A 60,948-nucleotide genomic window follows, 5' to 3' on the forward strand; every position below is an offset into this window, starting at 1 on the left:
GTCAGCCATGGGGAGAGGACACACACACACACACACACACACACACACACACACAGAGAGAGAGAGAGAGAGAGAGAGAGAGAGAGAGAGAGAGAGAGAGAGAGAGAGGAGAGGTCTTACAGAAAAGTAAAGGAAAAGACTGATACTGGATCGGATGTTAAAAACTCAGAAAAATTAAATGAGAGCTGAGCCTGGTGGTGCAGGATTATAGGATGCCAGCTACTCAGGAGGCTGGTGCAACAGGTTTGCAAGTTCAAGGGTCTGACTCAAAAAGCAAAAGCAAGGCTGGGGGCTATAGCACAGTGGTAGAACACCATGAAGTCCTAGGTTCAATCCCCAGTGCAGAAGAATGAGAGGAGGAGGGGGAGGAAGAAGGGAAGGAGGAGGAGGAGGAGGGAAAGTGGAGGAGGGGGAGGATAGCCAGCTAGAGGACCATGCTCAGCACTGGTAGGACTTTGTTCCTTGGCTGCAGAACATGGATTGATAGCAGTCTGTTCAAATAGTCACCAAAGGAACACCCATCTTCCTTTACTCCTGTCCCCATCTCTCCTGAAGACTTGAGATTTCATTATAAGAGTCTGTAGAGGATTTCCACAGGTAAAAAGAAAGCTGATGGGAATGGCTTTCCTGTCTGCACTCATGGTCTCTGGAGCACATGTGCAATGGATATGGTCCTGCCTCTAGAGTACTACCTCTGGGCAAGCCTCAGTTTACATTAAGTCCCGGTATTGTCTGGACCGAAGTGGCTCCATTCCATTTGCCAGCAGTGCGAAGCAGCAAGCCAAGCCATTCTGCAGGGAGAGCAGTCAAAGCAACACATCGCCTTCTTGACTGTGTCCGTGCTATTCACAGCATGGAGAAGTTCGCCTGGGGTCCTTAGGATTGCAGGCTACACTTATTTTTTGCTAATGATCCCTGAAGCTGATTGTGGCTTTGGTCATGTGAGCCTAGGAAAGCAGACACTCAGGTTTGTCATACAGACCGTGAAATCGATATGGAAAAACCTTGGGTTCTATGAGCCTGCTACTGCTCGGTGAATCACACCATACAATGTTTCCGAAAAGATAATGGGTTTCAGACCCAGCATAAATCTTCAGTGACAGGTTGGCTATTTGTCATGTTTTCTGGTGGCGGAATTACAGCAGCTTCAATAAAATCCACTTGGACACTGGGTCAGAGATTAATATCTGATAAAAGTCATGGTCTCAGAACCACATGAAGTAAAGTGCAGGGGAGGGAAGCGAGTTTGCAATCACTCCAGGGTCCTCCCATCCCTCATACCGAATGTTGGCTTTGAAGTTGCTCAAAAACTTAACAAAGAACATGATGTGGGGCTTGTGTATTAAGCACTGTGAAGTGAAACTATGTTCTTGACATAGTAAACATGACGTCCACATGCGGCCCAAGATTAAGCTAAGTGTGCATAGCCCAACCAACCCTGATGCAAAGCAAACTGAGATCGGCATCTGTTGCTTATACCGTTTTTAACTCCTAGCTTCGTGTTGGAGTCCTTGACACAAAATGATTTCCTCCATGTTTTTCTTGACTTACTAGAAAATATTTTTCCCATGACAAGTAAGATGAAATTGATTCTCTGATTAAATGACCCAGTCCTTGGGAGTTAATTCTGCTTCTCTGTGACAGATGAGTCAGCGAGGTTTATTGAGCCTCCACTGGGCAAGAGGTTATTTACAAGGTGTTACCTGAGTCTGCAAGAACAATAACTTGGTGGCCTTCCTAGCACATCCACATTTGGAATCCAGCCACTGCTTCTGTCCCCATGCCAGGCTGACACCTAATTCAATGTTATGGGGAAAGGGAAAGTTGTCTTGACAACCGTTTGGAAGAAAAGTCAACCAGAGGGATTTATTTAACTTAAAACTACAGTTTTAGCAATTAACTGTGGGTGCAACCTCTCTTAATTTTGAAAACTGTCTGGTAGAACTCCCTGTTTTCAAGCAACGAATTAAAAAATCGTAAGTAGTAAATACAGACATCATATGTTGCACTAACAAGAAGAGTGCAAGAAAAGCACAGAAAGCCATCTCCCTCACACTGTAACCTCCACATAGAACCACGGTCCCTGTTTCCTGTGTGCACTTCCAGGGATTTTAAATACATTGGAAGAAAATATAGGTGTACAATGCCCTGCTCCCTCTCTGTCAATATAAATAGTGGCATGCCACGTATACTGTCATGAAAAACTTGTGAATAATATCTCTTGAAGATTCTTGCATGCATACCAGGACGAAAGAGGAGCCTCCAGATTTTCATTGGCTCCCATCTTTAATTAGCCATGCAGATAGATCATAATTAATATAACCAACTTCTTGTTGACTGATTGATTTGCACCCTTTGGGTATTATGCACCGTGCACAAAAAATACCCTGGACTAAGTGCCACCTTTCCTATGTGGTGGTATGGTGATAGGAATAACTGCTGGAGTGCAGAATCACTGAGATGAGACGCCTTAAGTGTTGACGAGTACTGACATGGCGCCCTCCACAGCGTGTGTAAGTTCCCATCCACAGGGATGAGCAGGCCTGCAGGTCCAGTCAGTGACTTCTAGGAAATGGAAGTGTAGGTAAATTGAGAACTTGATGGAGCTGGAATCCAATTTTTCCTTTCAGTTCAAAACCTTTCCCTCAGAGGGAAGCAAGCAGCACACAGAGGCACGTTTGCAGTATAAACGGAGATATGGTGCATGAATGGGGTGATATGGTGTAGACGGGGTGGTTACTGTTTTCTTTTCCCCAGTACTGGGGAACCAACTCAGGCCTTGTGCACCTTAGACCAGCTCTCAGGCACTGAGCTACGCCCACATCAAACAGGGCCGTGTGCACGCTAGACCAGCTCTCTGGCCCTGAGCTGTGCCCACAGGAGTGTGGCTTTCATTTAAACTTTTGGGTCTTTTTTTTTTTTTAATAAAAAGTGTGTTCAAACACTGTTTTGAGTTTGGGGATTTCTTTCCTTCTGTATCCTGGATTGATGTATGTTTCTAACTCATGGAAGTTTGTATATTAAAGCTCTGGAAAGCTATACTGGGCTTGCTCCTTCTCCTGTCATTTGGGAGACTTCTTTGTTGAGTCCCTTGGATTGCTCTGTCCCAGAAACCATTCCCTCTCCCCTTCTCTCAGGTCTTGTCCAAGTGTTTGGATAATGGTGGAGGAAGCCATGCCGTCTTCACGGGCCTAGCGATACTAAGAATCATTTTTCTTTCTCCATTAGCATGTTTCTGAGTTGAGAGCACATTGTGTCATTTTGGAAAAATAATTTGTTTAATCTAATTCCTTTTAATTAAGGGTGTTTATAAAAAGTAAAAAGAGTAATAGTGATTCTTATTAAACTCAGATCAAAGACATTAATGTAAGACCCCAAACTCTGAAACTGCCAGAGGGAAACATTGGTAAAATCATTTCAAAATGTAGGAACAAACAAAGGCTTTGTGGAAGGTCCCGATAGCTCAGGATATACTTGCAAGAACTTAAAAAAGTCAGATTGCATAAAACTGAAACTGTGCTTTTCCTGTACACACAGACACACACACACACACAGACACACACACAGACACAGACACACACACACACACACACACACACACACACACACACACACAAGACATCCCACAGAACAGGAGGAAGTTTTTGCCAATTATACTTCAGGCAGAAGAGTCATATCTTAAATCTGTAAAGAACACAAAAAAGTAAACACCAACCCCCAAATCATCTAATAATAACTTGGAAAATAAACTAAATGAAAGAAGAAATACAAATAAGCAACAAATATATGAAAGATGCTCAACCTTCTTAGCCTCCAAGGAAATGCAAATTAGAAATATATTGAAAGTCTATCTTACTCCGGTGTGAATGACCAGCATTGAGAGAGCAGCTGATGAGAGACTTGGGCAAGGGTGTGTGTGAGTGTGTGTGTGTGTGTGTGTGTGTGTGAGAGAGAGAGAGAGTGTGTGTATGTGTGTGTGAGAGAGTGTGTGTATGTGTGTGTGAGAGAGAGTGTGTGTATGTGTGTGTGAGAGAGTGTGTGTATGTGTGTGTGAGAGTGTGTGTATATGTGTGTGAGTGTGTGTGTATGTGTGTGTGAGAGTGTGTGTGTGTGTGTGTGTGTGTATGTGTGTGTGCGTGTGCCCCAGAGGCAGAAAGGAGGCTACTTTGGAGGAAGGGAAGGACCAACATGATGGTGAAGAGGAGGCAGGGGAGGGTAGCTGGTGCCGATGAGCGAGGGAGAACAATGAATTTGTACAAAGGTCTCACCATGAAAGCAACTACTGAATGGCAATTAAAAAGCTAATTTAAAACAAGATGGACATGGAGTCTTGGTAAATTAAACAGAGTTATGACCTTCGTGATTCCATTGTTGAGCGGGTACTGAGAAGAATTAAAAGCATGAGCCTGAGCAGATATTTGTCGCACATTTTCCCAATAAAGGAGAAAAGTATCCCTGCTGCCCACGAGTGGATGAACAGATAAACAAAATGTGACACACATAGGAGGGGCCTTCATTCACCAGACAGGAAGGCTGCTCTGATGTAGGCTGCATGTGGATGGACCTGGAGACATCGCTCTAAGTGGAATGGATGCTAACTGTACACTTCCATTTATGTAAGGATTCTGGATGCGTCCAATTAACAGAGACAAAAGGTAACACGCTGGCTGCCGAGGAGCAGGAATTGCAGGAGATGGGGAGTCACTGGCTGTAGAGGTTCACTTGGATGAAAATTCCGAGGTACGCGGGTGCTGATGTGTACCCAACAAGATGAATGTATTTGATGCTATCCACCTGCTTTGAAAACAAAGTGGTAAATTTGATGTTCTGTGTATCTGACCACCACAAGGAAGAAAGGATAATGAGCTCTGTCAAATCTACACACTCTTTCCCCAGACACAGAGGATTAAGTTGATCGATGGTCTATACTGAGTCCTTCCAGTGGAAGGACTTCAACTTCACCCCAACTAGAGCTGACCCAGTTCTTTTTCAGCATTGTTGTTGGCCCGTGCCTGTGATGTCAGCACCCTGCAGGCGAAGGCAGGACTGCAAAGTCCACCCTGGAGTCCAGAGTGGACTCTACTCAAAAGACCCCATCCCCAGAAAAGGCTCAGAGCAACTGCACTGCTGAGTGTTACTGTCACACACAGGATTAAAAACTTCAAGCTCACAAGCGAGGTTTGGCTTTCTGCCTCCCGCCTCCTTCCCTCCCTCTCTTCTTCCCTTCATTCCCCTTATGCTAGATCTTGCATGCTCTTCTCAGCAATTCCCTTAATAGTTTTCCTTTTCTCTGGTTTAACTGTATCAGCATCTCCAGAATCTTCCAATTACATCTCTGCTCATTCACAGAGTTCTGAAGTTTTGTCCTGTTGGTAAGTCAGTCCCAGGCTTACCAGGCCTCAGTGGGAGCAGATGCTCCTAATCCTGTAGAGACTTGATGCCCCAGGCAAGGGAGATGCCCAGGGTGGGGGAGACAGCACCCTCTCAGAGGCAAAGGGGAGTGGGAGGGGTGAAGAATTCTGGGAGGGAGGACTGGGAGGGGGCAGCATTTGGAATGTAAGTAAATAAAATAATTTAAAAATACATAATAAGAACAAGCTAAGACAAACTAAAGGATCTAGTCTCAAGAAGAGGCGCTAGTGGAAAAATCAGCTGATGATCAGTGAGAGGCAATGGCACTTGCTGGGGAGCCTGACGACTTGAGTTCAAGCAAAGGGAGAAGAGGATGGGGTGCTCGACTACACAAAGATGTCCTCTGACCTCCATTAAATGCACCATGGTGTACTTGCATGCACATAGAAATCACACACACACACACACACACACACACACACACACACACACACACAGGGGGAGGGGGCAAGGGGAGAGGGAAGAGAGGGGGAGGGGAGGGGGAGAGGGAGAGCGAGAGAGAAGAGCAAGTCTTCTTATAGCAACACATTCAGAAGGCTTTTCTGTGAGCCAGGGCATGTCTTATGTATAGAGGAAAAAGCCATGGCTAAGTCTGAGTTGGTGGAGATGGAGAAGTCAGTGGCCAACCAGTAGGCAATCAGATGAGTACTATGACAGAAACCTGATCGAGGAGCTCTTAGGGACATTGAGAAGCCTTCTATGCAGAAACCTTCTCTTCACTTTTCTTTTTGTAGAAGTCAGTTGTCTCCTGGGATCTACAGAGGACTTGTTCCAGGGCACCCACCCCCTCAAGGAATGGCAAAGCCCTCACATGCTCAGGTCCATTTCATGAAATGCTGTAGTATTTGCATAATCTGCACATGTGTTGTGTACTTTTAAATCACCTCCAGACAAAGTATAATACCACACGATGCAAACTATATGTAAAGTTTTGTGCTACTATATTGTTTCAGGAATCATCATAAGAGCATCAGCACGTGCATATTTAGAACCTGTAAGATAGTCTTTCAAATCTACCGCCATGCCACCCTTAACGTGCCCGATCTCGTCTGGTCTAGGAAGATACTCTTTCAAATGCTTTTGGACTGGAATTCACCGAGCTCACAAATGTGGACTCCAGAACTGAGGGATTCATGGGTAGGTAGGTCCTCACCTAAGCTCAGAATTAGTGTATGGATCACAGTGGACCAAAGTCTCCCTCCTTACATCTTCCTAGTGTACTTTCTGTCAGATCCTCCCATTTGACCCCCACAGAGTCTAAATTATCTGCCATGACTGTAAGGCAGCAGTGGTGATGTCCACAAAGGACAGAGTCCAGTGTCTGTCCAGTTTGCTATGGGGACACCCTCTGGGCATGATGCTAGGGAGCCTGGGATAAGGGGGTCTTCTTCTCAATCGCAGGGAGTGACCAACAGCCTTGTGTTGCTTATTCAGTGTAGGTCTCAATAAAAGTGCTGCTCCCTAGTCTCCATTAAAACTTCCTGTTTCTTCAGGCTTTGTCTTTCTGCCGGAAGTGCCAGCAGAAATGTCAACTCATGCCAGTCAGGCTGCTCGAAAGTCATACATTTCCTCAGCTCTCTACATATGATCCAGGGAAGAACTGCAGCTTCTGCCACTTCAATATGTCACCCGGAGTTACTCTGTGTGAAATCTTAAACGTCCAGAAGATTCTCCGCCAAATCCAGTGTGGGCTGTGGCTCTCTCTCATGTCACAGCAGCCAGAGGCGTGCTGTCTGCTCCTTGAAATGACAGTGGATTGTGAATGGCACAGTCATACTCGGTTACTTTTGCTCTTTTCCTTGCTCCCTAGGATCTACATATAAAAGGAACCGCCTGTATTTTAGACTGAGCATTCCCTCAACCCCAACCCCGTGAGTGAAAACCCAGACACTGGAAAATGAAATCAATTCTACAATCAAGTCTATAGTAGTATATTCTAAGTAAAATGCAATACGGCTGGCCCTTCATAGCCTGGGTTCCATACCCATGGATCAATGAACGGCAGATTGAATTTTTATGGGGGAAAAGAAATGCTTCTGTCCTGAACATGTGTAGGCTCTTGTTCTTGTGCTTATTCTCCAAATAATGCTGCCTAAGAACAGTTCCCACCACACTCCCAGTGTATTCTATATTATAAATAATCCAGACATGATTTAAAGGAGACTGCAGGATTTTTCTAGGTTGTATCCAAATACTCCTCCATTTTATCTGAGGGATTTGAGCGTTGGTCAGTCACTGACGGATATTGAGGATGTATTGTGTGGAACACATTCAAATTCTTTTCCCGAGGATTAGCTACAAGAGCCAGACACTAATGTGGGTTTTGGAATACATTGGCTTAGTGTAATTATAAATGTACATACTCTGGTGATTCATGAGCTTTCAAATTATACATCTGCATTTAATTTTATGTTGAAGTGTTTTTAAATCCTCAGAAAATGATGTTACCAAATGTTTCTGGCTCACTAAAACTTCTACTTTTTTAAAAAAAAGTCTTAATCAAAGGCAAAGACTCATCCAACACCTTCACATAAAATTTGATGAGTGGAAGATACGTTCTGGTAATATAAATATATTGGGCTGAAGGCATTCAGGGAGAAAGTTCTTGAATTTTAAACACAATAACCCGCCAAATGGATTGTTGCTGTTTTAGGTTTCTACTTAAACGGGTTGTAAGAGAAAAGCAGGAAGTGATTGTGAAAGGACAGGTCAGTCCATCCTGTTATCAATCTCTACCCCCACCACACTCCTGACTGTCACACTTTGCCTCCTGCCAGGATAGGATACTTTTTGGCTTGTGCTTGGCTAAAATGATCCTGTAGCAGTCAGAAATTCAAGCAAGCATGCTGCCACTGGGTGGCACAATTGAAGTCTGTAGAGATCGGACCTTTAAAGAAGCCCCTTTCAGACCGGGATCTATAAACACTGCCACGGCTGCCCATCCTGATCTCTTTCTCTTCAGGACTGTTTATAAAACGGAGGAAGTCTGTGGCTTTTCAAAGAGTGTGGATTTCACTCTGGAAGTCTTTCTGTTGTGATTATACAAAATTAACTCGAGCCCCCTCCCTCCACTTTCCTTTTAAAGCTTATCGTCTTTTTGATCTGAGAATTGCAAGGAGTGAAGCCTGAGGTAGGTTTTTAGGTATGGCGGTGAACTTGTGGACAGAAAAATCAGTAAATGTGCTCGGCCGCTGTTCTCCGTTCCTGGAGGTGTAGACTGGTAGGTGGTGTCTGCGTTTTAAGATAACATTCAGTGCATTCAAAATTCAGACTCCTCAGTTACTGTAATCCTATTTCCAGCAGGAAAAGGCCGATATGGTAACACTCACACAGACAGAACAGGTCCACCCCACAGAAGGTTCAGTGAGAAAGAAAGGGTGGTATGTGTTTATGCTACCTAAGGACATTGGGAAGCCATGCCTTAGAAGTCCAGGTATGCAGTGCCAGCTGCTCAGGAGTCTGAGACCGGAAGAGCATACTTTCAAGGCTTTCCTGGCCTGCTAGGACCAAGAGGGTAAGGTTAGCACCAACAGGATAACAGAGCAAGCTGAGCATGCGCATCCTTTATCTGCTTCCTGACTGCTGTGAGCGGCAGTGCCTCCTGAGAGTGAGAGCAGTGTCTCAGGCCCTTGGGCATTTCCCATCATGATGGGCAGTTCCCTTGAACTGTGAGCCACAGTAAACTCTTCCTTTCTTAAGTTACTTCTGTCTCAGCAATGGGAGAGGTAAGAGGGCTACAGAAAGGGCTGGGAATGTAGCTTGGAGGAAGGACATTTACCTAGCAATGATAGGTTCTAGGTTCAATTTTCATCCAAGGGAAACAAAAAGACCCTAGTATGCATCTGCTTACCACTTTCTCTCTGTTAAGTAGACACATTTTCATTCTTGTCACATCGTATTCCGGAAGCGTCAGAGCCAAAGTGGGCTTTGATAATATGTTTGAGTGACAAAATTACCTTCAAGTCAATTGTACATATTACACAATAATCAGTCCAGAATTGGTATCGCCAGGATTTGGGAAGTTGAAATACAATTATTCAGTCATTTCTGGTCCCTCTAAGTCCATGTTTATGCCATATATTTTTGATCCCTGTTATATCCGCTATCCATTTTGTTTTGTATGCTCCCTTTTCTGTTTTGTTTTTATGTGTTTCCTTTCAGTCCAGCAGGGAGGGCAGTTCACCTTCCTCAGCCCTTAGCTCTCTGGGTTTGCTTGGAATGTGCTTCTCCATGCTCCCACTGAGAATATCATACTTATCAGAGGAATGACTAGACTTTAAGGAGATAATTTTCCTGTCTAATAGTTGTGGATATTCTCAGAAATTTCATTACATTTACGTGTTGTTAAGGGATGACAGCTTGGTGAGAAATGAAGATTTCAGTTAACTTTGTGATTTCCTAACTGAGTAATTTTCCATTTTCAGGAGGCTGGTATTGGAAGAATTATAGGCCACTGGACATGTTTGTATGTTTACCCTGGCAGTTAGTATCTAGGGATTCAAAAAATATATATAACCAAAAATGGCTACAGTGTAGAGGTCACATACTGGTCAAAAGGAATGCATATTTGAACAAAAACCCCACTCAATATTTGGTTAGCCAAGGAACGGAACTGTGAATGGTCTGTAAGAAATTAGGTGAGTATAATTTACTATGATGACACAGATTTTACAAGAGAGATAGGACCCAATCTGACTATTTTAAACACTCCTCTTCTCTTTCTTTAGAATAACAGCTATAAAATAAGACTACACATTCAGTTCTTTTTAAGGGTTTCTGGAAAATTCTACCATCTAAGATTAGCTCCTTGAAGAGTGTTTCTCAAAATGTGGTCCATGGATAACCACCAGTGAGCATCACCTGTGTGTGTGTGTGTGTGTGCGTGTGTGTGTGTGTGTGTGTGTGTGTGTGTGTGTGTGTGTGTATGTGTGGTGTGGTATGTATGTATCTGTGGTGTGATATGTGTGTGTGTGTGTGTGTGTGTGTGTGTGTGTGTGTGTGTGTGCAGGTTCTCAGGCTCTGCACTGACCCTACTGAGAGACTGGGTTCAAGGCTCAGTCTGCTGTGTGTTAGCCAACCCTTCAGGGATTCAGACACATGCAGAGTTTGAGGACCACTGCTCCACTGAAGCTTCTGCTTCCACAAGTCTCAGGGTGGCCACAGTTTTGCTCATTCAAATGCTCTCTAGATGATTCTAATGTGTAGACAGATTTGAGAACCTCTGCTCTGGGAGAAAAGTTGCTCCTAGTTCTGTTTTGATGGGGAACTGTTAAGCTTGGTATGAGAGCAGAGAAGCATTCGTTTTAACTAAGCACGCTGGCTGGAAGGAGCGCCCACATACAGGGACAACAGCCACAGGCTTTAACTGAAGGGATAGCACAAAACCCATTAGGAGGAAGTCACTGCACAGAACACACATGCTCTAGTACATCCTCTGCCGATGTTGTCAGACACCGTTTCTAAGTCCATGGGACCAGCACTGAGATTCTGCAGTTCCGTTCCACTGAGATCACTTAGTTCAAGTTCTAGGTGCTGCTGGTGCTGTTGGCCCTGGGACTTTATGTGGTGAGTTTTAAGTTAGAATTCTGCTGTTTCTCCTACTCAACAATTATTGAAAAAAGAGGTTGTGGACTTGAAAGAGAGTAAGGGAAGTTATAGGGGTGTTTGGAGGGAGGAAGTGAAAGAGGGAATTGATGCAGATAGATTATAATCTCAAAACAAACAAACAGACAACAACAAAACCTCAGGTCTAGCCTTGGACTTGTCCAGTGGTGCTTTGTGCTCCTGATAGAGTAAAGAAAGTATCTAAATTTTTAGCTTTATGTGAATTTTTGTTGTCCATGGGTTAGTTTTTTTTTTTTTTTCCTTCAACTTTTTTTTTTTTGTTTTTTTGTTTTTTTTTATTAACTTGAGTATTTCTTATATACATTTCGAGTGTTATTCCCTTTCCCGGTTTCCGGGCAAACATCCCCCTCCCCCCTCCCCTTCCTTATGGGTGTTCCCCTCCCAACCCTCCCACCATTGCCGCCCTCCCCCCATAGACTAGTTCACTGGGGGTTCAGTCTTAGCAGGACCCAGGGCTTCCCCTTCCACTGGTGCTCTTACTAGGATATTCATTGCTACCTATGGGGTCAGAGTCCAGGGTCAGTCCATGTATAGTCTTTAGGTAGTGGCTTAGTCCCTGGAAGCTCTGGTTGCTTGGCATTGTTGTACTTTTGGGGTCTCGAGCCCCTTCAAGCTCTTCCAGTTCTTTCTCTGATTCCTTCAATAGGGGACCTATTCTCAGTTCAGTGGTTTGCTGCTGGCATTCGCCTCTGTATTTGCTGTATTCTGGCTGTGTCTCTCAGGAGCGATCTACATCCGGCTCCTGTCGGTCTGCACTTCTTTGCTTCATCCATCTAGTCCAATTGGGTGGCTGTATATGTATGGGCCAAATGTGGGACAGGCTCTGAATGGGTGTTCCTTCAGTCTCTGTTTTAATCTTTGCCTCTCCCTTCCCTGCCAAGGGTATTCTTTTTCCTCATTTAAAGAAGGAGTGAAGCATTCACATTTTGATCATCCGTCTTGAGTTTCGTTTGTTCTAGGGATCTAGGGTAATTCAAGCATTTGGGCTAATAGCCACTTATCAATGAGTGCATACCATGTATGTCTTTCTCTGATTGGGTTAGTTCACTCAGGATGATATTTTCCAGTTCCAACCATTTGCCTACGAATTTCATAAACTCGTTGTTTTTGATAGCTGAGTAGTATTCCATTGTGTAGATGTACCACATTTTCTGTATCCATTCCTCTGTTGAAGGGCATCTGGGTTCTTTCCATTTTCTGGCTATTATAAATAAGGCTGCGATGAACATAGTGGAGCACGTGTCTCTTTTATATGTTGAGGCATCTTTTGGGTATATGCCCAAGAGAGGTATAGCTGGATCCTCAGGCAGTTCAATGTCCAATTTTCTGAGGAACCTCCAGACTGATTTCCAGAATGGTTTTACCAGTCTGCAATCCCACCAACAATGGAGGAGTGTTCCTCTTTCTCCACAACCTCGCCAGCATCTGCTGTCACCTGAGTTTTTGATCTTAGCCAATCGCACTGGTGTGAGGTGAAATCTCAGGGTTGTTTTGATTTGCATTTCCCTTATGACTAAAGATGTTGAACATTTCTTTAGGTGTTTCTCAGCCATTCGGCATTCCTCAGCTGTGAATTCTTTGTTCAGCTCTGAACCCCATTTTTTAATAGGGTTATTTGTTTCCCTGCGGTCTAACTTCTTGAGTTCTTTGTATATTTTGGATATAAGGCCTCTATCTGTTGTAGGATTGGTAAAGATCTTTTCCCAATCTGTTGGTTGCCGTTTTGTCCTAACCACAGTGTCCTTTGCCTTACAGAAGCTTTGCAGTTTTATGAGATCCCATTTGTCAATTCTTGATCTTAGAGCATAAGCCATTGGTGTTTTGTTCAGGAAATTTTTTCCAGTGCCCATGTGTTCCAGATGCTTCCCTAGTTTTTCTTCTATTAGTTTGAGTGTGTCTGGTTTGATGTGGAGGTCCTTGATCCACTTGGACTTAAGCTTTGTACAGGGTGATAAGCATGGATCGATCTGCATTCTTCTACATGTTGCCCTCCAGTTGAACCAGCACCATTTGCTGAAAATGCTATCTTTTTTCCATTGGATGGTTTTGGCTCCTTTGTCAAAAATCAAGTGACCATAGGTGTGTGGGTTCATTTCTGGGTCTTCAATTCTATTCCATTGGTCTATCTGTCTGTCTCTGTACCAATACCATGCAGTTTTTATCACTATTGCTCTGTAATACTGCTTGAGTTCAGGGATAGTGATTCCCCCTGAAGTCCTTTTATTGTTGAGGATAGCTTTAGCTATCCTGGGTTTTTTGTTATTCCAGATGAATTTGCAAATTGTTCTGTCTAACTCTTTGAAGAATTGGATTGGTATTTTGATGGGGATTGCATTGAATCTGTAGATTGCTTTTGGTAAAATGGCCATTTTTACTATATTAATCCTGCCAATCCATGAGCATGGGAGATCTTTCCATCTTCTGAGGTCTTCTTCAATTTCTTTCTTCAGTGACTTGAAGTTCTTATTGTACAGATCTTTTACTTGCTTGGTTAAAGTCACACCGAGGTACTTTATATTATTTGGGTCTATTATGAAGGGTGTCGTTTCCCTAATTTCTTTCTCGGCTTGTTTCTCTTTTGTATAGAGGAAGGCAACTGATTTATTTGAGTTAATTTTATACCCAGCCACTTTGCTGAAGTTGTTTATCAGCTTTAGTAGTTCTCTGGTGGAACTTTTGGGATCACTTAAATATACTATCATATCATCTGCAAATAGTGATATTTTGACCTCTTCTTTTCCGATCTGTATCCCTTTGATCTCCTTTTGTTGTCTGATTGCTCTGGCTAGAACTTCAAGAACTATATTGAATAAGTAGGGAGAGAGTGGGCAGCCTTGTCTAGTCCCTGATTTTAGTGGGATTGCTTCAAGTTTCTCTCCATTTAGTTTAATGTTAGCAACTGGTTTGCTGTATATGGCTTTTACTATGTTTAGGTATGGGCCTTGAATTCCTATTCTTTCCAGGACTTTTATCATGAAGGGGTGTTGAATTTTGTCAAATGCTTTCTCAGCATCTAATGAAATGATCATGTGGTTCTGTTCTTTCAGTTTGTTTATATAATGGATCACGTTGATGGTTTTCCGTATATTAAACCATCCCTGCATGCCTGGGATGAAGCCTACTTGATCATGGTGGATGATTGTTTTGATGTGCTCTTGAATTCGGTTTGCCAGAATTTTATTGAGTATTTTTGCGTCGATATTCATAAGGGAAATTGGTCTGAAGTTCTCTTTCTTTGTTGTGTCTTTGTGTGGTTTAGGTATAAGAGTAATTGTAGATTCGTAGAAGGAATTCGGTAGGGCTCCATCTGTTTCAATTTTGTGGAATAGTTTGGATAATATTGGTATGAGGTCTTCTATGAAGGTTTGATAGAATTCTGCACTAAACCCATCTGGACCTGGGCTCTTTTTGGTTGGGAGACCTTTAATGACTGCTTCTATTTCCTTAGGAGTTATGGGGTTGTTTAACTGGTTTATCTGTTCCTGATTTAACTTTGATACCTGGTATCTGTCTAGGAAATAGTCCATTTCCTGAAGATTTTCAAATTTTGTTGAATATAGGTTTTTATAGTAAGATCTGATGATTTTTTTGAATTTCCTCTGAATCTGTAGTTATGTCTCCCTTTTCATTTCTGATTTTGTTAATTTGGACGCACTCTCTGTGTCCTCTCGTTAGTCTGGCTAAGGGTTTATCTATCTTGTTGATTTTCTCAAAGAACCAACTTTTGGTCCTGTTGATTCTTTCTATGGTCCTTTTTGTTTCTACTTGGTTGATTTCAGCTCTGAGTTTGATTATTTCCTGCCTTCTACTCCTCCTGGGTGTATTTGCTTCTTTTTGTTCTAGAGCTTTTAGGTGTGCTGTCAAGCTGCTGACATATGCTCTTTCCTGTTTCTTTCTGCAGGCACTCAGCGCTATGAGTTTTCCTCTTAGCACAGCTTTCATTGTGTCCCATAAGTTTGAGTATGTTGTATCTTCATTTTCATTAAATTCTAAAAAGTTTTTAATTTCTTTCTTTATTTCTTCCTTGACCAGGTTATCATTGAGTAGAGCATTATTCAATTTCCACGTATATGTGGGCATTCTTCCCTTATTGTTATTGAAGACCAGTTTTAGGCCGTGGTGGTCCGATAGCACGCATGGGATTATTTCTATCTTTCTGTACCTGTTGAGGCCCGTTTTTTGACCAATTATATGGTCAATTTTGGAGAAAGTACCATGAGGAGCTGAGAAGAAGGTATATCCTTTTGCTTTAGGATAGAATGTTCTATAAATATCCGTTAAGTCCATTTGGCTCATGACTTCTCTTAGTCTGTCTACATCACTGTTTAATTTCTGTTTCCATGATCTGTCCATTGATGAGAGTGGGGTGTTGAAATCTCCCACTATTATTGTGTGAGGTGCAATGTGTGTTTTGAGCTTTAGTAAGGTTTCTTTTACGTATGTAGGTGCCCTTGTATTTGGGGCATAGATATTTAGGATTGAGAGTTCATCTTGGTTGATTTTTCCTTTGATGAATATGAAGTGTCCTTCCTTATCTTTTTTGATGACTTTTAGTTGGAAATTGATTTTATTTGATATTAGAATGGCTACTCCAGCTTGCTTCTTCTGACCATTTGCTTGGAAAGTTGTTTTCCAGCCTTTCACTCTGAGGTAGTGTCTGTCTTTGTCTCTGAGGTGTGTTTCCTGTAGGCAGCAGAATGCAGGGTCCTCGTTGCGTATCCAGTTTGTTAATCTATGTCTTTTAATTGGGGAGTTGAGGCCATTGATATTGAGAGATATTAAGGAATAGTGATTATTGCTTCCCGTTATATTCATATTTGATGTGAGGTTATGTTTGTGTGCTTTCATTCTCTTTGTTTTGTTGCCAAGACGATTAGTTTCTTGCTTCTTCTAGGGTATAGCTTGCCTCCTTATGTTGGGCTTTACCATTTATTATCCTTTGTAGTGCTGGATTTGTAGAAAGATATTGTGTAAATTTGGTTTTGTCATGGAATATCTTGGTTTCTCCATCAATGTTAATTGAGAGTTTTGCTGGATACAGTAATCTGGGCTGGCATTTGTGTTCTCTTAGGGTCTGTATAACATCAGTCCAGGATCTTCTGGCCTTCATAGTTTCTGGCGAGAAGTCTGGTGTGATTCTGATAGGTCTCCCTTTATATGTTACTTGACCTTTTTCCCTTACTGTTTTTAATATTCTTTCTTTATTTTGTGCGTTTAGTGTTTTGACAATTATGTGACGGGAGGTGTTTCTTTTCTGGTCCAATCTATTTGGAGTTCTGTAGGCTTCCTGTATGCCTATGGGTATCTCTTTTTTTAGGTTAGGGAAGTTTTCTTCTATGATTTTGTTGAAGATATTTACTGGTCCTTTGAGCTGGGAGTCTTCACTCTCTTCTATACCTATTATCCTTAGGTTTGATCTTCTCATTGAGTCCTGGATTTCCTGTATGTTTTGGACCAGTAGCTTTTTCCGCTTTACATTATCTTTGACAGTTGAGTCAATGATTTCTATGGAATCTTCTGCTCCTGAGATTCTCTCTTCCATCTCTTGTATTCTGTTGGTGAAGCTTGTATCTACAGCTCCTTGTCTCTTCTTTTGGTTTTCTATATCCAGGGTTGTTTCCATGTGTTCTTTCTTGATTGCTTCTATTTCCATTTTTAATTCCTTCATCTGTTTGATTGTGTTTTCCTGGAATTCTTTCAGGGATTTTTGCCATTCCTCTCTGTAGGCCTCTACTTGTTTATTAATGATTTCCTGTGTTTCCCTAAGTGTGTTCATGTCTTTCTTGAAGTCCTCCAGCATCATGATCAAATATGATTTTGAAACTAGATCTTGCTTTTCTGGTGTGTTTGGATATTCCATGTTTGTTTTGGCGGGAGAATTGGGCTCCGATGATGGCATGCAGTCTTGGTTTCTGTTGCTTGGGTTCCTGCGCTTGCCTCTCGCCATCAGATTATCTCTAGTGTTACTTTGTTCTGCTATTTCTGACAGTGGCTAGACTGACCTATAAGCCTGTGTGTCAGGAGTGCTGTAGACCTGTTTTCCTCTCTTTCAGTCAGTTATGGGGACAGTGTGTTCTGCTTTCCGGCGTGTAGTTTTTCCTCTCTACAGGTCTTCAGCTGTTCTTGTGGGCCTGTGTCTTGAGTTCACCAGGCAGCTTTCTTGCAGCAGAAAATTTGGTCTTACCTGTGGTCCCGAGGCTCAGGTTCGCTCGTGGGGTGCTGCCCAGGGGCTCTCTGCAGCGGCAGCAACCAGGAAGACCTGTGCCGCCCCTTCCGGGAGCTTCAGTGCACCAGGGTTCCAGATGGTCTTTGGCTTTTTCCTCTGGCGTCCGAGATGTGTGTGCAGGGAGCAGTCTCTTCTGGTTTCCCAGGCTTGTCTGCCTCTCTGAAGGTTTAGCTCTCCCTCCCACGGGATTTGGGTGCAGAGAACTGTTTATCCGGTCTGTTTCTTTCAGGTTCCGGCGGTGTCTCAGGCGCAGAAGTCCTGCCGCTCCTGGGCCCTCCCCCACGGGAGCCCAGAGGCCTTATACAGTTTCCTCTTGGGCCAGGGATGTGGGCAGGGGTGAGCAGTGTTGGTGGTCTCTTCCGCTCTGCAGCCTCAGGAGTGCCCACCTGACCAGGCGGTTGGGTCTCTCTCTCACCGGGTCTGGGAGCAGAGAGCTGCTGCGGGCCGGGATCCGCGGGTGTGGGACTTCCGGTAAACACAGACCGTGCCTCCTAGAGAAATTCTGCTTCCGTGTCCCAAGCTCACCAGGCAGCTTTCTTGCAGCAGAGAATTTGGTCTTACCTGTGGTCCCGAGGCTCAGGTTCGCTCGTGGGGTGCTGCCCAGGGGCTCTCTGCAGCGGCAGCAACCAGGGAGACCTGTGCCGCCCCTTCCGGGAGCTTCAGTGCACCAGGGTTCCAGATGGTCTTTGGCTTTTTCCTCTGGCGTCCGAGATGTGTGTGCAGGGAGCAGTCTCTTCTGGTTTCCCAGGCTTGTCTGCCTCTCTGAAGGTTTAGCTCTCCCTCCCACGGGATTTGGGTGCAGAGCCATGGGTTAGTTTTATACAGCCCAGCAGAGGAGGATACAGAAGGCATACTAGGAAATGATTTGTTTGCTGGACAAGCATGAGGGCCTGAGTTTGAACCCCCAGTACCCACGTAAAAGCCTAGTGTGTTGGCACTATTTAATCCTAGCATGGATGGTAGGCAGGAAACGGGGGGCCCCCCGGGGCTCACTGGCAACCTAGCTCACCTAGTCTATCAGTGATCTCTGGATTCAATTAGAGACGCTGCCTCAAAAACTAAGGTGGGGCATGATAGACAAAGATACCAATGTCAGACTCCGGTTTAACACACACACACACACACACACACACACACACACACACACACACACACACACACACTCTCACACAGGGAGAGACACAGAGACACACAGATACAGAGAGATAGTCAGGTAGAGGATGTGTTTGGATTTAGCACTTGTTAAAACCTATTACCTTAGGACAAAAATGTTCAGTGGTTTGTTTACCCATCCTGATTGCTTTCTCTTCAGGACTGTTTTTAAAATGGAGGAAGTCCATTTGTTTGTTTGTTTGAAATAGGCAAAGTGAGTGAAGACAGAGCTTCAGGTATTTGCTGCTTCAGAAAATGCTAAGTGATTGAGCTGGAGAACCTTTTAATTGATCCATTCAGAATACACTTACATCCTGATGCATCACTGGAAAATTGACTTGATAATAAATGCGGCGTATTGTTTAAACTAGACACAATGAAGTGTGGCGTTTCAGCATTCCAGTATACTACACTGAAATATTAATTCTCAAGTTTTAAAGCAGCAAATTAAAGAAGCTGCTTAGTCTCACCACAGGACATATTTCATTATCAGCTTGGGGATTTGGAGTGTGTGTGTGTGTGTGTGTGTGTGTGTGTGTGTGTGTGTGTGTGTAGAGTTTTACTTTCTACTCAGAAGAAATGCTAAATCCAACACTGATATAATTCTCTTTATGAATAACACAGGAAAAAACTCTCTTAGTTTGAATGACTCATACATTAGATCAAAGCATTTGATAAACTTTAATAGTCTCTTGATTGCATTTATTTTTAAAATATCAATCTATATAGAAAACAATGATCTCAACAGTGTAATTTTAATATAATGAATTCATAGAATTTATAGTTAGAAAAGATAGCAGATTTTGGATGCAGTCATTTTGCTTCATAGATGAGGAAACAGCCAGAAAAAAATGCAAGCCTCCTCCTAGGTCTCAGCGAGCAGACATTAGCTCCTGATGGGCTGAGGCCAAGAGGGGCAGACAGACTCTTGGAGTCTGTGGTGCCCCAGGGATGAAGCTTCTCACCTTCCATGAGAGGAGGCAGAGGCAGCCCCTCTCTGCAGTACAGAGAAAAGCCTTCGAAGCTCTGCCTTTAAAGGCCAATGTGGAAAATCACTTTAGGAGAACTGAAACCCACATCTGTTTGGCTTTGGACCCACAAGAATTATTGAAATCACCTCTTCTTTGCCCACCAATTATGGTGATTAAATTACTATAAAAATCAAACTTGAAAGAGTGTGGTTCTACCGGATGACGGCAGGGTACAGGACTGCTCACCAGACCCCCCCCCCCCCCAGTTCTGAATGGCTAGTTCCCATCTTAGAATGAATCCCAGCCCATCTTATCCAAATGCATACATAATATATATTTAGTAAGCAGACCTATGGGTCCTCATTGCTTTCAGTAAGTGCCATCAGACTAGTTCATAAGCACGACTTTTGAGGCCACATGAAATTTGGGTCCTCGGATTTGGGCAGAGTCAGCTAAAGCACAACAGGAAAACAGAGTAGTACCCTGCCATCGTAATTTCATTTTGCTACAAGAAAGAAGCCATTAAACATTCTTCTAGAGCAGCATAACAATAACTGAAGAGGGAAGAATCATCTGGCCTTGTTCTAGTTTAATGCTCAAGTGCCTTTACGTTCAGAACTGGTGCTCTCAGGGTTTCTAACTTGGCCTACCACATTAGGGAGTACCCTAAACGCCCCATAAATGGTCTTCCGATTGGGTCGTTTGATGCAAATATTTGTGTGCTTGTGGGAGATAAATAGGAATTGTATACTGCGTTGGGACTTCTACAAATCTGTAACTGAATAGGTTTGATGTAAATATCCAGTTTTCCCCCAGTGGCCGATTTTTCACCGTCTAAAAGCTTATGGACACAATCCAACACACACACAAATGCATACGTATTTAACTTGGGATTATTGTGGATAAGAACTCGAGAAATGTGGGCCCGGTTAATGTTAAATACATTTTATAATATTTTTGCACAAGGGTTCAAAATAAAATGTAAACCCCTGCAAAGAAGTTACCCATTTAATTTTCAGTGACAGTGAAAAGAAATAAATGTAGTTTGGAAAATTCATAAATGTCAGACAATATTGCTAAGAAAAACCACGTTTTCTTCTTATAATGTGGAGTCTTTACTAGGACAGGGAATGTGGGGCAGGTTTAGGGCAAGTAGAATGGGACACTGCAGAAGCCTTTGGGATCTTGATTCATCTGCTGGGGATGGGGAGTTAGTGTTTGCTGTGGGTAAGAGATAGCCTGTCCTCTCTCCAGATACCATTCACAGTCAATCAAAGAGTTTACTCCATTGGTGACCAGTTGTTCCAACTCCACCTCTAACTTGCCAAACCAATCCAAATCAGAGATGTTAAAGACGCTGCCTATGGCAGCCGTGTCCACACCTCCAGTTCCACAGTTTGGGGATCTTAAGTTCTCCAGGGTCTCCGGGAAGAGGCTATCTCTGCTGAGCAGTGGCAATTCAAGATGCACTCCTGCCTGAAGTCCAGTCCCCAGGTTAGATGGACGGGTAGAGATGTATCCCAAATGCTTATTCTACGTGAGCTCCCAGCCTCAATTTTGGATCAGCTTCTCCACCTTTCTCAAACACTCCCTTCACATCACCTTTCTCCAAAGAGATGGCCCATGTGCGGTCCTCCTCATTCACCCAGATCAAGAAAGTCTTCTTGCTGGAAAACAATTTTCCAAGCAAATGGTCAGAAGAAGCAAGCTGGAGTAGCCATTCTAATATCAAATAAAATCAATTTTCAACTAAAAGTCATCAAAAAAGATAAGGAAGGACACTTCATATTCATCAAAGGAAAAATCCACCAAGATGAACTCTCAATCCTAAATATCTATGCCCCAAATAAAAGGGCACCTACATATGTAAAAGAAACCTTACTAAAGCTCAAAACACACATTGCACCTCACACAATAATAGTGGGAGATTTCAACACCCCACTCTCATCAATGGACAGATCATGGAAACAGAAATTAAACAGAGATGTAGACAGACTAAGAGAAGTCATGAGCCAAATGGACTTAACGGATATTTATAGAACATTCTATCCTAAAGCAAAAGGATATACCTTCTTCTCAGCTCCTCATGGTACTTTCTCCAAAATTGACCATATAATTGGTCAAAAAACAGGCCTCAACAGGTACAGAAAGATAGAAATAATCCCATGCGTGCTATCGGACCACCACGGCCTAAAACTGGTCTTCAATAACAATAAGGGAAGAATGCCCACATATACGTGGAAATTGAACAATGCTCTACTCAATGATAACCTGGTCAAGGAAGAAATAAAGAAAGAAATTAAAAACTTTTTAGAATTTAATGAAAATGAAGGTACAACATACCCAAACTTATGGGACACAATGAAAGCTGTGCTAAGAGGAAAACTCATAGCGCTGAGTGCCTGCAGAAAGAAACAGGAAAGAGCATATGTCAGCAGCTTGACAGCACATCTAAAAGCTCTAGAACAAAAAGAAGCAAATACACCCAGGAGGAGTAGAAGGCAAGAAATAATCAAACTCAGAGCTGAAATCAACCAAGTAGAAACAAAAAGGACCATAGAAAGAATCAACAGAACCAAAAGTTGGTTCTTTGAGAAAATCAACAAGATAGATAAACCCTTAGCCAGACTAACGAGAGGACACAGAGAGTGCGTCCAAATTAACAAAATCAGAAATGAAAAGGAAGACATAACTACAGATTCAGAGGAAATTCAAAAAATCATCAGATCTTACTATAAAAACCTATATTCAACAAAACTTGAAAATCTTCAGGAAATGGACAATTTCCTAGACAGATACCAGGTATCGAAGTTAAATCAGGAACAGATAAACCAGTTAAACAACCCCATAACTCCTAAGGAAATAGAAGCAGTCATTAAAGGTCTCCCAACCAAAAAGAGCCCAGGTCCAGACGGGTTTAGTGCAGAATTCTATCAAACCTTCATAGAAGACCTTATACCAATATTATCCAAACTATTCCACAAAATTGAAACAGATGGAGCCCTACCGAATTCCTTCTATGAAGCCACAATTACTCTTATACCTAAACCACACAAAGACCCAACAAAGAAAGAGAACTTCAGACCAATTTCCCTTATGAATATCGACACAAAAATACTCAATAAAATTCTGGCAAACCGAATTCAAGAGCACATCAAAACAATCATCCACCATGATCAAGTAGGCTTCATCCCAGGCATGCAGGGATGGTTTAATATAAGGAAAACCATCAACGTGATCCATCATATAAACAAACTGAAAGAACAGAACCACATGATCATTTCATTAGATGCTGAGAAAGCATTTGACAAAATTCAACACCCCTTCATGATAAAAGTCCTGGAAAGAATAGGTATTCAAGGCCCATACCTAAACATAGTAAAAGCCATATACAGCAAACCAGTTGCTAACATTAAACTAAATGGAGAGAAACTTGAAGCAATCCCACTAAAATCAGGGACTAGACAAGGCTGCCCACTCTCTCCCTACGTATTCAATATAGTTCTTGAAGTTCTAGCCAGAGCAATCAGACAACAAAAGGAGATCAAGGGGATACAGATCGGAAAAGAAGAGGTCAAAATATCACTATTTGCAGACGACATGATAGTATATTTAAGTGATCCCAAAAGTTCCACCAGAGAACTACTAAAGCTGATAAACAACTTCAGCAAAGTGGCTGGGTATAAAATTAACTCAAATAAATCAGTTGCCTTCCTCTATACAAAAGAGAAACAAGCCGAGAAAGAAATTAGGGAAACGACACCCTTCATAATAGACCCAAATAATATAAAGTACCTCGGTGTGACTTTAACCAAGCAAGTAAAAGATCTGTACAATAAGAACTTCAAGACACTGAGGAAAGAAATTGAAGAAGACCTCAGAAGATGGAAAGATCTCCCATGCTCATGGATTGGCAGGATTAATATAGTAAAAATGGCCATTTTACCAAAAGCAATCTACAGATTCAATGCAATCCCCATCAAAATACCAATCCAATTCTTCAAAGAGTTAGACAGAACAATTTGCAAATTCATCTGGAATAACAAAAAACCCAGGATAGCTAAAGCTATCCTCAACAATAAGAGGACTTCAGGGGGAATCACTATCCCTGAACTCAAGCAGTATTACAGAGCAATAGTGATAAAAACTGCATGGTATTGGTACAGAGACAGACAGATAGACCAATGGAATAGAATTGAAGACCCAGAAATGAACCCACACACCTATGGTCACTTGATTTTTGACAAAGGAGCCAAAACCATCCAATGGAAAAAAGATAGCATTTTCAGCAAATGGTGCTGGTTCAACTGGAGGGCAACATGTAGAAGAATGCAGATCGATCCATGCTTATCACCCTGTACAAAGCTTAAGTCCAAGTGGATCAAGGACCTCCACATCAAACCAGACACACTCAAACTAATAGAAGAAAAACTAGGGAAGCATCTGGAACACATGGGCACTGGAAAAAATTTCCTGAACAAAACACCAATGGCTTATGCTCTAAGATCAAGAATCGACAAATGGGATCTCATAAAACTGCAAAGCTTCTGTAAGGCAAAGGACACTGTGGTTAGGACAAAACGACAACCAACAGATTGGGAAAAGATCTTTACCAATCCTATAACAGATAGAGGCCTTATATCCAAAATATACAAAGAACTCAAGAAGTTAGACCGCAGGGAAACAAATAACCCTATTAAAAAATGGGGTTCAGAGCTGAACAAAGAATTCACAGCTGAGGAATGCCGAATGGCTGAGAAACACCTAAAGAAATGTTCAACATCTTTAGTCATAAGGGAAATGCAAATCAAAACAACCCTGAGATTTCACCTCACACCAGTGAGAATGGCTAAGATCAAAAACTCAGGTGACAGCAGATGCTGGCGAGGATGTGGAGAAAGAGGAACACTCCTCCATTGTTGGTGGGATTGCAGACTGGTAAAACCATTCTGGAAATCAGTCTGGAGGTTCCTCAGAAAATTGGACATTGAACTGCCTGAGGATCCAGCCATACCTCTCTTGGGCATATACCCAAAAGATGCCTCAACATATAAAAGAGACACATGCTCCACTATGTTCATCGCAGCCTTATTTATAATAGCCAGAAAATGGAAAGAACCCAGATGCCCTTCAACAGAGGAATGGATACAGAAAATGTGGTACATCTACACAATGGAATATTACTCAGCTATCAAAAACAACGAGTTTATGAAATTCGTAGGCAAATGGTTGGAACTGGAAAATATCATCCTGAGTGAGCTAACCCACTCACAGAAAGACATACATGGTATGCACTCATTGATAAGTGGCTATTAGCCCAAATGCTTGAATTACCCTAGATCCCTAGAACAAAGGAAACTCAAGACGGATGATCAAAATGTGAATGCTTCACTCCTTCTTTAAATGAGGAAAAAGAATACCCTTGGCAGGGAAGGGAGAGGCAAAGATTAAAACAGAGACTGAAGGAACACCCATTCAGAGCCTGCCCCACAGGTGGCCCATACATATACAGCCACCCAATTAGACAAGATGGATGAAGCAAAGAAGTGCAGACCGACAGGAGCCGGATGTAGATCGCTCCTGAGAGACACAGCCAGAATACAGCAAATACAGAGGCGAATGCCAGCAGCAAACCACTGAACTGAGAATAGGTCCCCCGTTGAAGGAATCAGAGAAAGAACTGGAAGAGCTTGAAGGTGCTCAAGACCCCAAAAGTACAACAATGTCAAGCAACCAGAGCTTCCAGGGACTAAGCCACTACCTAAAGACTATACATGGACTGACCCTGGACTCTGTCCCCATAGGTAGCAATGAATATCCTAGTAAGAGCACCAGTGGAAGGGGAAGCCCTGGGTCCTGCTAAGACTGAACCCCCAGTGAACTAGACTATGCGGGGAGGGTGGCAATGGGGGGAGGTTTGGGAGGGGAACACCCACAAGGAAGGGGAGGGGGGAGGGTGATGTCTGTCCGGAAACCGGGAAAGGGAATAACACTTGAAATGTATATAAGAAATACTCAAGATAATAAAAAAAAAAAATAAAAAAAAATAAATAAATTAAAAAAAAAAAAAAAGAAAGTCTTCTTATTGTAGAACACCTGGCCAGTCTCGAGCTATTCCTACTACAGTCAGCAATGGTATCCAACAGAAAACAGTCATCAACAAGCTGTTGCTGTCCAGCCCCTGTCATCTCACGGAGCCTATGATATCACCCAGCTAGGTCACCCTTCCAGCTACTCGGTACGTCTACCACAACATGTTCTACCTGTTCTCATTCTGCCTCAGTGCAGGGTGGAAGGAGATTGAATTCCCTGATACTTCGGCCAGTTCTGACTCTTGAAGGCAATAACACACCTTTCACCAAGGTGGACAGATGGATTTTAACTGCATCAAGGTCAGTGGGAAGCTTCGTTGTTCAAGGGTCATATCCATTATGTCCAACTTGGATCACGGACTGAAATGGTTCATCAAATATCTAACACATAGGTTTCCTCATCTCTAGCCACCATGCCTACAGTCTTGATGAAGAGGTGGCCAGGGCTGTCCACACCAACCTGGATGCACTGATCTGGTGTCCAGCCAGTGGGTGTGGTCTTATCCTATAGCCATGCATAGACTGCTAGGTTCAGCTGACCGGCCACATAGTTGTGCTTTTCGAGCTCTGGGTATTCAGTGCCTGGGGGAGGGGCAGCTCATCAGTTCACAAGCAGCTCATGGCAGATTCCCAGAGGTGAGAGACCCAGCTCCAGACAAAGCCAGAAACCTGATTCTGGCCAGGCAGATGGGAGAAAGGACCAGCAATGGCTTGAAGATAATGGCTACTGCATTCAGAATGGGATCTGACTCAAGCAAGAACTGTTGGTTGCTCTGGGTGTGGGGCTGGGGTTGGGAAGGAAATGGTGTGTTTCTTCTTCCTTCTTTCCCTTCCCTGCAACTCAACAATCACTTTTTGACCAACCCGTATGTTAATAATCAAACAGTTCAGTTCAACGTTTAAACAGTATATGTATAGTTAAGGAAAGCTGGGCCAGACATGGGCAGCAGACTATTCTCTGTGCTTCGATTTAATCTAGAAGTCTTCTATTAAAGATGTGAGCACACTCCTTGCTCAGTCATCACCAGAGAAGCTTCCTCCTGTGGAAGGTGGGGAAACACAGAGATCCACAGCCAGATGTTGTATAGAGAATGGGAGATCTTGGAACGTTCAGCTCTAAATGGGATGTCTATATCAAATGCTTCCCTCAGGGCTCGGAACCCCATGAAAGGGGGCAGAAAGAGTGTTAAAGCTAGAGAGGGTAAAGGATATCTAGACACAAGGCTCTACAAATCAACGCGGTCAAAGCTCATATGAACTCACAGAGCCTGAGGCAGCATGTACTGGGTCTGCACCAGGCAGGTCCTCTGTGTATATACTATGGCTTCCAGTATAGTGTTTTTATGGAATTCCTGAGTGTGTGAATGAATGGGTCTCTGATTCCTGTGCCTTCTCTTGAGCTCTTTTCCTTCTGTTGGTTTGTTCTATGCAATTTCAGTGTGTTAGTTTTTGTTTTATCTTATGACAGTTTATTTTGTTTTATTATTAAAAAATATATGAGCACAGTCTTAAGTAAAAAATAAATAAATAAGAATCCTGATTATTTTTTAACTATAGCGTAGAGATTATTAATGGTTTAAATAAACATGCATAAAATAACACAGATTTACAAGAAAAGAAAAATGGCTCAAATCATGTATTTATAGCACAACACTATGTATCTAAATGACAGCAGGTGAAAATGTTCACATTCATCATGAGTAATCAAAAGAAAGTTTACGTTAAAAAGATGCTTTCCCTAGGGAAAAGTATACTGTTCTGCTGAAGAAGCGTAGCAAAAGTCCTTAACGCCACTCTGCTATACTCACAATGCAGTACCCGCCACAGATGGGAACAAGTACAGAGACCCATGTCTGACAATATGAAGACAGTGAGAGACTTGGAACACCCAGTCCTTAACAGGATGTCTCCATCAGATACCTTCCCTCGGGGATAGGGGACTCAACAGAAGAGGAGGTAGAAAGACTGTAAGAGCCAGAGTGGATGGAAGATACCAAGGAAGAAAGGTGTTCTAGACAGCACAGGAACGACCCACATATGAACTCACAGATAATAGGCAGCATGTACTGGGCCTGCATGGATCTGTACCAGATCTGTCCCAGCACTGAGAGAGGACGTAGACACAAGCCCCCATTTCTAATGCAAAAGCTATCTCCAATTGATAACTGCTTGCCAAAGAAACATTGGTTTTTATAACTTTGGAAAATCTACATCTATTTTCGGTCTGTTCTCTGCTATGAATTATAAGATATTAAATTCCAATTTTGTCCTAAACGTGGCCTAGGCATATTGACCAATCTCTCTTTCAGCTAAGCTCTTTAAACCTGGGAAATGTGAACCAATAACTACAAATCTCAGATAGGGAAGGTAAAGTGATGTGTTTATTGGGGTTACTTATAGAAATGTGGGTGAGGGGTAACAGGAGCAGAACTGACTCAAAGTCCACCCCAATGTGATGACATATTTCAACAGTAGGGTGAAAGTTCACAAAAGCTAAAATTCTGCAGATCACTCACAACTCACATGCAGTTCAGCTGGTTGGAGAGTATCTCCTCCAGGTAGCTCACTTGGACTGAACCAGTGAAACTATAAGCCAGCCACAATGAAACATTTTCCTTTACAAGAGTTGCCTTGGTCGTGCTGTCTCTTCAGAGCAATAAAACCACAACTAAGACAGAAGTTGGTACAAGGGACTAGGGTATTGCTGTGTTAGGCCCGGCCATGCTTTTATTTGGAGGAATATGGATTTTGAGACTCTGGGGTATTGCTGTGATAGGCCTGACCATGGTTTTGTTTAGAGGAATGTGAGTTTGGAGACTTTGGGTTTGAAAAGCAGTGGAATTCTTTAAGTAAGGTTTAATGGGCCATCATAGTAGGAATATGGATGGCATAGTTCTGAGGGTGGTTTGTACTCTGGAGACCTGGCTCAAGAGGAGTCAGAGAAGAATGTTAGTTGATTGTCTAGAGATCATTCTTGTGATATTTGGTGAAGAATGTGGCTGTTTTTTGCCCTTGTCTAAAGAATTTACCTGAGGCCAAGGTAAAGAGATTCAGATTAATTGCAGTGACAAGGGACATCTCAAAAAAAAAAAAAAAAAGCCAGCACTGACTTTGTTGTCTGGTTTACTATCATGATGAGCATTTTAATCAAGTGTAGCAAGTTTAGAAAGGAAAATACAAGTCTTAAAGGGGCACAATGGAGCTACATCCTGTGTTCAAGGATATTAAATGGAATTAAGTTAAGGATATTAAATGACCTCAGAGCAAGATCCCACCCAACTTAGCTTACTGTTTATGGATTTATAGTTCAATAAGGGATAGTTATATAATGTTAGGCAATAATATTACCTAGCTATTGTTTTTATTTGGATTTTTAATTTGAAATGAACTAAAATCCAGAAATGGAGGGCAGATCTGTGATCCAGATCTTGAGGCTGGAAAACACACACTTTTTATCTGGATCTTGAGGCATAGTGGCCATGAAAAACTTAGGTCCAGGCTTGGTATAAGCCATTAATCTCAGGAGACAAAGTCAGGCAGATCTCTGAGTTCAGGGCCAACATGATACAGAGCAAGTTCCAGATAAAGAAAAGAATAGGTACAGGTGTGGTGGACCACACCTTCAATCCCAGCATGCAAGAAACAGAGGCATGCAGATGTTTGAGCTAAAAGTCCGTTTACAGAGCAGCTTTGATCATGTGACTTGGGCTTTAGAGTCAAGAATAGAAGGAACTACTGGGGATAATTGATGCTGGTTAGCTGGAACTAAGAAATTATGGGTGATTCAGAAGAGACCAGCATCACTGAGGTGAAATTCTCTGGGAGTTGTTTTCTGAGAGCACAAAGAAGCCATGTTCTAGAAATAGCCAAGGTTGTACTGTACTGCAGCTTTTCTTGGTAATGTATAAGCATCCCCCAGGTAGTACGGTTTTGAAGGCATGAAGGGGTCATGGAGAGTAGCTGAAGCTTGGCACTGTGAAAGGCCAGGGATGGTGATGGTGGAGCCTTAGTTGCCCAGAACTAAAGGGGTCATGCAAAGAAGTTGAGGGTTGGTACTATGAAGAGAACCTATGAGTGGCTATTGGTGAAGCCTAGTTACGGTGGAAGACCTCAGTGTGTTGGATATGCCAGTACCAGAGAATGACCATCACAAACAGCAGTAGCAGTGGAATGGAGTCAACCAAAACTTCAAGTGCTACAGAAGCCAGAGCTGGAGAAGACACCCAAGCCCTTTGAAGAAGTCCAGATCATGTGTAGATCCCAGACATTGGAACAAGAAACTGTAAAGTTGAAGTTGCCTTGGAGACCCCGATGTGTTAGAGATGTCAGAGCTGTGGGAAAGCTGCTAACAGGGAGTAGAACCAGCCCAACAGAAAGAACTGTGTTGCAGTCAACAAAACTGAAAGGAGTTGAACATCAGACATAGAGATGCAGAGTTTGGAATTTGCCTGGCTATTTTTTGATCTTGCTTTGGTCCAGTATTTCCTCACTGTGATGTTTGGAATAATATATATCCTATAATGTGGAAGTATGTGATCTGCTTTTTGATTTTGATTTTATAGGGGACTACTGTTGAGAAGAGACTTTGAACTTTGGACTTTTAACATTGTTGAGACTACTATGGATTATGGAGAATTTTGAAGTTGGACTAATGTATTTTGCATTAAGCTATGGCTAAGTATGAACTCCGTATATGTGTTTAAACAAGCCTATGGGGATCAGAGAGTGGAATGTGATGGTTTGTATATGCTTAGCTTATGAGAAGTGGTACTATTAGGAGGCGTGGCCTTGTTGTAATAGGTGTGGCTTTGATGGAGGAACTGGGTACTCTGGAGGTCGGCATTGAAGTTCTTTGTTTAAGCTCTGCCCAGTGCAGAAGAAACCCTCCTCCTGGCTGCCTGCAGAAGACAGTCTTCTCCTGGCTACCTTTGGACTGAGATGTAGACCTCTCAGCTCCTCCAGCATCCTATCTGCCTGCAGGCCGCCGTGCTTCCTGCCTTGATGATAATGGACTGAACCTTGAAACTGTAAGCCAGTCACAATGAAATATTTTCCTTTATAAGTGTTGCATAGGTCATGGTGTCTCTTTAGAGAAATAAAACCCTAACTAAGACAGAGATGTATTTACTGGATGCTAAACTTGCTTTTTACAGTCATGTAATGTAAGGTAAATGTGTCAGGGACAGCTTCAGGCTGTTCGGGTAAAAACAAACTTTTTTTTCTTTCATTTAACTTTATTGTTTGATCTTAAACCTGATGCAGTGTTGTATGAAAGGTTAACTTTTTTAAAAAACAAAGATTTATTTATTTTATGTATATGAGAACACTGTCTTCAGACACACCAGAAGAGGGCATCAGATGCCCATTACAGATGGTTGTGAGCCACCATGTGGTTACTGGGAATTGAACTCAGGACCTCTGGAAGAGCAGTCAGTTGCCCTTAACCGCTGAGCCATCTCTCCATCCCCAGAAAGGTTAATTTTTATCATGCAAAGAGATGGATGCCAAGTGCCCTTGTTACTCCCAGACATCCTGCAGTGTAGGCAAGCATTGTTCCTTACGTGATGCTGACACTCACTCAGTGCTGGGCTTTAGTGGGTAATCAGGTTTTATCTTGTGAACCAATCACTGTGTTATTAAAGGGGATGACTGGCCCCTTCTGGGCCTCTCACTATTCGAGGACACAGTACCTCTCCTTTCTGGGGAGTGTAGCAACAGGTTGGCATTTGGGAAAGAGAAACCACCCTGTGCTAGATAGTGAACTTGGTGGTACTTTGATCTTATATTTTTTCAGTCTCTGAAACTGTGAGGAAACAACTTTCTACTCGTTCATAAAGTTATGCAAGAGGGGTCACCCTACCACTGCATGGCAGTTTCAGAATCCTAACACAACATTTCAGGCAGTGGGGACTGGCTGGGGCTGACTCTGTCATCTCTAGAGCTAAGTTGTGTCCATACACACTGCTTGAGCTCTGTGTGGCTGGGACTTTGTGGGATTGCAAAGCCAACGTTGGTTCCTGATCTTAGAGGCTCTCTGAGGAAGAAGATAGACAGTGGTGGGACATTTGATTATAGTTCTGCAGACACATATCCAGATGGGAACATGGGCTACGTATGGGGTCATGGGTTAGGAAGATTTCCTTTCTAGTGATGGAAATGGGAATCACAGTGCTACCCACGCATTTTACCACTGAATGTAACCAGCCAAGGACAGCTGCTCTAGGCACAGGCTTTAGCCCTGCAGGGTCTGAAATCAATTGGAAGAATGTAGGGAAGCTGGCAAGCTCTATGTCTGGGGAACTTCTAGAGATAAGTATGAGGTGAGTGTATGCTGAGACATGTACAAAATAAATTAGGATAGATAGTGCCAGGATTTAAATATACCACCTGGCTGTCCTCTGAGAGGCCCAATCCATCAACTACTCAGACAGAGCATTTGCCCACAGCCAAACAGTAGATGGAACTTGAGGACTCTTAAGAAAGAATAAGAAGAATAAGAGAAAATACTGAAGCCCCTAAGGGGATAGGAACTCCACAGGAAGATTAACAGAATCAACTAGCCTGGATCCTCGGGGCTCTTAGAGTCTGAACCACCAATCAAACAACATACATGGGCTGGACCTAGGCCTCCATGTACATATGTAGCAGATATGCAGCTTGGTCTTCATGTGGGTCCCAAACAACTGGAGTCGGGGAGCTATCCCAAAACTGCTGCCTGTATGTGGGAAATATTCTAACTGGGCAGCCTTGTCTGGCCTCAGTGGGAGAAGTGCCTATCCTCACAGAAACTTGATGTGCCAAGGTGAGGGGATACCCAGGGAGGTCCCACTCACTGAGAAGGGGAAAGGAGATGACAGAGAGGATTTTGGGTGACTAGGAAGGGGGCAGTGACCAAGATGTAAAGTCGATAAGTAAAATAATAAATACATTTTTAAAAAATGGGAAAAAAGATACATGCTATACCTCGCAGGACCTATTTTCAAAGAAATATGCAGAGTTTAAGCTGTAAATGTTTCCTTAAAGGCAGTAGAAATGGGGTGGTCAAAACTCAGTGCAGGGCCTTGAATGCACAACCCTTTCAACGACTGGTGACTGACTAGAGACCTTCAGAAACAGGCCTTTGGAGTCTTCCTTCTTTCATAAATTTTAAGAGTCTTTTCTTTCCTTCTTTCTTTCTTTCTTTCTTTCTTTCTTTCTTTCTTTCTTTCTTTCCTTCCTTCTTTCTTTCTTTCTTTCTTTTCTTTTTTTTCCTTTTTCTTTTTCTTTTTTTTTGTAGTAGAATAGCCAGTTGGTTCCTTCTCACCAGTTTCCTGCTGAGTTTGATTTAATTTTGATTCAATATGCATTGCTTTAGAAACAGGAATCTGGGAGCCATTGGAGCTGGCCATGGCTCTACCAACACCTGACCAACGTATATCACCTCTTTGGGCTTCTGTAGAAAGAAGCTGAAGACTTACACTAAGCCATCCAGAGCACGGAGCCGCTGATCAGAATCCTCAATGTAAGACCTTGACTCTGACAGAAGAGACCATAGGAAATAGGATTGGACTCTAGCACAGGAAAAGACTCTGAGAAGGACACCAATGGCAGAGGCACTAAGATCAACAATTTATAAACGAGCCCTCATAAATCTGAGAAGCCTCTGTGCCGCAAAGAACACTATTCAAGTGGCAACCACACAATGTTAAAAAATCATTATCAATTATATATAATCCCTGATAGAGGGTTAGTATCTAGAATATAAAAGAACTAAAAAAACCTGAACATCAAGAAAGCAAAAACCCAATTAAAAAATGGTAAATAGAATTAAGCAGAGAATTCAGAATTCTGAAATACAAATGGCTGAAAGACACTTAGTCATGAGGAAATTAATACTACATTTAGATTTCATCTTACCTCAGTCAAGAAAGGACCAAGATCAATAAATCTCATGACAGCCTATGCTGGCCAGGATGTGGGGAAACACCCATTGTGGGTGGGGGTACAAACTTGTACACCTACTATGGAAATCAGTGTGTCAATTCCTCAAAAACCTGGAGATAGATCTGCCTCAAACTCCAGCTATATCACTTTTGGACATATACTCAAAGGACTCTGTATCATACTAAAGAGACATTTACTTATCCATGCTCACCAATGCCCTATTCACAGCCAGAAATTGGAAACAGCCTAGCTGTCCATCAACTATGAATGGATAAGGAAGATGTGGTAAATTTACACAATAGAATTCAATGAATTTGCAAGTAACGGGATGGAACTAGAAACAATCATCCCTAGTGAGGTGACCTGGACCCCAAAAGACACTGCATGCTTTCACTTCTATGTGTGCCAATGATTGGCTTGGCATCCATGGGGTAGATAAACTGAGGCAGGCAACTGTTGGGGGTCAGTACTTAGAACCACTGATGGAGGTAGACTCAGATACCTATGGGGCTGCTGCCAAAGGTGATTAGAGAAGTTGCTCAGCAAACTTTTTCCTGAGGAAACAAAAGCTTAATTTACTGGTGAAGGCACTGCCTATGGCCAGTGGAAAAATTATACTCATTTAACAGCTTGGGGCCATCAAGAGAGAGAGGGAAAGAGAAAATTCACACACACACACACACTGAGTGGATAAACCAAAAGACAGAGTCCAGTAATTTCATACACATAAACACACATGCATATGTGCATACACATGTGTACATACCTACAGATAGACATATACACACTCACACATAGAATGGTTATAGCAAAACTCCAGGAAGCAGGCTCCAAACATCACACACACACACACACACACACACACACACACATGCATACATACACATAGTTGATGGCTGTAAGGGACAACGTATCAACCCCCACTCACACAAACCTTACACATATACATGCACATAGCTGATAGATATAAGAATGTTCCAGCACAAAGAACCCAGATGCCCTTCAACAGAGGAATGGATACAGAAAATGTGGTACATCTACACAATGGAATATTACTCAGCTATCAAAAACAATGCCTTTATGAAATTCATAGGCAAATGGTTGGAACTGGAAAATATCATCCTGAGTGAGGTAACCCAATCACAGAAAAACACACATGGTATGCACTCATTGATAAGTGGCTATTAGCCCAAATGCTTGAATTACCCTAGGTGCATAGAACATATGAAACTCAAGACGGATGATCAAAATGTGAATGCTTCACTCCTTCTTTAAAAGGGGAACAAGAATACCCTTGGCAGGGAATAGAGAAACAAAGATTAAAATAGAGACGAAGGAACACCCATTCAGAGCCTGCCCCACATGTAGCCCATACATATACAGCCACCCAATTAGACAAGATGGATGAAGCAAAGAAGTGCAGGCAGACAGGAGCCGGATGTAGATCGCTCCTGAGAGACACAGCCAGAATACAGCAAATACTGAGGCGAATGCCAGCAGCAAACCACTGAACTGAGAATAGGACCCCCGTTGAAGGAATCAGAGAAAGAACTGGAAGAGCTTGAAGGGGCTCGAGACCCCATATGTACAACAATGCCAAGCAACCAGAGCTTCCAGGGACTAAGCCACTACCTAAGGACTATACATGGACTGACCCTGAACTCTGACCTCATAGGTAGCAATGAATATCCTAGTAAGAGCACCAGTGGAAGGGGAAGCCCTTGGTCTTGCTAAGACTGAACCCCCAGTGAATGTGATTGTTGGGGGAAGGGCGGCAATGGGGGGAGGGTGGGGAGGGGAACACCCATAAAGAAGGGGAGGTGGAGGGATTAGGGGGATGTTTGCCTGGAAAAACGGGAAAGGGAATAACACTCGAAATGTAAATAAGAAATACTCAAGTTAATAAAAAAAAAGTTAAAAAAAAAAAGAATGTTCCAGCACACTCTCACACAAACCTTGTACATATACATAAGGTTGATGGATGGGAGAAACAATGTCCTAGCCACCATTCACACAAACCTTATACATATACATACACACACAGTTGTATGTATGTGCTCTTCATTCTTTCTTCCATAGCTTATATATCCCAGCAAGTGGTATAGAGTTACAATGTGATCGTATTTTAGTTTTCTTCTAGTAAATGACTCTGAAAAACCAATATGTTCTCTAATATCTTTATAAGAAATAACATTAGATAGTACAGGTAAAGAAAACAAATTATTCCCCCAAACCCACATACATTCATAATTAAGTAACTTGTTACAGATTAACAAAATGTAAGCAAATGAGGTAGTTTTCTCAGCCAGCTTCTCTTACTGGCAGGCAGCAATTTGCAGTTACAAAGAAATGAGTAATTATTTTATTATTTATCTTTAAAAGTAATCTTGTAGGAACCTTAAGAGAATCACAAATCTAAACTTTTATATAAAAATTAGTCATATCTATCTTAAATCCCCAGAATGCATATCTATTCATCAGCAATTCTTAACAAATCATACCAGGAAGCTGAGGACAAAATTGGGTATAAGAAATCAATCCTCACCAGTGCAGCCTCAGTGAGAATCACATCAGCCAGCCATGCCATTGTTCTTGTTCCCTGACCACAAAGGTCCCTAGCTTAACTATTGAGAGTGTGCCTTTCTGAACTTCAAACTGTCCCCTAAGATTTTTCTACATCAAAGTCAGTAGTAAAATCATCGCAACCTAGCTTCCCTAACAGTTTTATTTTTCCAAATATTTTTCTAAGGGTGGTGGTCATTGTTGAAAAATCCATGTCTCTAAGTCCTTTCCTAGGGTGGTGATTAAATCATTAATCTGCTCCAGCAGCAATGCCTGAGAGATCAAGCATTAGGACTGCAGATGCCAGAGACGCTGCCCAGTAAGGGACTAGAAATCCCTTAGAGTTTTCATATAATTAGACTAAGAGGGATGTGAGGGCAGCAAGCAGAGCAGAGCCCCACAGCAACATAAAGTCCTCTGGGGCCATGCCACACCGAGGCTCACCCATGTTGCTGTGGCAACCTGTGGGCAGCATTCCACGAGTTCTAAAGCCATTTGTCCTTCCTCCTGCATGGCCCTTGGCCTATGTGGATATTAGTTCTTAATCTCTACATATATATATATATATATATATATATATATATATATATATATATATATATATATATATGTTTTGTTTAGACTATCCAAAGGTTAGGCAGTGTGGTTATTTGAGTAAGAATGGCCTCCATAGGCTCATTTATTTGAATGCTTGGTCACTAGGAGGTGGCACCATTTGAAATGGATTAGGAAGTGTGGCCTTGTTGGAAGGGAGGGTGTCACTGGAAGTGGGATTTGAAGTTCCATGCCAAGGCCAGAGTCTCTCTTTCTCTGCCTGTGGATAAGGATAAGTTCTCAGACACTGCTCCAGCACCTGCCTGGATGCTGCCACGCTACCTGCCGTGATGATAATGGACTGAACCTCTGAAACTGTAAGCCAGCCCTGATTAAATGCTTTCTCTTATAAGAGTTGCCTTGATCATGGTGTCTCTCCACAGCAACAGAACAGTGGCCAAGACAGTTAAAGCACCATGCAAGAAGAGGAGATCTTCCAGGGAGGGAGAAATAGAATATGGTGTTATAAAGAGATAAGGGGGGAAGAAGAATGAAAGATTAAATGGAAGGGCATGGGAGGGCAGGGTAAAGGAGGTAATACAGGAAGGGAAAATGAACGCTAAACATCTTTTAAAAATCCATATGCTCTCTACCCCCAGCAATGGGCAAAGAGACACCTTGTTGGTGGTGCTCTTATATCAGTCAGAGGCAGAGCAGATGGCTGTCCTTTGTTCATCCTCGCTGGATACCTGGCTTGGTAGCCAAAGCTATCTTATACCTAGGACTCATAAAAATCAAATCAAACCCAGGCAGTGCAAGGCGGGAGAAGAAAAGCTGTAGACCACTGTGTCACCCACAGACTTGTCCTCCAGTGCACAGCACAGATGGGCCATAGATACTATCTTGTGGCCACACCATGCAGCACTGATGGAGAATGTCACCCAAAGCTCTACCAGCCTCTAGTCACATTGCCAGCCTGCAGTGGGAGCCACCACTTTGTGTGAGTATTTTGTGGTCAGATGGGAGAGAGAGAAGTGGGCAGCCTGAGCCTTGTGAAGAGAGACAGAACTAGAGAGGGTAGAGAGGAGCAGCTTGTTGTGAGTGACCAGCCCTACCATCTGGAGCCATGGTGAGGTCTAGCCTGAGCTGCTATTAACTGCCATGTCTGATATCCATGGCTCATATTACTACGAGAGAATGTGGTGATGTTCCTGGTTGGGATAGCAGCTGGGGCCCATCTGAATGTCCACAGGTGCCATTTGTGTTTGCTTCTCCCCCTCAGGGTAGCCATGCCTGTCATACACCAGGCTGGACTGGAGGGAGTGAAGTTAGCCAGGTGGGCTGGTGGGTATAGGTAGGATTTTGGTCAGTGCTAAGTGTGTAGGTAAAAAGCATACTCTTGGGAACAGCTTTGGAGAACTGGTTAATTTATTAGGGAGGGAAGGGGATATTTATGCTCCTGGGGAGATGGTTAGGCTGTCTGGAGCAACGTTTGTATGGTTGTGAACAATTAGTCAGGGCAGGGATGATGGAAGATACTTCACCCACATACTCAGGGGCTGGGAGGGGTCCAGAGGAAAAACCTTATAAGGAGTGGACTGTAGGCTTACATTTTTCAAAACCTACTTTAATAAGGGTTCTTAAACCACTGAATCACCCTTCTAGCCCACTGAGTAAAGGTAGGGAGAAAGGTTATTTATAGACACGGGGGATGTAGAAGTGGTTCTTTGGAGTTCCCTACACCCAAATCCCATGAGGGAAGAGAGCTGGACACCCAAGAGTGCATACATCCTGAGACTGCAGGACAGACTGCCACCTCTGCACACCTCTGCCCACATCCCCGGTCCAAGGGGAAACTGCACAGTGCCTCTGGACACAGGGATATAGGAACAGACAGCCACTGGTACCCGTGCTTCTGGTCTGTGCCCAGGACAGAAATGAACTGGCCAATCAGCTCCCTGCACCCAAATCATGTGAGGGAGAGAGCTGGACCCTCAGAAGTGTGAACACTTCTGAGAAGTCAGAGGAGACTACCCTCTGCCCACAGTCCAGACCCAAGAGGGAATCGCCTAGCGCCAACTGTGCTCCCTGGGTGCAAGGACCTAGGAGTAATCAGGGGCAGGACCCTTTGATTCCCGCCCACGTCTAGAGCTGAAAGACAGTCTCCAGGAGTACCGACACACCTGAAATCAGAGCACCTGTTCTCAGGAAAGGCTGAAAGAAAACAGGAAAACAGTTCTACAGGAGTGCTGACACAGAGGCCTACAGCAGGGTCAAGTCACTCTCGAAACAGCAAGACAAGCAAACACCAGAGACAACCCAATGGCTAGAGGCAAGCACAGGAACCTAAGCAACAGAAACCAAGGCTACTTGGCACCATCAGAGCCTAGTTCTCCCACCAAAGAAAATACTGGATATCCAAACACACCAGAAAAGCAAGATTTAGATTTAAAATCACATTTTTTGATAATGATGGAGGACTTTAAGAAAGACATAAAGAACTCCCTTAGAGAAATGCAGGAAAACACAAGTAAACAAGTAGAAGCCCTTAGAGAGGAAACACAAAAATCCCTGAAAGAATTACAGGAAAACACAACTAAACAGGTGAAGGAATTGAAAATGGAAATAGAAATAATAAAGAAAACAAAAAGGGAGACAACCCTGGATATAGAAAACCAAAGGAAGGGACAAGGAGTCGTAGATACAAGCATCACCAACAGAATACAAAAGATAGAAGAGAGAATCTCAGGGCCAGAATATACCATAGAAAACATCAACACAACTGTCAAAGATAATGTAAAATGGAAAAAGCTCCTAGCCGAAAACATACAGGAAATTCAGGACACAATGAGAAGATCAAACCTAAGGATAATAGGTATAGAAGAAAGTGAAGACTCCCAACTTAAAGGGTCAGTAAATATATTCAACAAAATTATAGAAGAAAACTTCCCTAACCTAAAGAAAGAGATGCCCATAAACATACAAGAAGCCTACAGAACTCCAAATAGATTGGACCAGAAGAGAAATTCCTCCAGTCACATAATAGTTAAAACACCAAAATGCACAAAACAAAGAAAGAATATTAAAAGCAGTAAGGGAAAAAGGTCAAGTGACATACAAAGGCAGACCTATAAGAATTACACCAGACTTCTCACCAGAGACTATGAAAGCCAGAAGATCCTGGACAGATATCATACAGACCCTAAGAGAACACAAATGCCAGCCCAAGTTACTGTATCCAGCAAAACTTCAATTAACATAGATGGAGAAACAAAGATATTCCATGACAAAACCAAATTTACACAATATCTTTCTACAAATCCAGCGCTACAAAGGATAAAAGATGGAAAACTCCAACCCAAGGAGAAAAACTACACCAGACAGAAAGCAAGAATATAATTTCCTTGCAATGAAACCAAAGGAGAGACAAACATAATTCCACCTCTAACAACAAAAATAACAGGAAGTGACAATCATTATTCCTTAATATCTCTCAACATCAACAGACTCAATTCCCCAATAAAAAGACATAGACTAACAGAATGGATACATAAAGAGGACCCAGCATTTTGCTGCATGCAGGAAACACACCTCAGAGACAAAGACAGACACTACCTCGGTGTAAATGGCTGGAAAATAACTTTCCAAGCAAATAGCCTGAAGAAACAAGTTGGAGTTGCATTCTAATATCAAATAAAATTAACTTTCAACCAAAAGTTATTAAAAAAGATAAGGAAGGACACTTCATATTCATCAAAGGAAAAATACACCAAGGTGAACTCTCAATCCTAAATATCTATGCTCCAAATGCAAGAGCACCTACATTCATAAAAGAAATGTTACTAAAGCTCAAAGCACACACTGCACCTCACACAATAATAGTAGGAGATTTCAACACCCCACTCTCATCAATGGACAGAACATGGAAAGAGAAATTAAACAGAGACATAGACAGACTAAGAGAAGTCATGAGCCAAATGGACTTAACAGATATTTATAGAACATTCCATCCTAAATCAAAAGGATTTACCTTCTTCTCACCACCTCATGGAACCTTCTCCAAAACTGACCATATAATCAGTCACAAAACAGGCCTCAACAGATACAGGAAGATAGAAATAATCCCATGCATCCTATCAGACCACCACGCACTGAAAATGGTCGTCAATAACAACAGTAATGACAGAATGCCCACATATACATGGAAGTTGAACAATGCTCTACTCAATGATAACCTGGTCAAGGAAGAAATAAAGAAAGAAATTAAAGACTTCTTAGACTTTAATGAAGATGAAGATACAACATTCCCAATCTTATGGGACACAATGAGAGCAGTACTAAGGGGAAAACTCATAGCTCTGAGTGCCTGCAAAAAGAAACAGGAGAGAGCATACGTCAGCAGCTTGACAGCACACTTAAAAGCTCTAGAACAAAAATAAATAAATAAACCCAAGAGGAGTAGAAGGCAGGAAATAATCACCCAAGATGCAATCCACAGACCATAGGAACCTAAAAAAAAAAAAAAAAGGATGACCAAAATGCAGATGCTCCCACTCCTTCTTAAAAGGGGAAAAATACCCATAGGAGGGATATGGAAGCAAAGTTTAGAGCAGTGCCTCAAGGAATGGCCAGAGCCTGCCCCACATGTGGCCCATATGTATACAGTCACCAAAAATACATAAGATTGATGAAGCTAAAAGATGCATGCTGAAAGGGACTGGATATAGATCTCTCCTGAGAGACACATCCAGAGCATGTCCAATAGAGAGGTCAGTGCCAGCAGCAAATCATTGAACCAAAAACTGTTTAGGGGAATTAGAGGAAGGATTGAAAGAGCTGAAGGGGCTTGCAACCCCCTAAGAACAACAGTGCCAGCCAACCAGAGCTTCCAGGGACTAAACCACTACTGAAAGACTGACTACACATGGACTGACCCAGGGCTCCAACTGCATAAGTAGCAGAGAATAGCCTTGTTGTGGCCCCAGTGGAAGCCCTTGGTCCTGCCGAGGTTGGACCCCCAGTGCAGGGGAGTATGGGGGGGCAGTAAGAGTGATGTATGGGGGATAGGGAGGGGAGAGGGGATGGGGGCTTATGGACAGGAAACCGGGAAGGGGAATAACGTTTGAAAAGAATTGTTATGGTGCAATTTGTTGCCATTGCTGTCAGGATTTCAACAGTCCAGTCCAAAACATGAAACACAAGTTAGTAGCAGCAGCTTGATAAAGAAGAAACTACAAGTCTCCGCTACACTGGCGTGAGTGTGTGGAAGTGCCAAGGGGCAGCTGGAACGCCATGAGAAGCTCTTTGATGCATTTTTCTCTAGGACGTCCCGGGAAGTGAAGATCAGTGATGACCAGCAAGGTGTGGCAAGGCAAACCAATGCAAGAGCATTGCTCCCTGTCTGTTGGGTTCTACTTAGACCCTTTCCAAACATGATGTGTCCTCTCGAATGTCTGCCTCAGCAAAATAAATCTTCTCATAATGCAGTTTCCAGAGAAACATCGCATGATGGAACTGAACCTCCAAAGAAACCAGGAATCTCCACCACAGTGAAGCCCGATATCTGCCAGGGTAGTAAATTTTAACTAGAGTTAATGTGGGGTGGGCAGCTTTCTGGTGTTAACCTGGGAAGAGGGGGGATAGCTATTTCCTACCATTCTGTGTTTGAGGTTTCCAGGGTTGAAGCTGTTTTGATCCTTCCTCCATGACCCTGGGGCATTATGGTCCCACACAGGGGCTGTGCATAACTGCCTCACACCTCACTGGATGTAATGCTGTGGAGAGCTGGCCCCATCTATCACTGCTAGCAGGGAGGTTGCGTCCTGTATGTCACTCAGGCAGCACAATGGACCAAGCCCTGGTGACCATTTGTTTGCCATGAAGTGGCACGGGCACAGAGATGATGCCTCTGCCTCTGTCCTTTGACACCTTCAGCAGTTAGGAAGACTACCCACAGGGTCACGAGCTTGAGAGAGCTGTCCCTGTCCCTCACCAACTACAGCATTCAGGAGAGCTGGCCCTGCACCTCGCCTGGGAAGCACAGTAGGGCTGGCTCTGGTCAAGGGGGTGCAGATGAGCCAGCCTGTGGGGGACAGAGCACAGCAGAACTGGCCCTGCCACTTGTCTGCTATGAGGTGGTGTGAGTATGTGACCTCCCCTTCTACCCCTTACAGCACGGGTGAGCAAGCTCTAAGTGTGTAGGAGCTGGAGAGCTGACCCAGCCCCTCACAGGCTTTTGAGTGGCTCCCTCACCTTGACTGCACAGCACAGTGGAGCTGGCTCTTGAAGGTATAGCTGTAGGTGAACCACCCTGAGGGCAGGAGAGCAGGAGAGCAGGAGAGCAGGAGAGCAGGAGAGCAGGAGAGCAGGAGAGCAGGAGAGCAGGAGAGCAGGAGAGCAGGAGAGCAGGAGAGCAGGAGAGCAGGAGAGCAGGAGAGCAGGAGAGCAGGAGAGCAGGAGAGCAGGAGAGCAGGAGAGCAGGAGAGCAGGAGAGCAGGAGAGGAGCAGGAGAGCAGCAGGAGAGCAGGAGAGCAGGAGAGCAGGAGAGCAGGAGAGGAGCAGGAGAGGAGCAGGAGAGCAGGAGAGCAGAGAGACAGCTGAGCCTGCCTCCTGCAGATGCTGGCATCAGGTGGCCTAGCCAGAGCAGTGCTGGAGAGCTAGGCCTGGTTGTGCCAATAAGGGAGAGCTGGTTGGCTGTCCAGCTCAGCTACCACCCAGGCTCAGAGCCAGGGCTCTGAGTTGGCCCACCCCATAATCTGTATCTGCAAAAGTTTTGAATATGTGAAACGGCCAAGCCTGCTGCTCCTAAGCTGCAGGATCTCCATGACACAGGGCAACAACAGGGTAACCTTGAGGAGTCCCAGTGAGGAGCCAATATTAATGGTGTTAGAGAAGCCAGAGACCTCATGGCCAGACCAATGGCTCATTGCAATAAATATTTGCAAGGGAAGATGTGTGGACAGAGGGATATGCTGTGGGGCATGCTGTGACATACTACAGCTCCCATGATGAGATGTTGTGATGGTTTGTAGATGCTCTGTCCAGGGACTGGCACTTATTAGAAGGTGTGGCCTTGTTGGAGTAGGTGTGTCACTGTGGGTGTGGGCTTTAAGACCGTCATCCTAGCTGCCTGGAAGCCAGTATTCTGCTAGCTACCTTCAGAGGAAGATGTAGAACTCAGCTCCTCCTGCCCCATGCCTGCCTGGATGCTGCCATGTTCCCACCTTGATGATAATGGACTGAACCTCTGAACCTGTAAGTCAGCCCCAGTTAAATGTTGTCCTTTATAGGAGTTGCCTTGGTTATGGTGTCTGTTCATAGCAGTAAAACCCTAACTCAGACAGATGTTTTCTATGCTCTGTGTGTGTGTGTGTGTGTGTGTGTGTGTGTGTGTGTGTGTGTGTGTGTATGTGTGTGTTGGGTGGAGGTTGCAAGGGTAAAGGGTGGATATGAGGGGATGGAGAGAGGAGTGAGATTGGGCTCCATGATATGAAACTAACAAAGAATCAATTAAAAGTTACCAAAAAAATTCATATGGAAACCTACTACCATAGAAGCTTCCTAAAATACATACACATATGAAAGAAATTTAAATAGAGAATTTAAATATAATTGGGGTGGGGATACCCCAACTATACATCTTAGGTCACCAAATAAAACCTCCAGTGCCAGAGATGAGTTACATCTTATTGAGTTATTGCCAAGGGGGTTTTATAACCTCCCTCCCCCCATATCTGCAAACGTCATAGTCTATTGCTAAAGCTATAAGCCACCCTTCGCAACCTGTTGGTATGTCATTGAACGTGGAGAGATGGAGCTGGTTCCCAGCTAGACGCTTCACCCTTACTGACTTGCATTCACGTGCTAGAAGCTGTGAGCTGCAACAGAGTCTTCTCTGAAACAGTGGCACAAATGCTATGAAAATAACAAACCACTTATAAAAACTTGGATTTAAGCCCCATTCCATGACATGGAAACTTCCCGACATTGCTAAAGCAGCTGAGAAGCCAAGATTAGATAGGTTGTTGGCTCTAGGGGAAGTCCTACAACCATCATTCCGCTAAGGAACATAACAGTAAAAGTGACTTTTAATGATGCATTGCTAAACTCAGTGCATCATTCAAGCCTCACCAGAGAAGTCTTTACTCGAAGTCAGTGATAATTAACAAAGAGGTCACCACTGGGCAATGTGCAGAGGGCAAGAAACTTTTGGAATGTCAAAAGGTACATCTTTATCAAAATTCTTCCCTAAAGGTGTGTGTGTGTGTGTGTGTGTGTGTGTGTGTGTGTGTGTGTGTGTGTGTGTATGTGTGTGTGCAGAAGTGGTGGAAAGATTGTAAGAACCAGAGGTGGTTGATGATTCCAAGAGTGACATCTAGACCTCACAAATTCAAACCTGACAAAATCCTAGCATTGAGAAGGGGAAGTAGGCACAAAGTTTTACTGCTAACCAAAAAGTTATTTGCCATTAACACCTACTGGGGAAGGGAAACTTGTGTTTCTTCAATGGTAGAGATGCCAGGGCCGACCCCCATGACCAGGAGAAGTTGTCTAACAAAAAGTGGACTCCATAGATTTATGTGCACTTTTCTTTTGTTTTGATAATTTTTTTATATTATTAGATTTCCTTATGTCTTTCTTTTTTGTTTTTTTTGTGATATATATATATATATATATATATATATATATATATATATATATAGAGAGAGAGAGAGAGAGAGAGTGAGAGAGAGAATGAAATTGGATGGGTAGGGAGGTAGGGATCTGGCAGAAGTTGGAGAAGGAAAAGAATATGATTAAAATATATCAAAAGTTATTTCTAGAAAAATGGTGTGGTGATCATGTATATACCAGAAAAATATTATGACAACTACATGAGATAATTACTATGAAAATGCCTGATAAAAGGCAGCTGCAAATCCCGCTTTCAGAAATCTTGGTGAATTCTGGCTTTTCATTTTTAAGCTCCTTAGGGAATGCCCAATTTTTAACAGTTGTGAGAGCATATTTTAGTTCTCTCTATGAAATCCTTAGTGTTACCTGGGTCAGGACTGAGTGTTGATAAAGCACTTTCAAAAAGAGAAAAGGGGTAGGACAAGACCCCCAATCTAGTTCACGGACTTTCAGCGGTGAATGGCCTTTTAATCTAACTCATTTACTGGTTGATCTTCTTTGCAATACTCTTGGCAAGATGTAGTTTAGAACACTGTCTCTCAAGCTTTAGTAGACATCAGAAATACCTGAAGACTTGCTTAAGCCCGGGCTACTAAGCCCCAGCCACAGACTTCCCAGCTCAGAGGTCTGCATGGTTTCCTTAGAATTCTCATTTGTAACATATGTCCATATGTTGTTGCTGTGTGTCTGGGAACCATGCTTAGAGAACATTTGAACCAGACAGGACCTCATCCATCCAAAGGGAGAGAACTCTGCCTCCTGAGTCTTCTTAGCCTAGTTTCCAAGAGCTTGACACATTCATAGATGAGATTGGAGGGAAAGATTCTGTTTGTTTGTTTTTTCATATTGGTTTGAACTCTGCCTCTCTACCCCTTGGGCCCAGGGGCTCTTTGTCATGCCCCCTTGAAGACAGAGTTAAAAATCATTTGTCACAGCTTTGCACAGAAAACACTTTTTATTAGACTTGGTTTGTGAGTCACTATTGTCAGAGCAAAAAGGAGGCACTATAACTGGCACTGAGAAAATAAGGCAAAAACCTTAAGCCATTCTAAGGAAAAAATAAGATCTATTCCTGGGGTAACATCACTCATAATTCATTTAAGATACTCAAGGTGTTTGGGGTAGGAGATACACAAGCAGCTGTCTCCTATAGGAATTCCTGGGAAAATTACAACAGAATCTCTCAGCTTGGAGAGCACACATTTCAAACGATGAGTAGGCCTGTGATTTTCTATGAGTTTTACCAAAGCCTTGTAGACATAGGACTAGTCCCAGCACTGAAATGCATATTTTGGCACACAAACCACTTGCTGGAGAAATAAGAATTTAATGGACATATATCTGAAAGTTCCTAACACTTTGGGGAGATTTTGAGATTTATTCTAGCATGCCATACAATGGGTTTTATTGGGAACTGCTAAAATATATAATTTTAGTAGGAATAGGTAAGCACAAAACATGGACACCGCTGAAAAAATATTGGCCCTGCCAAAGTAACTGCCATAAAAGTTCACAGAACGTTTCAGAAGGGAACCAGAGACTTTATAGGAGCTGGTGCTCTCGTGGAGCGCCAGCCAGGGTCTCATTTGAAGGGAACACATCGTGGTTTCCAAGGAAAAGCATGCAGTTACTGTCTTTGAAGGGGCCAATCCTGCTAATTACTGTAGCCACACAAGGGAGGATCATGAATGTCTCGCCATAAATATTTGATGAAACCGCCTAATTAACAATTAGAGTTACAACAGCCACATCAAACCAGGTGTGGTTTAGGGAAAATACTTTGAGGGGAAATGAAGTTCTCCTTCTGCACTCAAAGGCTAAAGATACAAGGGGAGCCATGCCAAGCTCACGCAGGCTGTGTTCTAGAAGATGCTCCATACGTGGTTTTGTCACCATGGAAACAGATCTAAGACAGCTGAATCACTAGGCGATACTGGGGACTTCCAGCCTATATGCAGTCCGTCACTCACTGAGAGCACAGTCTGGTATGTTCTAACATACCAAGGAGTTGTCGTCTTCAACTGTGCATTTCCTCCTTGGGGATGGTACTCTCTCTGCTACCCATCATTACCATTCTTTCTAAGCTGAGATACTTGATTTTTTTTTGTGATTGATTGTAGGAGGCAAACCCTGGCGCTTTAAAACACTACTACTCTGTGATCTTAATATTTTGAGCTTCACTTTCATTGTCTGATCTAAAATGGGGATGCAGTACTCTCTCCATAGACTATTGTGAAATACAACAGGATATTAGATACACCACACTCAGCCCCTGTTAGGGAGCACAGGAACGGGGGAAATGGCTCAGTGGGCAAGGAGCTTTTTGTGAAAGTATGAAGACCCCAGTTTAGACACAGTAGCTATTGCCTGTAAGACGAGAGGTGGAGAGGGGAGAAACCTAGGAGTTCATGGGCCAGCTAGCTTGGTGTACAAGGTGGCAAACAAGAGACTCTGTCCCAAAACAAACAAACAAACAAACAAACAAACAATGAAAAACGTAGAAGACAGGGACTGACACTTGCAGTTGTCCTCTGACCTTCACATGCATGTTCCTATGTGCCTAGTGCACCACACTCACACACACGTAGACATATCATAAACACAGGAAAGAGTGCATGCATTTTGGGCATTGGGGTGATGGTCAGTGAACAGCATTCCTCATTTCGGCATAGAATCTTCACCCCAAAAGAAAAGGAAAGCTAGGTACCTTTTGAAAATGCATGGTTTGAGAGCCACGTTGGCCTTTCACTAAGAACCTATAGTAAGCTGTGTGCTCTGAAGCACGGATGTCCCTCAGGCCTTGGAGGCTTTCTCTGTAAACAGAGTCTACCAAGAACAAATTTAGCAGGTGCTACTGACAGGGGCACATTAAAAGCTGTGAACTGCCCAACTTTCAGGAAACCTGGTTAACTTCATTTAACACAACATTTTCTAATTTTAGTCCAGCGAAAGGAGCCTCCCCCCCCCCCCCCCCGACAAGATCTAAGGGCACAGTTGTGGAGCTGTTGAACTGCGTGCCCTTTAATCCTTCAGAAACTTTGATCTTGGTACCTGGTGTGGACCCAGCCTTCAGCTTCTGGATGCTTCCTGCCCAAACAATGACTTCCTGTGGGAGCAGTTTAATTCTTGTTGGTACTGCAAACAAGAACTACAGCACAAGATTTTCGCCTGTAAACTTCTGTTCCTAAGTGTGTCTGACCGGCCAAATCTGAGCGGTTTTTCTGGAGAAGGAATAACATCTGCTTGCATCTCTCAGAGGCGGAGGCTACCTTCTGCTCATTTCTCCCATTGGCCAAACCTGAGCACTGGAAAGGTACTAAGGACCCTTGGGAAGGTGCATCCAGCTAAACACCGCTAAGAACTCATGCTCCAGGGGCGCGCAGAAGAACCCGAATGAGGGGCTCCCTTCCTCACGGCAGATTTCATCATTGCCTGGGTTCACCTTGTGCTTTCACCCCCATCCCCTGCACTTTTGACCCTCTTTCCTTTCAGAAAAGGGTATTTTGCGATTGACCCTTTCCCAGTGCTTTGATAAACTTCCTGCCACACCAGCTCGGGCTCACCTTCCTGCGCTGACTTGCCTGGGCAGTGAAGCCACATTCACTTGTAAGCTTTGCTTTGCAGCTCTGCATATGGCGAGCTATGCATCTCCAAATGTGTTTCCTTTTGTAGGAAAACTAGCTCTTTCGCCAGAGCCCGCTCAGGACACAGAGGACTGGCTCCTTGGCGGTCTGCCCCAGTGATAATCTGGAAGCAATCAGTGGAAGAAAAAGATAACACAGCTGTGATTTTCAAGGAGACAGGTCCTGGTTTTTCTACCTGCCAACCACGTTTCCTCTGAGGAGTTTTTCAGCAAATGCTGTAAAAGAGACCTTTTAATCTTGTTTCAAAAGCTTGGAATCCCAAGTCGTTCCAGATCTTGGGTAGAAAATAGGCCAGAAAGACATGCGGTGCTGAGGAGCTCAGGGTTTGTAAGGGGGATATGTAAGGGGGATGGGTGGGCAGGATGCCACCTCGAGTCGGGTCGGCATCTTGGCTCTGCATGTGTTTGAGAGGACTTGATGAATTTGGCCTCCAGTGCTCTCGCCCACAAGTAGGATATCGTTTGGGATGGGGGTGAAGGGCGGTGCAGAGGTTGACAAGCATAAATCTGTCAGGGGATGATTTTCAGACATCTGCCTGGAGCCCTTGGAACCAGGAAGATACCTGCCCGTGCATGGGAAGAACTAAGCAGAATGGTTGCCCCGAGATTGCTAGGCCAGGGAAAGCATGTGCAAGTAATGATTCAATAATTAGCTTATTGTTTAAATGTGGAGCTGAGAGCAAAGGAGGAGGAAGAGAAGATGGGAAGGGAGAGGAAAGGAGGGGAAAGAGAACAGGCAAGGCCTGGGAAGTCGCCAGTGCCTGGCTTCAGAGATGTGCTCAATCAATACGGGACCTTTCACCTTTCTTCCTATGTAACCGGCAGTCACTTCCTGATGATGATTTTGCAGCCGATGCCACAGCTGATATCATGGCTATACTTAATATTTGCAAAAGCTGCTTGCCGGCTCAGTGGAGAAAGGCCTGAAATAGAAGGCAACTGGATGCCAAGGGTCTCTCCAAGCCTCAGTAGCTTAGATTTTATGATGCCATAGCCAGGAGCTGGAAGTTGGAGTAGCATGACAAATGAACCAGAGTTCAGATCCCAGCAGCCAAGTAAAAACCTGGGCATTAACTGTACACCAGCCTGTAATCCTAGCACAGGGTGAGCAGAGACAAGCAGCTTCCAGAGGCTTTGTGGCTACTAATGCAGAACATGATAGAGCAGGACACCTGCTTAAGTACACATTTGCACACACACACACACACACGCACGCACACACAAAACCTTTGAACTGGGCCAGCCTACTCCTCATTTTGCAAGGTTGTTGAAGAATGGGTGTCCAACCTGGTAAACACTAAGCATGACTGTACCTCTCATGAAATGACAGCTCCTCTGACTGAAATCTCATTCAAGACCTGTGTCTCTGGGCAGCATCCTGAGGGGCTTGACCCCCACAGTGATGCTTAGCAGGAATACACAAGGGGCCTGGCATTTGGAACAGTCCATACTATTTCCTTCCAAGAACATTTCTCTGGTGACGATTTACTTTCTGCCACCTGGGTCTGTGTTGCAGTTTCTCTCTGTGACGGTGTGAACTGGCATCTTATGCAGAAAAGATTGAGAGATGCCTTCACAGCAGTCAAATGACCCATAGTCATGTGATTGGAGAAATCCATGCTTCATCAACCCAAGCTGGCATAAACTGTGGTCGAGTTTGATTGTTGCTTCCCAGGTAGCAAAGAACAAACAGCCAATCTTTGTATGATTCCACCTAGGGCATCCCATAAGCCTCCAATTTCAAAACACAGTATTTCGAGCAACAAAGCATAGTCAAATGGGAAGGAAGGGACCCTGTCCTACTGTCTAGATTTCTTAGCACCACTAAGGCATCAAGCAGGGCTGATGTGTTGTCTGCATGAGTGAAAGAGCCCAGGAACAGAAAGTGGAGGCAGAAAAGGTGTGCTTTACGGCAAGCTGGTTTACATCCCACTCCCTTTGGTGTTGGGGAATCAAACTCACAGCTTAGCTCATGTGCCAATTGCTTTCTTTGATTCCTAGGTTATCTCCCCCCTTTTGGTGGTGTCAGAAGATCAAATAGTATGCATGAATTACTTAGCATAGTGCGTGGCACATCAGTACCAGTCGATGTTTGTGTCAGTGCTAACACACGGGGTGTTCTGTATAGTCTTGTGCTGTAGGCACCACGCTGGACTTCACTTCAGCTCCAGCACCAGGAGAGGGCCTGAGTCTCTATTTCTTAAGCTTCACGTAGGATTCCTGCATCTAACTAGACACACACAGTTGATGGCCACTCGGTATTGCAAACATTAGTCTCACGTGACGAGGCACAGTCAGCCATTAGCAGAGGAAGAATGGATATAGAATCTACTTAAGGTTCTTCAGGTCATTTTTTAAAAAAGTTTCAAATACATTTCTAGAACTTTCCAGTAATATCATAAGAGAATTTCAAAGATTCCAATAAACCTATATATTTCCAGTGAATTGTTTTCCAAATATATGAAATTATCTAGTTTAAAAACCTACTGGGCATTCTTAGTATTTATCCCTCGGATTTAGTTTTAATTTGGAATGGTTCTAAAATTCCAACCTACCACAGCCTGCGGAGCTTTGCTGTAAGTTCTCTGAGATGAAGCCCATTCCCTCAGGTTAAGTTACCACAGAGAGACTTTCAATTTGATACATGAACATTGTACTTTCGATGCAACCAGCGTGCATTGGTTCAAGAACAAGCGGCAACAATGATGGCTCAGCAAACCAGATACAGATGTTTTAGAAGTATCCATGCCAGAGAAAAGCATATTCTAAAACTGAATAGGTGCTATTTGTAAGAGCATATGAAGCTCTAAGTCTTAGAATATGATCATTGTAACCCTTAAGGAGTCTGTAGGTTAAGCTGAAAGTGTATTGTGTTTATTTTAAAGAAATGTATGATTAGACACTCATGTTATCAACCTCTCTGACTCTGACACTGTGCCCTTGTTCCAAGAACTCTAAGAACTGAACTCAGGCCACACTGAGGACCATGTTCTAGAAGAGACTGACGAGCAGTCAGGCCTTGGTTCAGGACCATGCTGTCAATCTCTTCAGACTTTAGTATTGGGCTTTTTGGAGAGACACAAGACACTCTCCTAAATTCGAAGCAGCTCTATTGAGAGAGACATTTCAAGGTTCACCAAAATCCATTCGCTCGTGCTTTTGCAGACTGATGATAACACCTTGAAACCATTATGTGGGGAGGAAAAATGAAAAGTACCAGACGTGTTCCTCAAACATCTTCCACTCAACAGATTGCAATTCTTTCCTTGCATTCTTATCTGTGACATTTCATCAACATAACTGAAGGAAGCCAGTGCATCTGCATGTTTAATATGCTAATTCCGTCGGTGAAGAGTATGTGAGGGCATTCCAATCCTCTCTTCTAGTATCTTTTCAGTAAGGGCCTAGAACATACTTCAAGCTTCAAGCCCTGGTCTCTAGCTTGGGGAAGGCAGAGACTATGGAAGAAAGTGGCACTCCCTTTAGGTTTGTCATATGATGTGGTGAAAGACAAAGACAAGGGGTCAAAGGGCAACTGAACTGAAGGACTAAGTACCAGGGGCAGATGGGATTGCTTTATTTGCTAATCCCCATATGCCATAGTTAAACAAACAAACAATGCAATCATATAGACTCATGTCATTCCATGCTCAATTTTCCATGCTGGTGATGTTGCAAAGCAACTTAAGGTGAAAGGTAGCAGAGGAATGTGATCCCCAGACTCATGCAAGGCTCCTTTGCTTGTTCTCTGGCTCTAAGAAAAGAATGGACCTTCAAGTATTCACATAGATGCCCTTTCTCATTCTGACTCTATACATGACTCCTCCTGAGGCTTGGAACTGATAAGAGAAGGCATGCTCGAGTCCTTTCTTCCACCCATCCTCACAGCTCACCCCAGTCTCCTCAGGAAATCCCCAAATGCCCCTGTAATCTCAAAGTCAGCACTAGGAAGGTTGGAGCATCCACTCTGTGTTTGCTTTCAGTAGACAACCCTTTCAGGTTTAACCCCTGTGTTTGGGGTAGTGTTAATTTATGAAAGTCTCTGGATATAAGAGCCAGGAAGGAAGCTAGATTGGGTAAAGCTTTATTCTCATGGGGAAAATTCTTTTATAGATTTTGTCTTTTTACTGAAAATTACATATTCTTTTTTTAAAAGTAAATTTGTGGGGGCAAATGTATGTGTGTCTATGGTGAGTCTGCTGGTGTATGTGTTTGCATGCGTGTTGGCACGTGTGTATGGATATGTATGGAGGCCAAAGGCTGACTTTGGGAATCTTCCCTAATCATTCATGAACCCCGAGCTCACCAGTTCAGTTAACCCAGCTAGCTAGCTAGCCTTTTCCAGGGATTCCCTGTTTCTACCTCCCCAGGGCAGTGTTGCCTGGGTGTCGGAGATTTGAACTCCGGTCCTAACACTTGCACGCTTGGCAACACTTCACCCATTGATCCATTTCCTCAGCCTTCTTTTAATTGAGACACAAAATGAAGATCATGTACCCAGCCCAGTCTACAGAGGGTATAAATGGATGAGGGAGGAATATTGTCCTTGTCAAAGATGAAGACATTCTATAGCTGGGACGCTAAGGACCCTTCTCAGGGGTTCACAGCCAGTGAAACTGGTGGCTGCAGAGATGGGAGCCAACAGTATGGAGGGAAAATTATAAAGCAACAGGGTATGTAGGAATATAACCCCGTCTTTTTCCTTACCAGGCTTCCTTCCCCCTGAGTTTCAGTCCTGTCTGCATCCTGATGGCCTGTCTACAATGCAGACCTTTTCTAGATTCTAGGAATATGAAGATTGTCCTCTGTGCAGGTTTCAAGCCCATGTCCTCAGCCAAGCTACCCAACCATAGGTGGTGAATAGATTATTCTTGCCTGTACTTGGTGTGTACTAAAGTAGAGACATTCTAGATATCAGAATGCTCACTTCTTGGCAGTCAGATTTGTTCAGCACTTCTATTAGCTAGGGGTCACTGAAGCAGACACAGTCCTTAAATTAAAAAAGTTCTATGTGTAAAAAAGGCAAATATAAGCAACAGAAATTCATATTCTGAAAGATCTCCATGAAAGCCAAGGCCCAAGGACCAGTCTAAGTAGTTGATATATGATACTGAGCCAGAAAGCTGTGATGACCATGGAACTCCAGAGGAGTAGGCTTTCGCATTGTCATACATCAGCTAGGCAAGTTGCTTACCCAGTGACCCTTGCTCTGCCCTTCTTATGATGGCAGGCTCAGTGATCTGAAAAGATGCTGGAGAGGGTTAAGCAGTCTGAAGCCTGGAAAGCAAGGGGAATGCAGCCATGCAGTGTGGAGGATCCCACGTGTTTCCTAAGCACCCAGCACCGCTGGAGCCCTTCTTCCTCTTCTTGTTTGCCGTTCTGCTCTTCAGCATTGGCACAGGCAGGGATGGCCACGTGTTAATTTCCCTCTCTCTTCCCCCCTCTCTACCTTTCTGTCTTCTTTTTCTCTCTATCCTGCCACCTTCTCTTCCTTCCCTCCATCTTCTCCTCCCTCCCTCAGCCATCATGAATTCTTTCTTATTTACTGGTACCTCCTCTCATATGGAGTGGTCCATAGGAACTGTAGACCTTTATAAGAATGTGGCCCTCTCCAGCAAGGCAGTGCACTGTGTGTGTGTTCACATTGAACTCTTGCTGTGTTTATGTGTACCCTTTTGTCAGGGGAAGGGGGTGGCAGAGATCAATGGGTAGGGACTGGGGAACCCAACCTCGTAAGGAAGCTACTGTACATGTGCTGAGGCCCTGGGGCCCAGGCTGAGCTTCATCGTTCTGTTGGGCTTAAGTTACAACAACATTTGAATAACATTGTTAACAGCTTTTGAGACTGGAATCCCAGAGCACTACAGCTCCCAGCATGAGTCCTCTTTGGAGAGTGGAATCCTGAGTCACATGTCTGTGAAACAGGCACAGAGCCGAGCTCAGCATATGTGGAATTAGTTATTAGGAGCTTCTCACCCCATTTTGGTTGTCAAACAATTCTTTAGTTGAAGGTGTGGAGGTTAGATTCAGTTCTGTTTGACATAACACATACACACTGGGCAAATCTACTTACTAGCTGATTTGTGAAAATGGGAAAGGACTGTATGCAATATCGAGTGGGGAGCCCCAAGGTGTATTTGGGAGAGATGTTACAGACACTCAGTGATCCTCAGACTAGAAGTATTAGATTAGCATGTTCCTTGAGAAAAGGTGTCTACGAGGGAATATTGGAATTCTGAGAATAACAATGTAATGTTAAATTCAATATTAACCTTCATGGAACTAATTTTCCACATAGAATTACCTTTTTTATGATCAGTTACTATGTATATTGTTATTTTCTAATTAGTTTTCTTAACCTTTGGAATGAGTAGAAAGCTAAGAAGAAGAGATATTATAAAATTGAGATATCATTTTGTAATTAAGGTCATTTGCACCAATGATTTAGTAGTCTCTTACCTACTGTGGCTATCCACTCCCCAGACCACATTCCTGATCTCTCTTGCCTCTTAGCTCATCTATTCTAGCCCTCGGTCATGAGTCATCTACGTTGTCATGAACAACCCACTCCCTACCACCTCTAGTTGTTGCCCTTTGTACCTTCATTTCACCCTGTATCTACCTTAAGTGCTGGGCCCCATCATGGACTCCTGGATGCCAACAGCCTTAATTCGTTATATACCTTCCTTCTCCAGTGACCTTGGCTGGCAGAGCCTCAATCCCAGTTAAACTCACATTTTCCTAGTCATCTTTAAAAGGCTGGAAGAAAGCCCTACCACAGAGCTCACTGACAGCTCTTTAGACTCTTGGATATGAAGTAGAGATTGATCGTTTCAGTGATGCGCCCTGGCCACTCTTCTGAATGACTATTTCCCCTCTTCCTCTTCACATCGTCTCATGAGCCTGTTTTATTCCTCACTAGGGAAACAGATGGGATTGTAATTCTCATATGTTTTTCCACCAAGTAATCCACTCAGTAGGCTTTTTTTCTATATCATAAAATGTGTATGCATATGTGTGTATACGTGTGTGTGTGTATATGTGTGTGTGTGTATGTGTATGTATGTGTGTGTGTATGTGTATACACACAGGAGATAGAAGAAATATGTCAGAATCTAGAGTGAATGGAGTCAAGCACAATATATATATATGTATAAATATATGTATATATATATATATATATATATATATATATATATACTTCCCTCACACTCTGTGCTGAACTCATCACACTTGGGTTTCTGCCCCACCACTCCTGAGACTTTTCAAGTCAAAGTTACCATCCCCTCCTTGCTATCAAATTCAGTGTGCTACCTTCTTTATGATACATTCTCATTTTTACCTGCCTTCAAAATGAAAACCCAAACTGGCCTTCCCTGGTGTCTATAGCAGTTTGGATGAATAATGTCCCCTTTTTTCTCAGGTATCTTAAGACTTGGTCCCCAGTTGGTTTAGTTAGTACAGGCCTTGTTAGAAGAAGTATGTCACTGAGGGTTTGCTTTGACATTCAAAACCTTGTGTCATTTCCAGGTCATGCTCTGTTTCCTGTTTGTCATTGAAGGTGTGAGCTCTCAGCTTCCTGCTCCTACCACCATGTCTGCCAGGTATTATTCGACTTCCCCACTTTGATGGACTCTGTGCCTCGGGAACCATACACCAAAGTAAATTCTTCCTTCTGTAAGTTGCTTTGGCTGTGATGTTTTATGATGGCCACAGAAAAGTAGTTACCACCTTAAATACAGTCGCCTACTCTTGACTTCCTTTCACCCCTGGGCTGTTTCCCTCCGCCTCTCTGCCGGTTCCTGCCCTCTAAAAGGTGAGTAAGTATTGGAGATTTCTGGAGAACATTCCTGGTTCATCTTAATCTCAAATAATGTTTTTACATGGGCCGTCTCATAAATGTTAAGGTCTTCAGTATGACCCACGTATCCAAGCCTTCCAAATCCGGGTCTCCAGCTCTGTGTCCTCTGTTGGTAATTCAGATTCTTTGTATCTGGTTGTCTAGCCTCGTCTCCACACAGATGTTTAACAGGAAACTCAAGTTTTCCAGTGACAAACAGAAAGGCTGCTCCATGATCCATTACATATTTTTTTTTCCCTCACAATCATTCCCTCATGATAATCAGCTCTGCCATTCACTAATGTCTGGAGTAGAAGAATAGCTAGAACTAGTCTGCTTTCCCCTTTTGTTTACTCTTTCCTGACAAATCAGCAAAATTTGTCAACATTGCCATCTGAGCAAATCCCTTCACTGCCCATGCCTCCCACCTCTAACCACCTCTTCCACACATATCATCATCTTCTCTAGGCTTAACCGCAGTGACTTCCTGACAAACATATTTGCTTCTGTTGTTCCCTTATAGCTCTTTCCCTACACAGTAGCCAGAGAGCTATTAAAAATGTTAGTCAAACCATTCCCCAGGCTTCTGATGATAGGAGACATCAAAGCCATTTTTCTTCAGGTCATAAAATCTCATTGTACAAACTGTAAACTCCTCTATCCACCCCCACCTCACATGCTTCATCCTGTGTGCACTATAAGCATGTTTTTAGCCACAATGGACTTCCCTTTATTCCTCACCAGGACAATGCCACTTTAGCCCCCTTTATTTCTCCACTCCATGAAGGAAAGCCCCAGGTAAATAGAAGCAGCAGATAAATACACAGGCACCCTATCCAGCCAGTTTAATCTGGCTTTGATTCTGAAACGCGTAACCAAGCAAGCCAAGCTCATTTCTTTCAAGTATGCTATGCATTCGTCTTTCCCAAAAGTTATAAATTTTGGCTCCAAGAAATATTTCAAACCCGAGAATCTGCATTTTGTCACGTACCTCAGAACAACCTGATGACCTGATTTATACGCCGCAGTAAAACACAGTGGGTTGCTTTGAAGGGAAGGGGCCTAAACTGTTTAGATCCAGCAAACCTGCAAGGCGATGGTGCTGTCTGCACACAGTAGGTGTTTGCTGACACATGATTGCTTGGATTGAAAGTTTGCTAGCATGTGACTCGAGCATCACTGCAGCCTGTGTTGAGATGTCACCTATTTACCAGCGTCTTATTTGTCTCCAACTCTCCCACCATCTGACAATTTCGTTGCCTTGCAATCCGATCCCCTGCGAGCATTTCCTTCCTTTGTTCATTTGTCTATTCACTGCGACCACACATCCTGCTGAACAGTCTTGGCACAGGTATTCATCCAACTTTTAGCATCTGAATACACGGGCTCTCAAAATCTCAGTCAAGTAGTTTTACACCTCCCCCCAGGAGGGAAAACACACGCGGAGATATGAAAATTGCTTGTGAGTCCTACTCGGGGCAGATAAGAGGGTTCTTTGAGAACCAATTTGGACATAAATGGGTTTATATTGCATTTCCCTTTAAAGAGAAAGTCTGGTTTTGTTTAGACTCTGTATTAAATTTAGCATCTGTGCTCATAATCCATCAAACTTATTAGTTAAGAGATCGAAATATCAAAATAAGTGCTTCTGTTTGGAGGCATGCTGTTTACACAACCGTGGCACCCTTCACACATGCGGGCCTGCCCCCTATTTGTCTTAGGACTTCCTGAAACCAATCAGCTATCTGCTACATCCATAGAGCCCCAAGGAATATAGGGGAGCAAGACAATTAAAGGGGTGGTGGCCTTCCTTAACTACTATGTCTCAGCCTAAAGGCTCTCTGCTCTAGCCTTTCTTTTTAGTAAAATCCAATTGATAATTTTTTTTTCATTGTACATCCTGCCTGTGGTTGACCACAGGAAAGGACTGAGAGCCACAGAGCCATTGAGGCATCCCCAAACACAAAAGGGGTCTGATTACATTTCATTTGTCAATTTTGGTGAGGGGTCGACCTCACTCTCAAGGAATTTCAGATGCCCTTTGTAAGAAAACAGCTTCCAAAATGACACAGATGAGTCCATGAATAAACACTGTGTTTTGAAGGTGTGGTCAAGTTTCCATCTGTTTTCCCTCTTTTCCATTAGGATTTCTTGACTGTCAAGAGCCTATTGCGGGCTCATTCCAATCAGCAGGAACAGTAGAGTAGTAATCATTGAGTACTTATTACCCACACGGCCCCTCCCACCCACATGGCCCCTCCCACCCACACGGCCCCTCCCACCCACACGGCCCCTCCCACGATGAGGCAGAGTCCACTAGCGATCTCACTGTAAGAGGCACTTTGGGGAAGTTGCTCTCAAATGTTATCAGGATTCAGCTTCTAGGGGGAGTTTCCAGAATGCACACTGCTTCGGGAATCAGGCATTTGCTTAGGAAGGGGTGTAGGTATTTGAAAATTCACCAGCTTCTGGTATGATATGCCATTCTTTAAAAAACACCTATTAGAATATTGGGGACTCTCAGATTTCAATATGTATCTTTTGTGGCATAGTTAATAATATTCCAGGGCAGCTGTATGCAAATTCATCTATAGCAAAGCCAGACAACAGTTAGAGAAGACTTGTACTCCTTCTCCTGAGAGATGTGTCCCCCTTGTTCTTCAGCTCTGGTGAGTGGCAGCCATTGGTGAGCAGTAGTGACCCAACTGTGACAGTCACCACCCAGGGAAAGAGCAGTGATCCCAGCAGTTCTCTGATAGATTAATTCCAATCAGCATATTGGACAGTTCCTCTCTAAAAGGAGTGGCCATTCTCAACTCACAGAACAGTGACACTTTTCAAGTCTGTTAGCTGAAGCCACCTGTCCCTGCATCGTTGGCTTTTCCTCAGTGTAGATCAGGTTATAATTGTGTTGGTGCTGGATCACATGCTAGGGTGATCTGCTGGTGATTGTATTTCTACAAGTTTCCAGAGCTTGCCCTCACGCTGGTCTTCCAGCTGGATGGCACTGGTGAGCAAAGTCTTTGAATTAAGGCTGTTCCTCTGGGTCTGGCTCTCTGCCCAAGGCTCCTGCACTGAGAAAACAGAGCCAGATTCAAAGTTAAACATTCATAAAAATCAGAACCACAGCAATTTTGACTCATTGCCAATGTGTACTCTTATTTAACTCCCCCCTCTCTCTCTTCCCCTCTCTCTTCCCCCTCTTACTTCCCTCCCTCCCTCCATCCATTTCTCTTTCTTCCCTCCTTCCCTTCCCCCATCTCCCTCTGAAAAAGGCTTCCTAGAATAAAATGTTTCAAATACAGTCTGAGCCTTGAAAGCAGCCTCTTTGCCAATGATAGAACTTAACTCTCCTCCTACTCCTGTAACGTGGCCATTTCTACCTTGGCCATTTCAGGCCTTGGCCCTGATTGGTGTTATCAGGAGAGGAGGTCATCAATGCTCCTGGTGCCCCTTCAGAAGTAGGGCTTACAATTTGTTGGGTCAATGCTTCCCATGTGGCTCTAGTCAAATAAAACTCATTCTGTGTGAGCGGATGCTTGAGAGCTCTAGAAATGATGGCTTTGCAGAGCTGTTGCATCTATGGGGCACACTACCGTGAGACATGTTTCCTGTCACTTCCCTTGATTTGGTAGTGGCTGAGCGATGCCATGGGACCTCCCTATCTTACCTGTGGAGTTAGGGCCACTTAAGAGTGAGTGTAGCCCACAATTCCCTGGTTTGCTCATGGGTTTCTGAGGACATCTGTAAGTCATTGTGTTAAATGCAAAAGCACACTTATCACAGCCAGTCTCTTACTTGGGTCTGATATTTCCTGTTCTGAAGGTTTCCTTGGCATCCCACACTGTTGATGGAACACCAGCTTTTAGTGGCTCAGATTTTATAGGCTCTTTGATCAATTATCTTGCCATTTTGCCCAATTTCTATGTAATTGAAGGGAAGGTTAAACTATCTCCTATGTAAACATAATGCTTAATTTTTGCCCCTGTTTTACATGCTTAACTTGTTTTTCCAGTAGGACCGTTGATCTCTAATGCGATTAAACCCCATCAAGCTTTGTAAACTGGACCAAACTAGAAATATTGTTCATGACAGACTGAAAGTGAAGTATGACTTAACTAAGACTTACAGTCTTTGAAAATTCACTTAATTTTCAATACTATTTGGCCTCTTTTAAAACAAGAGAGTGGAGCTAAAACATCAAAAACAAACAACAAACAAACAAAACAGGCGTTAGGCATGACAAGACAATCTGCAGCTAAAAGATGGCCTGGCAGGAAGTCCAAGTGGATCAA

General features: G+C 43.3%; 1 long non-coding RNA gene, 1 other non-coding gene and 1 pseudogene across 2 annotated transcripts; 2 read left to right on the top strand and 1 right to left on the bottom strand.

Moving 5' to 3' along the window:
• Nucleotides 1–6,146: 6,146 nt before the first annotated feature.
• On the top strand, nucleotides 6,147–7,822 carry LOC147994864 (uncharacterized). The gene is made up of 3 exons (XR_015686007.1): nucleotides 6,147–6,231; nucleotides 6,366–6,549; nucleotides 6,906–7,822. It is a non-coding gene; the product is annotated as an uncharacterized LOC147994864 (long non-coding RNA).
• A 12,707-nt stretch (nucleotides 7,823–20,529) lies between these two features.
• On the bottom strand, nucleotides 20,530–60,408 carry Ckmt1-ps1 (creatine kinase, mitochondrial 1, pseudogene 1; annotated as a pseudogene).
• LOC120102651 (small nucleolar RNA SNORA48) lies at nucleotides 37,149–37,288 on the top strand. Its single transcript, XR_015687351.1, has one exon. It is a non-coding gene; the product is annotated as a small nucleolar RNA SNORA48 (small nucleolar RNA).
• Nucleotides 60,409–60,948: the final 540 nt, after the last annotated feature.

Source organism: Rattus norvegicus, chromosome 4 (genome assembly GCF_021556685.1).
Source record: "Rattus norvegicus strain SHRSP/BbbUtx chromosome 4, alternate assembly SHRSP_T2T, whole genome shotgun sequence".
Lineage (NCBI taxonomy): Eukaryota > Metazoa > Chordata > Mammalia > Rodentia > Muridae > Rattus > Rattus norvegicus.